This window comes from Haliotis asinina, chromosome 11, assembly GCF_037392515.1.
Source record: "Haliotis asinina isolate JCU_RB_2024 chromosome 11, JCU_Hal_asi_v2, whole genome shotgun sequence".
Taxonomy (NCBI): Eukaryota; Metazoa; Mollusca; class Gastropoda; order Lepetellida; family Haliotidae; genus Haliotis; species Haliotis asinina.
In genome coordinates this window covers 25,477,054-25,538,001 of record NC_090290.1, presented here as the reverse complement: position 1 = coordinate 25,538,001, position 60,948 = coordinate 25,477,054, and the positions used below count along the sequence as shown (strand labels likewise).

At 40.4% G+C, this 60,948-nt stretch overlaps 1 protein-coding gene across 1 annotated transcript; it reads left to right on the top strand.

The window, feature by feature from the left end:
* Positions 1-2,334: 2,334 nt before the first annotated feature.
* LOC137256255 (uncharacterized) lies at positions 2,335-39,060 on the top strand. Its single transcript, XM_067793987.1, has 5 exons — positions 2,335-2,677; positions 24,489-24,594; positions 27,013-27,108; positions 37,987-38,122; positions 38,683-39,060. Exons 2-5 carry the CDS (start codon positions 24,493-24,495, stop codon positions 38,691-38,693), a joined length of 345 nt encoding a protein of 114 aa, XP_067650088.1. The 5' UTR covers positions 2,335-2,677; positions 24,489-24,492; the 3' UTR covers positions 38,694-39,060.
* Positions 39,061-60,948: the final 21,888 nt, after the last annotated feature.

Sequence of the window (60,948 nt, the reverse complement as noted above, 5' to 3'; positions counted from 1 at the left end):
GGCTCAGTGCAACAATGCGATTGGTCATTTGGAGGCTGGGGAGTCTAAGTGTGCGATTGCAAGGCAATTGAATGTGTGACTGAGTGCCGTAGCAAGACTTAGACATCGCTACCAGCAGCAAGGGTCAACACGTGATCGCCCCAGGTCAGGTTGGCCCCGTATGACCATGCCCGCTCAGGGCAGGTTTATTCGGTTTCGACATTTGCGGAACAGGTTCACCACAGCATCCTCCACAACATCGGTAGTGCCAGGATTCAGGACAATTTCTGATCAGACTGTGAGGAACCGCTTACGTGAGGCTGGCATTCGTTCCAGAAGACCTTTGCGAGGACCTGTCCTTACTTGCCAACATCTCCCATGGTCATTGCAAAGGTGGAGAACTGTTATCTACAGTGATGAGTCACGTTACAAGCTGCGACGTCCCGACGGAAGAACACGTGTATATCGACGTCGCAACGAACGCTACGCTGCACATTATGTACAGGAAGTGGACAGATTTGGTGGTCGCACTGTCATGGTTTGAACTGGCATCTCATACAGTGGCAGGACAGATCTCATTCAGGCCAAGGACAATTTGACAGCTCGACGTTAACGTGATGAAATCATCAGGCTTCATGCCCTTCCTTTCATGAACCGCCAGTACGCCATTTTTCAGCATGATAACGCTCGGCCGCATACAGCAAGAATACCCAGGGATTTCCTTGCCCAGAACAACGTTCTGCTTCTTGATTGGAGCTCACGATCACTGGATCTTAACCCTATTGAACATTTGTGCTACGAATTGGATCTTAGTGTGCGACAGCGTGACCCTCAGCCACAGAGGTTACCTGCTCTGTGTGTGGCCTTGAGGGTAGAGAACCAAATCATTCCCATTCACTTCATCCGTATTCTGGTCCAGTCTACCAGGACGCCGGTGCCAAGCAACCATTGATGCTAATGGTGGCCAAACAAGATACTGACTGCTCTGCGACCTTGACCTTGGAACACTTGTCATTTGTGACGTACAGTTTCTTGCGGCATTGGACCGATAATGTTCATTCAGGTTTTCTTTATGACTGCCCTGTATTACTGGCCCTTAACTGTATAAATTCATAACAATTTTCAGCTATGCGTTTCTTTCTTTTTTTTTTTTTTTTTTTTTTTTTGAGTAGTATACTTCTTTTTAAATAAATTGCATAGATTCATGTAGAACTGTTTGGGGAAGGCACTTGACGTACTGCTTTAGATTGTCCGTAATACATGTTGGCGTGGTCAACCTCTAAGACGTACATTACATTATGTTAAGATGGCACGGGGTGTTACATCTGGAACAGTGTCCACTCGGGTGAACACAAACTCCATCTCAAGCAAAATATCAGCAGAACTTATAAGTGAATTAGAACTGATTTCCATCATGCACGTGTCAGTCTCTTTGAAGCTGAAACGTAGAAATCCTCAGTTACCAGACACCAATGCATCATAAGGAATAAAAACACTACTTTAAATGAATTTTAATGATGAACTTCGATGTTCTCTGAAGAGGAGTGTGTTTATCGACGTCTCTTTCTGAGGACACAAATTAGATACGTGACAAGCTGAAGGTACATTTTCCTCCAAGGACAGAACGTGTTAATCTGACACTTGAACACATGCCCTATGATTGGTTGGTTATGCTTACACTCGTTTCTTGGTCTCCCAGGGAGCCCATTAGATGGTCTTTTGGCGTTAAGAAACTAAGAAGAGGAAATATAGAGTAATGACTGTCTCCTGTTCCCTGCAGAATGGCTTCGATTCCGGTGTCCGTTTTCCCACTTCCAATCGCCCTGTGTGTGGAGCCATTTTTTTAAATAAAAAAACATCTTTAATATTGGGCTTAGCTTCTATTTCCTTTTCGCTGCCAATTTTCAGTTTGTTTGTTTTGGGTATCTGCTACTGATTGTAAAATCCAATGTTTTGTTGAAGTGTCTCTGATTCGGACGTGAAAAGGTTAAAAGGTCAGAAGTGCTTGTGTATCACAAGACTAAGTCTGCCAGATGGGACACTAATACCTACAGTGTGAGCTGCAGGAATAAACACCAGACCTCGTTAAGCGGACAATATTTCAAACAGTGTTGATACAGTCGTCAAGCTGCTTTCCTCGGCAAACCTTAACCCATGTTTTACTTCTTTTATGGTGCTAATTTGGGAAAGGTTTTTGTCAAATAGTCAGGCCCACACAACTTGGGCTCATGAACTACTCAATATGTCAGAAGCTTTCCTTGTAATCTTACAGGCTAAACTAAACCAACCATCACATATATTAATGTATCCAAATATGCTAAATTCGCATTCCGCCCCCGCAACGTCCCTTCCCTTGAATGTGTTTCGTCGTTGACTTCCGTTGCGCTCTCACCACACTCCCGGTGTACGGTTCCTCGTCAAATCAATACACCTAGAGTGAAGAGAATTCTCCGGTGTTGGTCGGAGAGCTGCGTGCGCACGCATGCTCCGCCCCTTGCCTTGTATACAGGGCCTGCACGTGCAGTAGTAAGTAGATAGACTGATTACATATTTATGCGTCTCCACTCCGATCTACAAAAGCAACGCCTGATTGTGCTGCGTTCATTTGTGTTGAGCAAAGAGCGAGCGCTTGAAGCGACTAGAGGCCCCCAGCATAGCTTCCGCGTCCAGCAAGGAGTACCTGGTCTAACAGTGATAGGTAAGTTAACTTTCCTCGTTTCCACAGATTGTACCCTGTAACTTGTTAACGTAAAGGGATATTCGAAACAATTGTTTCAAGAACTGTGGCGATCAGCCAAGTGTATTGATAATGGGAGCAGGAAGACTTTTGAAACAAGGCACTTTTAAAGAGTCACTTGTGGTATTGAAGTAAACTATTTATTTTTTTCAACTCTAAATGTTTTGGACAATCAAGTAACAAGCAAGACTTAATAGCATTTTGTGTGTAAACCTCTGCAATTGTTTGCACTCTCATATGTTGATATTTAAGATATTTTAATATTATTTGATTGTGGGATGGGGCGAATAACGGTAAGTTCCTTTAATTTGTTATGGTGGTTAAACTTTATTATATTTTCTACTTACTCTGTCGAAAAGGGTATTACTTTCGTAAGATGTGTAACAAAAATGGAATCAAAATATTGAGTCGAAGAGTTGTAAATCTGCATTTCATGTATGCCATTTCTCATATATACTAGGCAAAATAAGTATAGTATTTTTTAATATTGATATTTTTATGATTGATATTTCATCAGTGTGTCAATGAATAAATATATCATTATTAGTAATTCCAAAATTTGCATATATCCCTAACTGTTTTAGTCCAGTATATGTAGATACAGAATTCTTAAAGTAAAAACATATATAAACCCACTGATTATGTTCGAAAGGAGATTTGCAAATTTGTTGGTTGAATTGTCCTTACAAACACAGGTATACAACTAGTGATTAAGACGGCGAATCAATACTGACAACAGTGCCACAGACAACTGAAGCCGTTCCACGTTCTTATACTGCGACTCTCTAAATTATATATGTTTGAATTATGCGTAGGTTCGACTTTCAGTGTCTTGGCATTTCCAGCCTGAGAGGAAGATAGTCTAGTTTAACATTTGCTGATGCCATGGCAACACATCTGTCATCGATATATCAATATTGTAGTGACATTCAAACCCATATTGAAGTAAATATTGTTGCATAAATTGTGTATTAACCAGCGTCAAAATTACGTGAGCACATTAGCGTTAAAACAAAATCTGAAACCAGTTTTCATGTGATCTGAACGCATATCGACGTATGACGAATGTAATTTCTGAGGAGTCGAGCTAATTGCTAATTGATGTCTAGTTTGTCATTACCCGCGGGAAATGAAAAATGTTAACATCTTATATTCCTGTCAAGAGTGTGAGACATGGATGAGTGAGGGAGTTTATTTTTCCACGATGAAACAGATTACATGTAAATATCTTTTTTGTGGATTTACTTCTTTACAGAGTTAAACGGGCAGAACTCCGATGTCCGTTTTATGGTTCGTGATTTATCTTTTGTTCACCTAACAATTTTAGACTGCATGTTTTCTGAAGCTACGCTCATACTAACCAAAGGGTGATTCAGGTTCCTCTGACCAGCAATCAGCTGGATGTATGTACAGCCTGTGGTCAGACGCACTATGCTGTGTTCCTCTTCCATGTTGATGCATATTATCGAGGAACCCTAAACTCGTAATAAATTTTACACAATAAATTCATTAATCTTTCAAAATTCGCTCCTATACTAGACAAGTCCTCGTCTGCCATAAACTGTCTGGAGATCATGAATGCTTCTTACCCCTGTGGCCCTAGGACCAGCACTGACTGCCAACTCCAACCATCGCTGTTCTTACTCTCACTTTTGTCAACATCAGGAACTTACCCTTCAACCCCGACCACTGTTGATCAGATCTGATGAGGATTCTTGGTACTGTCAACTCAATCACTCAATTGAATTTGAAACTACACTTTTTGGCTGAATTTCTTTGAAGCGGGAATGCCTGGAAATTTAGACGGGGCCTGGAACTTGTGGAATCCCTGTGGGAAGAACGATGTGGCAGTCCAAATTAATCATTTGATATTTTTTGACGTTTGAGTAGAATTGTGACATCTTTAGGAATCAGTTGCTCTGGCCGCACTAGAAAATTCCACATACACTTTGTCTGCCATTTTCTACAGCTTTGGGCCGATAGTGTTAAGTCGTAGATTTAAAACGATTGAATAATACGTACGTCTGTTAGGGTGAAAGGCGGGCAAACGTCTTCGCTACATGGGACCTAGGTCTTATGTTCACACGGGTGTCATGTTAATGATGTTTATTCTGAGGACAAAACAACTGCATGTACCTTTGTAACACTGATCACGTGAACGCTTCCTTTTGCACAACACATATAATTACCAGTTGGTATCGGCAAAGGTTGAAGTTAGTCAAATGTAGCACCTAACTAGCACAGTCACTAAGTGTTGACGAAAGTTTTCAAACACTGCCTTAAGCAAGACCGTCACATAAAGTAGCTTCATCTCAAACAAAAATTAAGATGTCTAGCCACAATCCTGATAGGGATTATTTGCTACTGATGAAGAGTGGAATTTGGGCACAAGGTGAAGTGAGAGACAAGAGAGATGAGTCAGACAAGAGTCTGGTGTTTGGGATGTCTGACACCAGGTGTTTGGAATGTCTGCCACTAGGTGTTTGGGGATTTTCAGGCAGTTGTGAAGATAAGGCTTTGTCATGTAAAGCTGAGGTTTTGCCATTGGATTCCGTAAACGCCAGCATTACAAACGGCTGAAAATGGCTAATAAATCGCCCTCCATGACTATGGTCAACGTTGCAAAAAGGTGTGAGAACGATCGGTCCAGCTCACACCGTCCGATTTGTTGAACAGCAACCTTATTAACGAATGATTAATAAGCTTCATTAAATGCCGGAATACATCCGGAATACATGTAAGTTTTAGATGAAAGTGCGAGTGAGTGGGTGCATCTTTAGCCCCGGTAACATAAGAAGGTCTCGGATACTTTGTAAATACGATTCTTCTCCAAGGGTGGCCATTGGCTGTCGGTGTCTCGAGACTTAATTAAAGCCATCTCCAGGCAAGCTTCCGTCCTGTATTGTAACAACTTATACGAATACTTCCGCTACTCGGATGTCAAGTTACTTTTCCTACTCACAGCATTAATTATTGACTGCCTTCTACAGCAAGAACGCATAAAGATTTCACAGAGAACACCTAAATGACTGTGGCAAATGTGATGATACTGTGTGGAGGTCTGCCATCACGCCACCGATCTGTATATAGGTATGTATACACATGACTTCCACCGCACTTGACATGTTTTAGGACAGACGCATTCTTCGTCCGTATTTTTCCAGTACTTGTTTTGATGCAGTTGGACTATTTCAGCTGATCCAGTGTTTATAGTGCTTAATGGTTTGGGCGTAGGCGGTCCTACTGGTATTGGGTTGTTAATGGTATTTATCTGTATAATACTCTATGCTACAAATGGTATATCTGATTTCGCATGTTGCAATTGCTGGTATTGTAATCATAATTCATTTATGTTGTAATCGCTGTAGGGTTATTTCAGGAAAAAATATCTAAATAGTGTTTCATTTACATGTATGAAACCTTCGTACAAGCAGGCACTCGGTTATATCCCACACGTCACAAGGACAGGCAGGGTTAGTGCAGTTAAATGGTATTTCTAAGGGTTATTGACAAAAAGCGGAAAGCGGGATGAAGATTGGTTTCTCTGTTCGTGTATGCATACATGAGAGCATACAATCGCTTTTGAAAGCAATTTATAAAATTGGATTCAAATACTGGAAAATAGTAGCAGATTGAATGAGGGGCTTTTTTATTCGGCATTTGTCACGTGAATTACAGTGCAGCTTATTTAATTTGTGAGAAACACAAAATCTGTTGTAGTAATAATCACGTTATCCTTATGTCAGTGAACGGTAACTGTCATTAATGGCCCTAAGACTATACTAACTGACGTATTTAAATGTATTCTTGTAATATCTTGGGTTAGCGGAACGTAATATATAATGGTAAATAGAACAGGGGACAACACTACACATCTTTGTAGTAAATGCTTCAACTAGTTACAAGACGGGGGCGGACATGATGTAGCACGAAGTGGTAGGAAACCCAAACCCAGGTGCATGTTTCCTCGCTCCTCGAAATTAGTTAGTTACAGAGTTCTACTTCTCCAAACAAATCCAACAATTTGGTATTTTTTCTGCGCTCCGTCATTTCCTTCAGCTAGATTACAGCCCACTGTAGGTGACATATACAGTGAATGAATGGAGACAAACAATGAGAAATTATTCCATTCACAAAGGTACCGTTCTCAACTTTGTGTGTCTTGAGTGAGCGAGCATAGTTATAGTGGGGCGTGATGGGCGAGCTGTCTAAGTCCCTAGACTAGAGATCCAGCGAGTTTAAGTCGCCGAGATCGAGTCCAGCTGTGAACGGGTGTAACAATACCCTTAACGTCCGTTTTGTGTGCACACTTCCAGTGCTGTCACAACCCCTAGTGGATAGTTCACAACCCTGTACACGTAAACGAAGCACGAATTTGTTGGTGGCCACATGGATACGTGCGAACACCTAGTTGTGGGTACAACAACATATAGTAAGCTAGGACAAAGTACAGTGACTGAGTGTCCCATTCCGCCCAGATGTGAAGTGGGTATTATAATAATGGGAAAGCCACATTAACGTGGTGCGCCCAGTAGCTGCAGCAGAATGATCCTCATGGACGTAACATTGAAAACACTATGTGCTGTTCAGGTCGACATCCAGTGATCGAGGGAAACAAAGCGCCTTTGAGCAGCCTAGCTGGATATTGGCGCTATACAAATATTAGTATGATGTACTCCTGTAACATTCCAACACGAATGGCCTTACACAGGTGTTACGAGTCATTTACGAGGGAGATTCTTGGGTACCCCGTTCATGTACAGGTGCGCAATTGTTTGCCTTGATTACGTAGTACGAGAACGTCCTGTTTGGACATGTTCACGGGGTGCCACTTACCTCGAGAAATACCTCTAGGCTATATAAACATAACGCATAAAAGTCATTTTATTTTGAATATTTCACTTCTACTACAAATCTCATAAATCTATGATTATGAAACAAGGAACCATCACTTATCAGTCTGTGTTGCCATGACATCAAGTGCTGTAGGTCTCTGGAGTCAGTGACAGCTTGTTAGTAATCTCATGGGTGCAACTATGAACTAGCACATCCCGGCACCATACCGCTGTACAACATTGTTACATCTACATCTTTAAGACGAACACACGACCAAAAGCCATAAAAGTACTGAATAATGCATGATGCTGTTCCGTTTCTAAACCCTACAACACACCTGTCGACTCGGATTACATTGTGGGGTGACACACTCTGACGTCATCACCACCAGCATCAGCATTAAGAACCATTGGGATGGTATCTTCGTCATCATGCAGAGTCATAATTACACACGTTGGCACCAAAGAATACAAAACCACAGGCCATTTGGAAGATTACGGTATTGTTAGAATGTTTGTGTTGTTGAACAGTTGGCCTAGTTTCTGACATAACAACTTCAGAAGGTAAGGGTTTTGACTTCATCTGTGTTCATCAGTCAACCGAATCCGGAGTACACGTTTGCGGTTTTGAAACTAAATTATTCATCGATTTTTTTCCTTTAGTCGTTTTAGTTGGTAGTGTTCGTGAAACGGTTTAACTGTTTTGTAGTCAGGCTGAAAAGAACAGTTTATCGACGACTTGAATAATTTGGAGTCTCAGTCTTACTGCCCAGGAGTATACAAGACAGCATGAACAAGTCGGAACGATTGCAATCTTCTTGTGTTTTTTCATGACTGTTGTAGACGTTGGTATGTTGAAGTCTATTCCCTGTTCTCAATCCAAAGAATGTATCTTGATGTGTCGGGGTGTCGACGTGTTGAATAATAATAATGGAGTCTCGGCTTACTACCCAGGAGTACACAAGACAGCATGGATATAGTAGGAATCATTGCAAACCTCTTGATACGTAGGGTTTTTCCCCACAATTCAAACATGTCCATACTACTCAAACGCTGGTTGTTGAGATGAAATACTCAAATATAATGCATATACTGAAAGCAGGATTTGTACTGGTCATGCGCAGACAGTACAGACACATTAGTCTTGGACACTGGTCTGCATAGACTTGGATAGTGTGGAAACTGATATATGTGAGCAAAATTTGCTCTATCTATCTTGCTCATTCACTGCAAAAACTGGTACACGGAACGCCCCCCCCCCCCCCCCCCCCACCCCCCACCCCACCCCACCTCCGATATAGGTGGAATATTGCTTACTGGACCAATATAGAAATTTCACTTATTCTTGGTGGAAGTGACCTTGCCAGATATTAGAGTGAGTGAGTGCGCGGCTTTTCTTCAGGTAATATTGATATTAGAAACTGACTTAAGTATCACGCCATGAAAACGTCATTCCATCATCACACGGTAACCTCTGTCAGGTCATTTTAAACCAGAGACATAATCAGTTCAGCACGATGTTATGAATATTAGTCGATGTGTCAGTATAATATGGAGGCATTCAAACAAGATCCGTCCTGCGATCCAATCAAAAGGAAGTCTGGATTCTATGACTCTATTATAGAAATAGGAACTTCCATATGGAACTGAATCCATCGAGAAAATGAATGGAAATTAAATCATGGAGTTGTACAGGTTATTGTACATACACTGAGAACTAATTACTTTAGGTACATAGATAGACGTATAAAAGTTCTTTCTTCTCTGGTTTTGCCCAATTACCAGAAGCAGTAGTCACAAAAAGATATTGCTGGGACCTATTAGGCATATTAGCCATTCGATTGACGACAGAGCCAGTAAACACAGACACTGATTGTAGTGGACAACGATCTATGTCACGTCAATGCTCCCGGGAGTCTCGAAAAGGAAAGAAACAACAGCCGCATTGCTGACTTCTAAAGAAGGTCTAATCTTATCAAAAATCTCTCAGTGTCTTCCAGGCAGAGCTAGATTGAAAGCAGAAGCTTTACTTCTTATAAACATGTTGTTATTCTGTGCTCTTAGCTAGTTATACTTTAGTAATACCAAACCTGGTTATGGTTCACAGATAATGACGATGACGACGTGTGTTAGTGCGAAGCTCTATATCGTTGCTGCATTCTTTTTAGGCACCAGGGATATGGTGACAATGAGGGATGTTTTAATCAGATGTCTTCATGACTGACTGAACTCATTGTCTTCCTATCCTTCTGCAAAACTAATAGTTATATTAATATTATCACATGAAGAAGAAGAATATGTAGAAGATACTACTGAATGCGACAATTTTCACATTATTTGAAATGGGCTCTCAGTCACGTACAGGTGAATAAACCTGAATTTTCTGCCCTTATTCACAACTGATGTGATTCTCAAGATTCAGTAAAATCAAGACAAACATGCGAAGTCCACTTATGGAATGCCACTCGTGCGTCCCAAGTACAGAGTTGTACTTGTTGCCAGCGGAGGGTTTATACCTACCAATCTTTTGACTAACATCAGGAGAGAACCCAGGATGGTTGCAAGGAATAATGTCGCCTAAAACCCTTGGTAGTGCACACGGAAGCAGTGCTGAGGAGGGAGTCTTCGAATTCTCCGTAACGTTAGCTGAACGTCGTGGGTTCACGTTAGCTGAACGTAGTGGGTTCACCTTAGCTGTTTTGGCTGCGGTTAGAGAGAGCAGGGGTCCAGGTCAAACAGATTATTTCTCATTAAACCAAGAAAAAAAATAAAATAATAAAACCCAACCAACCAAACAAGCAATGTTGGCATATTTTACTGTCATCTGTTCAAGAAAGATGCACGGCTGATATACCAATGACCTTGATCGATTAAAGTTACATGGTGACACGTGATGCTAACATGTTGACTTCCTAAGCCCTGGAGCCCTGGAATTCTCTAGTGTAGAAGTGTAACTGAAATATGCGATTGTTTTACATACACGTCTCAGTAATACAATGAAACATTTCCTTGAAGTTTAGTTTTGCAATGACAGTACCGCTCGGCCATGAACATGTAACACCCACAAGAGCCATAGAAATTCTCACTGAATTAATAGATTCAGAAACACGCAGAGAATGTTTAGAACCATTGGTTATAATATAATTAGGCTCTCACACCCTGATTTGGAATAATGAAATATCATTATTTTTATCTTGTTATTTTGTCAATGATTCCGACCCCGTCCTATTGCTCACGGGTGTGTTGTGCCAAAGGTCCTCTAATTGACGCCATTTTTCTTCAGGCGGACGACCCTCTATCCAGGGGGAGAAAACCAAGAACCCTTTCACTTTCATTTCCGAGATCTCATGAGTCTTGAGCAAGGCCCCACGGTCAGACTGATGGCACCCCGGTTCTGAGTATTGATAATGAAAACCAACAGTTATTGAGTTCATTCTCAGACATGCCATGACATCGATATTTGAGTTTTTAAAAAATTACAGTGTCAAACTTCAATATCTTGCCTAGGTTGGCTCTAGTCTGCATCTCCAGATGAGGGGTGCAATGGACTAGTCCCCCGGCATTCAAGCCAGATACGAAGTAGGTATTAATTGGTCCTACATCAAAGCCTTGCCTTTGTCCTACGGGTCTAGATAGTCCCGTATCAATCGTCTTTGTGTCTGAGTACACTCAAGCCCGCTCTGCAGTGCTTCCAAAATCATGTGTTTGATTTGATTCATTGGAAGTGCCAAACTTAATCATGTGAACGACAACAGTTTCACTGACAAAAACACGTTTGAATTGATTGTCATTGTACATGTATTACTTTCATGGTTTATTCAACAAGGTTGTCTCCCTGCACGGCATGGACGGATTCGCCCACGCAGTTTCAGGTGATCTCATGGCCATGACGTCATAGCACGTGTGTCACACCGTGAAATATCATCGCTGTCAAATTGCTGGCCCCACACGACGCAGTTCTAGTTGATCTCATAGTCATGACGTCATAGCACGTGTGTCACACCGTGAAATATCCTCGCACTGAACTTGCACACCCGACACGACGCAGTAAATGCCAGAGACGATGTTGAATTTTCAAAATACTAAGTTGAATTTGAAAAAAGGATGATGAATTTTCAACACAGCAAGTTGAATTTTCATGGTGAAAGAAGTCTAATAATAGCGTAGCGTGGCTTCAGCAGGCTTCCGTAGTTATCATATCCCATCCTTGGAAAGAGAAACCCCGAGTACGTAGTAACAGAAACATTGTTTATTTGGTAAGAGCAATATTAAATACTTGGAAAGAGAAACACGGAATACTTGGTGAAAGAAATATGAAATACTTATAAAAGATACACGGAATACTTGGTGAAAGCAATATGAAATACTTATAAAAGAAACACGGAATACTTGGTGAAAGAAATACGAAATACTTATAAAAGATACACGGAATACTTGGTGAAAGAAATATGAAATACTTATAAAAGATACATGGAATACTTGGTAAAAATGCATTGAATACTTGGAGTGACGTTGAATCCTTGGTAATAGTAACATTGAATAATTTGCAAAGAAAACATTGAATACCTGGTAATAGAAACTTTGAATACTTGGCAAGAGTAACATTGAACACTGGGTCAGAGTAACGTTGAATAATTGGTAAGAGAAACATTGAATACTTAGTCAGAGTATCATGGATAATTAGTAAGAGTAACATTGAATACTTGGCAAGGGTAACATTGAATACTTGGATAGGAGTGACACTGATCCCTTGGGAAGAGTCACAAAAACACTGAATACCTGGTAAGGAATACTTGGTAAGAGTAACATTGAAAACTTGGTAAAAGTGACATTGAATCCTTGTTAAAAGTAACAATAACATTACAAACTTGGTAAAAGTGACATTGAATGCACTCTAAAAGTAGATTGAATACGTGGTGAGAGAAACACGACAAACTCCGCCATTTAGTATCTTATATGTACAACACATATCTGCTTGTACAAGGTATTTATTATGAGCTACATAATGCATGCCATAGAACCAAATGATAATATAATGGTTATACAACAAATAAGTGACATCGTTTCCTGTTTCCTGTTATCCCACGTTATGCAACATATAATGTATAACTTCACATTACTTGACCGTCACAAATACAATAAAGGAATGAACTTACTGAATAATGAAAACATTAACAATCCTGTGTACATAACTTTATAAAAACTCTGCCACTTAGAATGAGACACATTGTGCATGAAGTGACAATAAGACGGCATGCTTGGAGTCGCCTTGTCATCAATATGGAACAGGGTATACTAATTGGAATTAAAAATTAATCACAATGCTGTATTGAACCAGTCACCATTAATGAGCTGGAGACTATTAATTCCAGTGAAAGAAAGAATTTGCACTAGTAACGCTGAATGCACAGAGAGGTAAGGTAGTCAAGTTGTTAACACGTTCACTCGTCACCTGGAGGGACGGGTTTGATTTCCCGGGTGAGTACGGTGTAAGGTGTCTAATGTCATGATATGCCAGGAGTACTGCTGAAGGTCGAACGACACCATTCATCATATATAGTCATACATCCATATAGCTGTAGTAAAATAATCTGGGAATCTCTGGCGTTAAGTAATATCAGTTCAGCTGTCTGTAGACAGAAACACGGGACTGACACAACGTAGACTAACACTTAGACCTTGAAGATAAATGATTTTGAGAGTAACAAATACACCCATTTAAACTAAAAAGAAGAGCAGTTAAGTTGGGAAATCCTGAACTTGGGGAAATCTAGACTTATTTCATTTAGTGGCTTTGGCATTGCAGGGAGACATTTGGGGAAATAATGTGGTCCAGGGACTGTGGGACAGACTAGACACAAGGCTAAATTAGCTGCGCATGGGGCGAAAAATAACACAGAATAAACTTGAACTTTCTTATACCTATCTAAACATACACTGGACTGGCTGACACTACTGATGGGATATTATTGTTTCAGCAAAAGATCTCCCAACTGAAATGATCTACAAAAAGTAGCTACTATGTCACGGCGCCTGAAGTTTTGCTATATATCAGTACTGCCCTCTAGCGTCCTTGTCGGGGTGAAGTAGGTTTGATCGTATTATAACAGACAGATAAGAATAACAACTCGAGCTGTGTGATATCGTAATGCAACATTACCTTTCCGAACCGCTGAGGCTAAATCTCTTAAGAACTAGTTTCCATAGAAGCCAAACAAAGATATTTGGAAGGAAAGAAGAAGGTATACTTTATTTACTTTTCCACAACCTAAACGGATTGTGGTTTCATCAAGTCTGAGACGCTGCTTCCTTCCAGCCACAAATAATCCATTTGTAGCAAACTTATTCTTCCGGACGCATTGCCTTGTAGCGGGGAATATAGGATTTAATAACCGCGGCACGCTCAGTCGGAACCCACACAGTTTTTATTAGGTTTAAATTTCGGTCTGCAAGTTGCCTACTTGACACCTCTGCGAGAAGTTTACGATGACTCATTAGTCTGGGGAAGATGGTCGTACTGTTCAGGCGCATTCACAATAGGATTGTCTCCCTATTGGAAATTGAGGCATATAGCCAGGGTTTCATGTAGATGTGCACTGAGGTCAAAATGACATCAACTGTGAGTACTGCAGTTGAAGATTTGCATTGAGGTTAAAATGACATCAACTGTGTGTATTACTGTTGAAGATGTGCACTGAGGTTTAAATTACATCAACTGTCTCTGTTACAATTGAATATGTGCATTGGGGTTAAAGTGGCATCAACTGTCCATATCAGCATTGAAGATGTTCCATATCAGCATTGAAGATGTTCCATATCAGAGTTGAAGATGTGTATTGAGGTTATCTATATTTGAGTTGCAGATTTGCATTGAGGTTAAATCACATCGCCTCAGCATATTGCAGTTAGAGAGTTGTATTGAGGTTTCAATCATCAACATCAACTGAGTATATTAAGCAGCAGAAGAGCTTTGCCATGTTCCATCTAGAGTCAAGATATAGGGCTTACAAACACCCTGCAGTTAGTACAAAAGGTGTGATTTGCGTGTTACCGTTACAGTGTCCTCGTTGTGCTAACTGTTTTACAGGATTCTGTCATTGTAATCTATTATTACTCGTCTCTCAGAGCATGACGTGACATTTAACACTGTTCTAGAACGTCTCGTCACAGTACACGCACATCGCATACAAACATATGGACCCGATATGTTCTGGTGGTATTCGATTATTCACCGTTACCTAATGTCTACGTTGCTGTAAGTCATCAGTGTAACCACTTACATAAACATTCATTTGCACTGAGCATCTCATCTCGGTTGTTGCCCGCCTTTAGAGGCACACAGTACTACTCTTTCACAGAAAACCTTGGGGAATTGCGCCTAGCGTTGCCAGCGTCCCCAATGCCCCTTGTCCATGAGTAATAACACCGATAGCTACGCTCTGTATTATTTAGATACAAGTATTTGAAAAATGAAAACACGGTTATTGATTAAATCTGGCAATATTAAAAAGACTACTGTTCAAGGACAATTCTAACGACAATCAATAATTTTAGGGTACGGAAACCCATGCTGTACGACATTCGCGATTGTCCGGAATTTTAGAGAATCGTTTTCTCTTCTTTCTGAGCAATGCCTCCGTGTTTGTTAATATGAAGCCGGGTAACCATGTTATTTGAAAATATAGCTGCTTCGAAGGGTTTTTTTTATCGGAGTCGGTGGTGTGTGAAGGAAAACGGATCGAGGCCTGGAGATGAAAACAGAAGTACTAAACTGACTGCAGGTCTGGACAGGTTGTGAAGAAATCTATCTGAATATTTTAACAAGTCATTTAATTTCAGATGAGAGGAGCAACTATCAAAACTAACCAAGCACTGTGACTATCATGTCTCCCAAACCTTAACACAAGCTGACAATAGATACTAAGAGATTGTCATTGGTTACCGAATCACTTTAGCCTATGGTCTACAAGCAATTGCATGAACGCCAGCAGACCAACTGGAATTGTCAAAATTCTGCATAAAAATTAACCCCCATACAATTCGTACGTTTAATTCATTCGCTCATACCGAAACTGCCGATTCAGTTTGTTGCTGAAAGTCCCCATACTTGACTCTCGCTTGTATAAAGTTGTCATGGAATATGAATAAACATGTATATTTTATATACTTAACTTGATCACATATTTCATTTACACGAAAGGTAACATTCATAAATGTATACCCATATGATTGCAAGGCCATTTTAAAGAAAGGTACATGTCATTAAACTGTTTGACAAAGGACGGCATAGGTATATCTCTAGAAATATCTATAATGTTACTAAATGTCAACCGCATACATTATTGAAACAGTTACCTTGACAACCAGACGCGAAAACCTTTGTGTGTGCAGATACACGGTATAGAATAACGCACATATTCATTTCTGTCGAAAAAAGCAACGCAAACACGAAACACCACCATGATAGCCGTTATTGATTAGCCCAGGCAACAATTTTTGCTTATTGTTGTTTATCGCTGCACTTAAGAACGTTCCACGTGGCGGAGGGGGGTCAGTGACTGAGCCTAAACAGATCCACTGATAAATATAGTGAGCAGGCGATGTGCATTTAACGAAGCCAGACAGTCGGGCTGTAGATTCACTTGTTCGCATTTCACAACCAGTACGATTTACTTAGAGTTCCAACGGGTATCAACATAATAACAGCTATGTAGAAGTGTTACTATGGGGTCTGTTGACACTATTCCCGCTTGACTCGAAGGAAACTAGCCAATTTCTGGTAGTGTGTGCTACATGCAACTGTCAGTGGAAACAAAACCAATATCACACTTGTTTTTAAAGATTAGCTTGCGTTCAAACATTCGTTCATTATGATGCATGGGCTATTCAGTTTCATAATAATATTTAACAGTTATAGCAAGCCTAAATTTCCTCTCAATATGCTGCTGCTTGCTTCACGACAAATTGTTCAAGAGTTTAAATCCACTAAGAAGAATGGCATCTTTTACATTACTTACGTAACTAGCATCAAGAAATGTTAATGATACATCTTCATCTTTCGAAATTCTGCCATTATAATGGATCATTCTGCCAGATAGAACGTTTGAAATTTTCTGCTACTATTTTTTCCGGAAGTGACGTCACTGTGATATTTTCATCGCCTTTCAAATCATAAAAACAGCAGATTTAACAGGCTCAAAAGTAAACATTCTCATGTGCAGAATGTTGTATCTACCATTACACAGGCTATAAAACTTTTAACAAAATAATGAAGGTACAAAATAGCCCAAAATTCTACAGGAGGTCGGGTCGTCTGGGCACCACAATTCGCCATTCTCATTTGGATTCCGCCTTGGTGTCAGAAACCTGTTATCATATGACGTACTCCCTGATTTGTCATTCTCATTTAGCCGACACCATACCCCAGACCTACCAGACCAACGGTGAATAAATCCTCAAAACTGAATTGGAATAAACCAAAACAGAACAAAACTCACAAAAATCGGAAAATAATCTTTCAAAACTGAAACAATTTCCTTGGCCGCCCTTGCAGTTGATATGCGACTTTCTATTCCATTCTAAACTGTTAGTTTTCTGTTAGAGATGCGTTGTTTCGTTTTTTTCTGTCTTGGTGTATTTAAGTTCAGTTTTGGGCATTTGCTCGTTGTTTGTAAGGTAGGCCCGAACCCGTTCTCATTGGGAGCAGTCGATCGGCAACCCTCCCTTTGGCCAGGTAACCGTCAGCCCATACGCCGAGAAATAACTGAAACTGTTTTCAAATATTATACAGCTCTGTATTTTTGCAACTGCAATAGTTTAACGCTGTAATACTATTACAGCGGAGCATCCTCCTGGTATGCTAATCATGACTAATCACCCACCACAGAGAAGATAACGATAAGTGATTAGGTCACATCATAGGCTAATGCACACAATAAACTCGACATTTTGGATAGAACGGCAAACATGTAGAGTCAGCTTATTCTCGCTAACCAGAGAGGCGGTAATGGGATTTGAGATAACACTGTCCGCGAGACTGACGACTGGCTGTGACGTGTGTGGTGTACGTGATTCTCAGACACTGGCGGGGATATACAAGTCGTACAGTGAATAGCAGCAGGAAATAGAAATGTCGGATCAACTTAAATGTGTATTGGGCGAATTGTTGTGAAAAAGGAGCTTGAGATCAAGTAAATAAATGCTCATCAATCAGCTGCATTGGGCATCACGTCTAAAGTAGGGAGAAATGTCACGTCCACTTTGCCTGCCAACGATGTGGAAATGCTGGGTCCTGTACATAGATCAATGTGTGAGGTGCGATACACCGTGCATACATGATGTGACAGCAGGCATCTTAGTATGGCTTCAGCTACATGACATCATGATGACATTAAATCAAATATTTGCACTTTACAGAGCTGGGCAGCTACCTCTTAATCGTTGAAAAATGTATTTTAGTTGTACATGTCATTGGTAGTTATTAAACATTAAAGAATACAATAGCTTTATTAAAGGCACAATGTCAGACATTTTCGACAATATGTTAACCTATATTATATATTATATATATTGGGTGATATGCACTCACTTTAGTTTAATATTAATATAAAAATGGTAAGAATAATAACTTCAGCTTCCTATTGATGCAATAAAAGAGTTAATTCTTCTTCAAGAGTTGCCTGAAAATGATAATTGAAATTTCGGGGCTAACAGCTTCCCAACAGAGGACGCGTGCCTTAAACAAAATGTGAACAATAGATCCATACATCGAAAACTGTTGCCGGCGGGATTGTCGGTGTTTGGCGAACTGGTTTCAATCACAAGTTGTGCTTAGGATATTCGTAAAGAGCGCTCCAAGGGACATAACTCTATGGTGTTCGCTTAAAATAATGTTTCTCGGGTAAAGGGCGCTAGAGTCGATTTAATGCAATGTTTTCCGAAATGTGAATATATATTTTAAAAAAAATAAATTATATGCTAGCTTCCCTGAAGGCTGACAGTATTGAGATCAATATTTGTTATAGAGAAGTGTGGTATAATATAGTGACCTTTAATCACCAGCATTCCATGTTTGGCGTAAAGGTATGGCTGTTGGGGGGATCGGGTGGTCAGGCTCGGTATTGCTAGTTGTGCATATCAATTCTCATGATTTCAACCACTGCATTGTTTAGAACCGGTTGAGGGGGGTTATTTTATTGACCGTTGTCATACAGCTGGAATATTGCGGTGTTACACACAAGAGACCTGCACCAATATTAGATCTTTTTATTCTTGTTTACATGGGGGAAAAGTACCGCAATTTTTGGGCTGAGTATACATCCATTTTGAACGATATATATTTTCAAAGTCGGCGAGATTTCCTCGGTGTTCTGGCTTTGTGAAAAGGTCACATATAATGATGTTGTGTACACAATGATCAGAATGCGATCACGTCTGGGTTTTGAATGTAGCTCCCTTCAGTTCGGGTATTATACGTCTCTGTTGCTTGATATTATCCTTAAGATTAAAGATACATCTTACATATAACCAATAAATATCAAACAATATTTACTCCTCTTAGGAATATCACACATTAAAGTCTGAAGCACTCAGTTACTCTCATATAAAGACTGCTGTACACGGTTTCTGTTCTATATAACCTCAGCTACATACTGTTCTTGTACAAAGTATAAAGTCTGTTTGTATAAAGTCAGCATTACAGAATTCTTACAACCCTGTAACGGATTCAATACACAATATTTACAGCTGTGTTACGGATACAACGCACAATTCTTAATAATAAAGTTTCATTATGGATTCAAAACACAATTCTTAGAACTCTGATGCGGAGCCAATACACAATTCTTCAGCATTGTTATGTATCTAACACACAATTCTTAGAGCTCTGTTACGTAGCCAGGATACAATGTTTCAGCTTTGTGACGGATACAATACGTAATTTTCCAGTTCCGATATGTATCCAACGCAGAATTCTTAGAGCTCTGTTACGCAGCCAGCACACAAGTTTCCAGCCCTGTTTTAGATGTAATACGCAATTCTTTCTTCTTAAATTGCGGATTCGTTAAACAACTCATAACGTTATGTTACATCTTTAATACCAGGTTCCCAAGAACAATCCATTTAACGGAAGATTTAGTTCCATTAGCTGTTGTATTCACGTTAATGAGACAACACGTTATCACATATCGACCTTGTGAATTAAGCCCAGCACTGCATACTGAGCACGCACATGATGTATCCTCCACCAACTTCAACAGCTGAAACGAGCACATTAACCCATAAAAACATTTTACCATCAGGAAGTTGATCATAAAATATATCTGAATTCATCCAAACGTCAAAGTTTTATCGTTAATGTGGTATTCAAATCTCGTCTGGTCATTCACAGCTGATCATGGAGAAATCACGTGTAACAGGATACATCGCTGTGTTGGTCGAGTCGCTCTGAAGCAACTCAGCCAAACAGACGAGTAGTCCCGTGGGTATCAACAAATAATTACACCTCTTTCTGACGCACATTCATTAAATACATTCTTAAACATGGGTCTAAAACAACGAACGTAATATTTCACATGTCCTGCGTTCTCTTTCTGCCTGGGAAGCTGCATGTTCCATGGCTGCTGAATGTAGAAGCTGCCTATAGGTCACTGAGGTTAGTTTTACGCCGCACTCAGCAATTACCTGGCTATTTGGCGGCAGTCTCTAATAATCGAGTCAGGATCAGACAGTCCAGTGATCAACAACAGGAGCACCGATCTACGCAACTGGGATGCGATGACGTGTCAACCAACACAACGAGCCTAACCACCTGATCCCTCAAGTCGTTTGTTACGATAAGCCAATGCTACTAAAGACCAATTCTAAGTTCTAACCCGGATCTTTACGGATGCCTACACAGAACTGTTATTGCTGTATCGTCTACCGTTGCTGTATCGTCTACCGTTGCTGTATCGTCTACCGTTGCTGTATCGTCTACCGTTGCTGTATTGTCAACCGTTGCTGTATCGTCTACCGTTGCTGTATTGTCAACCGTTGCTGTATCGTCTACCGTTGCTGTATTGTCTACCGTTGCTGTATTGTCAACCGTTGCTGTATCGTCTACCGTTGCTGTATTATCAACCGTTGCTGTATCGTCTACCGTTGCTGTATTGTCAACCGTTGCTGTATTGTCTACCGTTGCTGTATCGTCTACCGTTGCTGTATTGTCAACCGTTGCTGTATCGTCTACCGTTGCTGTATTGTTAACCGTTGCTGTATCGTCTACCATAATAAAATATTGGCGTGTCTGAATGTGTATAAGATGTTGTATAACTTATCAATCATTCCATACCAATACATAGCATATTTATCTGCTCAAAGGTTGTTATTTCTCTAACGGTCAGTATAATCTGATAAAAGCTATATGGCTGACATACACATGAGGAACCCTGGTGCTGTAGGCGTGACTTGTCATCATGCATACAAGCTCGACTGAGATAATAAGCAAACTACTGTCATATGCGACATATTGTCATATTTGAAAATTGGTGCAAAGGTAATTTCGAGTCATCTCTCGCACGTGGAAAACGAGATACCAGGAGAGCGAGAATCGTTTACATATGGACAAACTTATACCGTAAATCAAGTGTTACTTTAAACTAGAATAGCTTTAAATGCACGGGTAGAAAATTTACACCCAACCCAACCCGAATTGGTATACAAGCTCTGGCTAGTTTGATACATACTTACAAGCGAGTTAGAACATACATATACACCCGTAATGTATATGCAAACATACTGATAGATACAGGTATGGTTGTGTCGTCAGATGATTGTGATACTGCCGATCACTTCTGAATGTCACTGCAGTGTAACGACGACAGAGATATATGTATCTAGGTACTATACCCCTTGTCAGGTGTAACATACACGATAAGATACTGATTTGTATGAAGGGCCAGAGACTCACATCCACTCCAATCAGTGGAGCAAAGTAATTGTTTTACTGTAAGTCCGCCGACGTTCTGTGCCAGCACTTGTTTTGTTTCGACGCCGGCTATAGCAACGTGGTAGGGATCACGTCATTAGATCAAATGGGTGAGTAGTCCGCAGCAGAGACACAAACCATGCTCGTCTGGCTAGCAGGATCCCAACATAACATTAACACCTTATACAACGAAGACATTCAGCACTGCATGTTGATTAATTAAGACATCTGCGATTCGGAAATGTTATAAACTAATTTATGATGAGCTTGATGCAATCATATCTTGCCAAACCATGTATCTGGAATAGATGGTATCCTGCAGATGACAAGAGTGTGTGCATGTGTGACTAAAATAGAAGGGCTGTGTAGCGTTATCATGGAGAACTTCTTAACGGAATTGGCTGCTAAGAAGCAAAGCCAGCCACCGACAATACAGTCCAGCATCTTAGCTCAGCCTTCGGGTTACATGAGTCAAGTTACTGTGATTTATAACTTTCCAAGAGTTTGGGAAACTTAAAACGTTTTGGGGGCCTGGAGGGGTGGATCTTTCCCTAAGATTTATGACCATTCCCCCATCCCACCATCCACCACTCCTACCCCCAGCGTCCTGGATCCGCCCCCTGATCTCCAATTGGAGAGATGGGTCTCGTACGCATTGGAAGCAAGCTGAAAGAGATTCGCCGGGAAATGACGCAAGAAGGACATCTTGGTATAACTGGGAAAGGCATATATACAAACCCAATCCCAGTTCACGTGTCCTAAAACAAACCCTTTTCTTCTAAACATAACAATGAATTGCAAGGACTATAAGGTATCTTTCTCAAGACAATCCATGGATACACAAGGGAAATGATTTCCCAAGGATTTAAGACACGCCTGGCTTGAGAACATATGACTTTGAATTAATTATGAAGACATCTTATCTGCTTTCAGCCTGTATACACGTAACTAGTGATCGATGTTTACATACATATCATTTAAATGCGTTACTTTAACTGGAATGAGCATTTCTAACTTTGTTCACTAAGAGCATAGTTTTACTTTCAATGTTGCATGGTACACAGATAGTTACCTTGGGTTTACAATCATATACATTGTAAATCATCAAATCATTTAAACACGTCAACTCCTCACAACCTTATGTGGGCATAATACACATCTGTCATCTTTAACCAGTCAGACATCCGAGGGAAATAAAGTAGTGTCTGATTACCCATCACTATCAACAACAACAATCATAAAGTACTGTGCCAGATTAAACACAGGCTGAAGTGTCCCAGGAGTTCCGCCGTGTAGACACCAGCAGCTCACTCAATCTACCTAATGAGCAATATAGCTAATTCCTGTGATGACACATACGTTAGCCATTCACGCTAACGTCAAGTCCAAATCGACAGCAGTCCAAATATACATTCTTTGAAACCAACTGGGGATCGCCCACCTTGGCGGAGTGACCTCCCGTAGTCCCAGGGGGGTCTTTAAAGGGCAGATAAATAAGCACCGGTGCATGTCGCCGACCGCTCTGAAAACATCCTCGTTTACCTATAGATGGTAAGAGAAAGGTCGTACGGTGATAGCAGGAAATGAAGAGCGGCCAGAGGCTGTTATTAGAACATGGAGTCTAAGATAATAATCTGAAATTTTGTAAATAAATGTTAGGAGCAGGAAATGAAGTCTGGATTTATTACGGGCTTTTGGTCTAATGAGCCAAGTGAATGTCTTTCATCTTGAAGGGCGAAGTTGGTGGGATGCACTGATTAATGCTTCTGGTTGTTATAAATGTGTAGCGACTTTATTGTTTAAGCCTGCTGGATTCTATGCTGTAGAATGTTGCGTGCAAGCACCTGTATTTCACTGATAACTAAATCTCAACAATTATGCGGGAAAATATGCCCAGAAATAACCATTCTCTCTTTATGACCTTAGCCGACACATTTAAAGAAGGTTTCTAGAACGAGAAACAAGATATTGGAAAGTTTGAAAGACTTGGTACCTGCTTTTTCTTGTTAAGGGATGATTGAGAGTATTTCTCAAAAGCTGACTACTTAGATAACACATGTTATAATACCAGCAATATTCTTTCTATATGGTATTCAGGAAAAAATTGTTTATGTGACAATGTATTGTGATTTAGTATCATCCCTACTTTCGGGAAAAGTAATGAATAGACCTTTAATCTGTGTCTTTCTGCTATGTGTCTCATATCAGAGAGAGTTACGAGACATTGCCACACGAAGCTTGACCGCTTAGTTTTCGCAACCATAGTCTTTCCAACAACATTAGCTTGAATTTGAGACATATAGAATGAATATTATGTGAAATCTGAAAACCTACAAGAGGTATTTGCTTGGATGTTATAGTTTGAGAAATGAAGCAAGTTTCAAGTATGGTATTTCTACTGTACCCACCTAACCCATATGAAACTACGCCTCAACCCTTGCGTCAATTGCTATTAAAACGCATTACAGGCATATGAATACTATCTGTCTGCAGAGGTTCAAGACAGTTTGTTGAAAAGGAAAGGAAATGTCATTTCAGTTTAATGGGAAAACAGTAGGGTTAAGGTGCTAGGCTGCAATGTGGAGATAACAGATTCAGCCCAGTGGAAGGCATTAACACGGGCGCCCGTTGCTGTCTTCATTTGTCAAACCATTTCTTTGTGCATACGAGCCGTAATTTCATTTTGGTAATTCGGTTAAAACGAAGGTTTTATCCATATCGAAGATCTGATCCACTGATAGAAGAGATTTCTCTTTTGTTTGTATCTCATTACCACGACCATGCCGATATATGCCATGTTTGTTGATTGAATTTAAGATTGCAAATTTGTCAAAGATGATTGCAAGTTGCTCTCAAGGAGATGCAACATTCCCAAGGTCTGAATTCGGATCTGCCCATCTAGGCTTTTTGATACACTGGTGCATAGTATGTGATAAAACCGTTAATAATGTCATATTTTCTACACTTACAGAAACATGGATGTGACTACAACCACCGTCCTCGGCTCACTTCTCCTCGCTTTGTTAGCAGTGGCGACATCTAGCGGGCTCCCAGCAGACGAAGGCAGACTGGATGAGGTACGTAAGTTAATGTTTAACATAAACTGAATCTTTTGACCACGTCGACAACATTAGGTCACAGTTGGCAGCAACTTGGCAAGATTAGTTGTAGCGGGTTCGAATCCGATTAAACAACGACTCTCTCTCTCTCTCTCTCTGTCTCTCTGTCTCTGTCTCTCTCTCTCGCTCGCTCTCTCCAATACCCTCCACCCCCTCCCTCTCCACGTCCCTCTCTGCGTGATGTTATACCTGCAGTGTTGGTCTTCCTGCCCAAACCTTTTCGCTATTTTCTCTTGATGGATCATTCAGTAGAACACATGCAGGTTAACAGTCGATAGACGTCATTGTGTAGTTGTAAAAATCAATGCATGTGAATTTCAAAGTAGTAATGTATACCTGCCCATGATGCACGGACATAAAGCAATAATCTCATCGATCTGGCTTATATTCCAATATGTGACGAAGTGACAATTGATGTCAAGGATAAGAAGAGATGAACGGTATATGATCATGACATACGTGGATATTCTAGGTACTGTATTCACAAGTCACAAAGGCACAAAGCAAGCACTGAATAATTCATACCAAAAAACACTTGAAATTGAATATTTACGACCGGATGTGCAGTTACTAGCTTAGAGTCAACCGATACGCTTGTGCATTATTTGCTGAGAAGTGGTTTATTGTGAACACATAATGTTTTGCTGCCTATCCCAATTTCCTTGCACACAGACACAATCCTCTAGGGCGAGGTGAGTGGCTGACAGGGACTCACGCCAATCATTCAAAATAGATGAGGCTGTCACAAACACCATATGTTGTCAGTGTCACAGTGTGCACGGTTCTTATGTGGAATAGAATTCTTGCATCGCAAAATATAAATGTCACTAACACCTTTTAAAAACTTACCGGATATAAGTTTGCCAATTGGAACTTGTGTGTTCCTGGCTTTGTGTATTTGAGTCCCTTCCGATGTTATATAATTTTACTTATATTATCAGGTCATAGAAAGAATTTTAAAAAGAAGAAATAAGGAATAGTTCAATTAAATGCTTTAGTAAATTATTACGTTGCAGAAATGATAATCATGGCCAAACTCCACGTTATTTGGTAATGCTCTAAAGACGTACATTATAACATTATAACACAGGTGCCTGTGTAATAGCGATATGCCATATTCTACTGGGTACCCATTTTCTACAGGGTAAACAGGGACAATTTTGAACAAACACAATTGTCTAGAGTGAGACCACATCGGTGTTGTTGTGGAACAAACACGGTCACCATCCAAGAACATTCCGTGATCAGTGCTGCTTGACTGCACCTGATTTGTGACTTGCACAGGACCACATACCACCAGGCATGTCAACACGGAGACAGATCCGCATCCCTGGCCTAAAGACGGCATTGCTTCCTGTAGTACAGAACTGGACAGTTTTATTGTTACCTTGCACTCTGTATTAATCACACCATGGCCGTATGTGATGGTGCCTCTGTCGCTAGGATTTCATGTGACAAACGCCGTATTTTTACAAGCAATTAAAGATTTATGTAAATCGACAGATGAGCACACGAACGGTTTTACTTCCTGTTAAGAAGGTATTCAACACTCTTTACATCGCACCTCGGCAACGTTAAAAAAGTTTTTTCCAAATCCATGTTGTTCCACTGTTGTTACGTGCTCATTCATCAAAGGTCTATAGAAGTGTCGTGTCATCGTATTTACAAAAATAGATAGATCGTTTCTTGTTATCGAATGATGTTGGGATTTCAGCGGAATCATTCGTCACTGCCTACTAAAGATCCGTAAATCCTTCTCGCAGAACTTCTGCACCAAGCATGTGTCGCATCCACTGCTGAGAATGACGTACTTTTACTCGACGTCCATGTTTGAAACACGTGTAGTTACAAAGTAGATTGCTTCAAATACCCGTACCTGTAAATAGGTAAAGTGTTTTGTAGTAATTGAATTGAAATGTGCCGATATCAAGTAATTTTGTCAACATCTGTTGCTTTGGGTAGACTTCCCAAAGACTGAATTGGTTGACACATCACCGTATCACAGTTCCGTAGCTCGATGCTCATATTGTTGATTACTGGCTTGTATGGTTTAGACACAATTATGTACAGCTGGAATATTGCTGAGTGCGACAATAAACAACAAACCAACTCGAGCAAATATGCGGAACAGCAAAACATAGTGAAAATGAAATCTCATAAAAGTAAGCGTTCTTGTTTGTGTCGCTGTTTAAAAACTTGACAAATAGACATGTTGCGGTTCTTTTGCTGTTCAGTGTATTAGAGGCAGTAGTGACCCAGGCGATAGTAACAGAGGGTCGACTATAGAGCAAGGGCAGTGTTATACATAGGGTTTGCTGCCTTTCTGTTGTGTCATATATCGTTTCGTATATGCAGTTTGCTTTGTTTTCTCCACAGGCTAGCCTTGCAGCAGAAAAGCGACCAAAGTACATGGACACACGCCAAGAGGACTTTGAGATGGTCAAGCAGACAGTTTTGATAGCCATGGAAGAGGTGAGTTGACACGGGACTTAGAGATGGTCAAGAAGACAGTTTTGAGAGCTGACACAGATGTAAGCTGACAAAGTCAATTACTATCTACAGATACATTCCTCTGCGATAGTAATATTTACGTGTTGTGTGTTAATGTTATGTTGATGTTAATGTATGACACTTACGACTATCTTACCGCTAAGAGAGCTTTAAAAATCTAGGCCCAGGATATTCGTAAGTTTATCTTGAAGGCGTAATCTTTACCGGAAGACCTCTTCAAGACAGACAGGTGTACGTGCAGTGTTGGCACAGTGTTAGAAGTGATCACACAAGGTGATGAATGGCTTCCGAACAGGACGTGTAAGTCTCGGTAGGAGATACTTCCAGTACTCAGCTTATTCCCGTCTCCCTTTGCGCGCCCCTACTTGCGATATGCTCGACGGGGCCCACCTTCTTGTACCATATTTCCGGTGACAAGCGTGTATTCAAGAACAAGTTCTGGTTCTGGACCGCCAAATATGACGCAACTAGACCGGACCAAGTGCACAGCCATGCTTGGCTGTCACAGCTGTTAACAGTTGTAATAGTTGGCTAATTTGGAAATGGTTGGATCAGTAACAGGTATTCCTGCAAGGATTATTGGTTCCATACAATTAACCGGTCACCATGGGACCATTAGACCAAGTATACGACATTGTTTGTCACCGGAAGTGCTAAACAGCATAAGGTCACACGAAGTGCCGTGACCTGCATACGGGTCTTATTCTTACACGGGAACGTGATATCTGAGCGAATACAGCTGATAAATCGATGCCTTGTCACACCAAATGCAATTTATTTCGATTTCCAACACATAAATCTATAATTCTGAAGACCTTGTGAAGTAACTTCGCCTAGTGTTGGACTCCTAGACTGTAAAGTCCATCAGAGAGTTATGGTAAAACCCCGCTATGAAATATATTTTGGGTATGCAACTCTTCACAGAGCGTTCTTAGTGCTAAAGTGCCTGTAACTCTCATACCTGAACACAGACTTACAACAACCGTAGAGCTAAGATCACTCTGTGCAGTGGGCCTTGGCAGACTGCGCGTCATCAAGCAATCTTTTGTGGCCACCGTGACATGGTTTAAATATAGACTTCGGCGTAAAACAACAATCATCAACTCCACTGTGTCTTCATTATGTTATCCTGCTGCTCTAGACTGCCACAATAACGAATCGTATGGTAACTGATGTCCGTATATTAATAGATCATAATGACTCATACAACTGTTCCGAATGCCCCATTGTGGCATTCAGTGTCTGTGTGTCACGATCGCTCACGGATTCTCTTGGTCATGGGAAGTCTAGCCATGCGTTCTTCGCGTCTCATCAGACAGCCACTCTGTACACACAATGCCACATCCATCAATGATGCGTATTATATGTCACGTCGTCAATAATTCACGTACAGCGGTAGTGTTCGGGATGCGCGAGTCCCGTGTCACCTATGTTTAGACTTGCTTTGTGCATTAGATGAATTAGACATTTGAAATCGGGTCAGCAAATACTCTCAAGGGAAGAGGGAGTCAACCGAGAAGCTGGAATGTGTTTCAGATATAATCAGATGATCCGTTACACCGACTGTAAGGTAGACTTTCTCACATAGATTCGTGTTTAGCCAATAATGTTACGTTACATCGATTGTGTCGTAGACTTAACATTCTCACATAAGTACGTGTTTAGCCAATAATGTGTTCCGTAACATCGACTGTAAAGTAATGTGTTCCGTAACATCGACTGTAAATTAGACTTGTGTGTTTAGAAAATAATGTGTTCGGTAACATCGACTGTAAATTAGACTTGTGTGTTTAGCCAGTAATGTTCCGTAACATCGACTGTAAATTAGACTTGTGTGTTTAGCCCATAATGTTCCATAACATCGACTGTAAATTAGACTTGTGTGTTTAGCCCATAATGTTCCATAACATCGACTGTAAATTAGACTTGTGTGTTTAGCCCATAATGTTCCATAACATCGACTGTAAATTAGACTTGTGTGTTTAGCCCATAATGTTCCATAACATCGACTGTAAATTAGACTTGTGTGTTTAGCCAGTAATGTTCCATAACATCGACTGTAAATTAGACTTGTGTGTTTAGCCCATAATGTTCCGTAACATCGACTGTAAATTAGACTTGTGTGTTTAGCCCATAATGTTCCGTAACATCGACTGTAAATTAGACTTGTGTGTTTAGCCACCAATGTTCCATAACATCGACTGTAAATTAGACTTGTGTGTTTAGCCCATAATGTTACGTTACATCGACTGTAAATTAGACTGGTGTGTTTAGCCAGTAATGTTCCATAACATCGACTGTAAATTAGACTTGTATGTTTAGCCAGTAATGTTCCATAACATCGACTGTAAATTAGACTTGTATGTTTAGCCCATAATGTTCCATAACATCGACTGTAAATTAGACTTGTATGTTTAGCCAGTAATGTTCCATAACATCGACTGTAAATTAGACTTGTATGTTTAGCCAGTAATGTTCCATAACATCGACTGTAAATTAGACTTGTGTGTTTAGCCCATAATGTTCCATAACATCGACTGTAAATTAGACTTGTATGTTTAGCCCATAATGTTCCATAACATCGACTGTAAATTAGACTTGTATGTTTAGCCCATAATGTTCCATAACATCGACTGTAAATTAGACTTGTGTGTTTAGCCCATAATGTTCCATAACATCGACTGTAAATTAGACTTGTATGTTTAGCCCATAATGTTCCATAACATCGACTGTAAATTAGACTTGTGTGTTTAGCCAGTAATGTTCCATAACATCGACTGTAAATTAGACTTGTGTGTTTAGCCCATAATGTTCCGTAACATCGACTGTAAATTAGACTTGTGTGTTTAGCCCATAATGTTCCATAACATCGACTGTAAATTAGACTTGTGTGTTTAGCCCATAATGTTCCATAACATCGACTGTAAATTAGACTTGTGTGTTTAGCCCATAATGTTCCATAACATCGACTGTAAATTAGACTTGTGTGTTTAGCCCATAATGTTCCATAACATCGACTGTAAATTAGACTTGTGTGTTTAGCCCATAATGTTCCATTACATCGACTGTAACTTAGACTTGTGTGTTTAGCCACCAATGTTCCATAACATCGACTGTAAATTAGACTTGTATGTTTAGCCACCAATGTTCCATAACATCGACTGTAAATTAGACTTGTATGTTTAGCCACCAATGTTCCATAACATCGACTGTAAATTAGACTTGTATGTTTAGCCACCAATGTTCCATAACATCGACCAATTTCACACCCTCAACAACCCCTCGGAGCCCGCGCGCGGCATCACGACTTCCCAACGTTCTCTGAAACCTGAGATTTCACACCCTCAACAACTCCTCGGAGCCCGCGTTCAAAACTTCACATCAGTCTCTGAAACCGAAGATTTCTCATCCACCACTTACTGGCCTAAACTTTGCCTCCCAATCTTTTAATGGTACGCAAATCGCCTTATCCCTACTAAACGTGTTTCCTTAAGTCCCCCTGAGACACAACCGATATCGGATACAACTACCAACAATCCCTTGTCACTGTTTTAGACATGTTCACGTCTTTGACTGTCAACTTATCGATGGGTCGGTTCTCCATGGCTTAAGCACCTTAAGTTGTGTTTGCGTTACTATACGTCTCGGGGTATCAATTGGAAGATAAATGCCTCCTTAACGCGCTTAATTGCAGGTTGTGTTTTCTTTTAATGCATCACACAGTGTTTGTTATACTTGGTTGAATGGCAAGTGGCTTTTTCTTCATCTAATGTTTTTAGTAGTTCTTGGTGATTTCTCTTCGACCTAATCGCATGATCAGCTTCTGAAAATGAATAAACCGAAGAAGGTGTAAGACAACCCATGTTTCCATTCTGACTATTTCTTTACTGTGCCCATAAACCATTGGGTATGTGCATAATGTGATTTATCATAGTGAAATTCAGTGAAGTGTGAAAAGAAATATGCTATGCATATACTTATTTTTAAACTTCACGGAATTTTCAATAATTCATTTGTTACGGTTAAGAATTTACCGTGACAAACAATGTAAGAAAAAACCCTCTGAAACAGCAAAACAGAGCAAAGACAAGTTTAATATATTCAAGTCACAAGTCATTATAACAATATCTATTTCAAATACCATACAAGTGAGAAAAAATCTAAGGGAAAGGGTCACAAAATATATAGTATAGCAAACTCACCAAAGTCTTGGTGTGAGAGAGAAACAGTCGTGCAGAATGTAACACGGCGAGCGGTCTGACAGCAGTAGATGAAGCGTTGGCAGAGGCAGAATGATAAACTCCAGCGAATGCATATGAATGTGTGTATCTGTGTCGCTCACAACACGGCAACCAGCCTTTTTATATACATTTTCAGTCGTTTCTCGAAAGTACGAGCACTTACTGACATGCCAACACTGTAGAATGCCCTCGAAACAATGTCTCCCGGAGATAAACAAACAGGAAGTCAAGCGCAGATAATTCCCGGACAAGCTTGCTGCGAGAATCCTAAAAATGCGGATCATCTATTACACGAAATGTGACCCATCATATTTTATTATTCTAAACACTAAACATTGTGACCCAATAATAATTATTACTGAATCAATAACAAAATATACAGAAAATACACATTCGTAACACATTTAAGTAACTGGCAACTTACATAACAATGTTTCAATATAGTGGTTATCGTTCCTTCATATTTAGCCGAAATATAAACAAAAACATAAAGAGTTTCTTGAACAAAATCATTTGTCTGTGATAAATATATTAATGAGTACATTATGACTAAACATAAATAATGAACACAGCTTAATATCCTTTATTACGGATCCTTCACCAATACATTCGATTCACGTCTCGAGAATGCCATCTCAAATGTTTCTTAAATTAAGGACCAATTTGTATGCTTAAAGCGAATAAATCTCCACCAAACCTGTGACACACACTCGCAGTCTTGATGCCATGGTTGTCTCAAGTGACTGATGTCTTGTCCTTTACTCGAAGTTAAGGTCGTTAATTTTTATAGATTGATTTGCTGTTAAGATCGTGAAAGTTTAGAAGGATGTCACTTGAATCTAAGAGGGAAAAAGTGGACCTGACTTGATTTGTTTGCATTCAGTTGAGAAATAGTTGATGTGGAAGGAGAAATATTCGATGCTGATGTGAAAGTACAAATAGCCGATACCTGTGTGAACATGGGAATAATCAATATTGATGTGAAAGTAGAAATAGTTGACACTGACGTAAAAGTAGAAATAATTGCTACTGGGGTGAACATAGAAATAGTTGATACTGGCGTGAAAGTAGAAACAGTTTATACTGGCGTGAAAGTAGAAATCCTCAATGCTGATGTGAAAGTAGAAATACTGATAGTTGATACTGACGAGAAAGTAGTGGTTGATACTGGTGTGAATGTAGAAATAGTTGATACTGATGTGAAAGTAGGCATAGTGGATACTGGCGTGAAAGTAGAAACAGTTTATACTGACGTGAAAGTAGAAATCCTCAATGCTGATGTGAAAGTAGAAATACTAGTAGTACTGACGAGAAAATAATGTTTGATACTGATGTGAATGTAGAAATAGTTGATACTGATGTGAAAGTAGAAATGGCTGATCCTGACTTTAAAGTAGAAGTAGCTGATCCTGATGTGAAAGCTGACATAGTTGATGCTGATCCAGCCCAGTCACTACGTCCGTCACCTCTTGACTCTCCAACACGGAACATCGCCTTTGAAAGAATGCACGCCTGAGATTACCAATCATCTGTTGCCATGCGTCTAAATGTTGGTTTGAGCAAGATATCACGACTTGCAGCTCGTTTCAACCAAACAGGTATAACAAATGAGCGTCCACGTACAGGCAGACCTCGAGTTAACACTGCAGCCCAAGATCAGTGCATCCGGGTACTATATTAGCGTGACCATACTGCCACAGGTGAGAGCAGTGCAGCCGGAGTGCCTTGACTTCGGAGGATATCGGGTTAAACTGTACGGAACAGGTTGAAAGACACTGTTCTGAGAGCCGGGAAACCCGACGTCAACGTCACGATCAACGTCTCCGTTATCTCCATGTATCCGATATATTGTATAGACATTAGCTTCTTCTAAACTGGTGTAAAATTTCATGTCCTAAAGTCTTTGTGGACGAGTTATACGTGTTTGAAACTACAACATGCGTTTCTTTCTTTCTTTTCTGTATAGTTGATAGTGTAGTTTGTGTATATCTTTGTTTGTTTCTGTCGCGAAAGAAAATACTGGTGCAGGTTTGGTAGCTGAAGCAAAGACTCAACGTTCACATAGTGACGTATCTGGGGTAGGTTATGATATACATTCACCCACACACAGTGTACGTTTTCATATACACAAACGCTTGCGTGTGTCAAGCAATGAGAAATGCTATACAAATCCAATTAGAGCAATGGTTTATTGCTGTTGTGGGTATAAACATGGAATCAGCCAAATACTCTTGTAGCCGTGTTGACTGACAACGGTCAGATTAGCATGTGAATGATGTTGTATTCTGTCGGTCGTATTCACCTCAGTTATTAGGAGAAAGCCCGTGGCACTGGTGGCAATGATTATCGACAACGAGCTGCACTAGTCTGTTGAAAAGGGAAACATTGAAAGAAACATAATGAATCACGGAATGGAATTATCGCATTCTGCCAATGGAACCAATGCCAATGGAACCAATGCCAATGGAACCAATGCCAATGGAACCAATGCCAATGGGTGTTGATGAGAATGCATGGATCTATTAGAAATAGATATTTTACAGAACTCATTTATGACCTTATAAACTATTTATTCAATACGGAATCGTGTCATTGTGACCCCGTTGCTCTGGAGACAAGTTAGGAAGTAACAAGGTTTAAATGTGATATAATACGATAATACTGCTCCCTCCCACAGAAGCTAGGATAGAGCTGAAGCAGTGTCATCAAACGGTATCCCTTATACCAGCTCACAGAAGTAATCTGACAACAAAGAAATCATATGTTCTCTGTTGATCCTTTGGTTTCCCTTGCCCGACTTATCCATATCGTTGCAAGGATTCTCCAGTGGAAACTGTGAGTGTGGTGCCGATAAAACAATCAACAATATCTTAACTGGCAAAGTGTTATCGGATGGCGATGAATAAGTTCGATGAGCTGACCAAACCTCCTGCTTTTGATGTCGTCTGCTCGGCTCGATAGAGCTATCGCTGATAATGGAAGTCCCGTGAGAATCATGTCAACACGATACGGGGGACGTTTTCACCATTGTAATCAAACAAGTGTGCACAGGAACATAAATCAATGACGAAATACCCATGGGGAGAACGACTATTGCTCACGTGATCTGTTTTATGTGCAAACGTCACATACGTCAAAGATAAACCCGTGACGTAAACAACAAAAGCCCGAAACAGCAGGTCCCAAATCACTTTTATACAATAGAGCTGTAGAACCTTGGGTGATAAGTTACCACACTGAACACGGAGCCTCATGAAACGATTGACGCCGAACTGTTTGAGTTGTCAGAACGAACACGCCACCTGATGATACTATTGACTCCGAAGTATTCTCGCAGAAATTACGAGACGAATATGAAGGCTAACTGTATTCGACGAGCAAGTAATTCCACTCCGATGTGAGAAAACATCCGCATTTTTATGCGACTTCATCACGTTAATGTCTAGTATCCCGACCGGTGCCCTTTTAACGTGTATCGGCCTGCAATGTCAATTAATATTGTAGCGGGGGGATATAGAATCAACATCCCATGTTATAATATGCCATAAAGCAACGTGGTGTTAGCACTGCACTCCATTTCATCGTAGCTATTGCACATACGCCGAGTTTGTCTTGTCGCTCCACTAGATTTAATTTGAAAAGCTTTTGATTACTTTCAGGGGAATAGAACTAGTTGTAAAATGGGAAAACGCAGAACTGGTGCATAATAATACATGACTGTTTCATTTTCGTGACATGCTGTCAGTGTTGCAGACAGACGAAGACCCTGTAACACTTCATAGTACAGCTATCGCTTGCACCTACATAGTCAGACCTAACAGTCAGTGATTGTAACATATCACTCAAACGAAGATAAAGAACATCTTTGTTTTCAGCCTATAATTAATGGTGGTAGACGGATATTGCAAAACTAACATCACGATCGTAGGTGTTTTGAAGCTAGTGTAACCCTGTTCTTTGGGACTTCGTGCTCAGGTGGTTGTAAACCAGGAACAAGCACAGCCAAGTCTTCGTGGATCGTATAGTGGTTTATTTAAGTTTGCATCAACAGTTATAATAAAGTGAAACTATTCAGATGCTTTACAAACGTACTGTAAGCAATCCTGAATAATCGGGAGGGCAGCGACCTCTGACCGACTCTCTTGGCCCCGCAAACCGTCTCCCCGAACCCCGTATACCCAGTCCTCCTTACATCGTACCTCGTTGCAAATGTCAATTGGTCCTATTAATCCCTCACTACATCACCCTCCGTTTATTATAACGATCCTCCGCTTGTATTCCCCTCTGACCATGATGACGTTCTTTACCTTTTCTGATACAGACATCACCCCAAGGCTAGTGATACTGTCCGATGTCAGCCAAGTTCGGACAATCAATTAATTACCTAAATCCCTTGCTATCTGCGCTTCCAGTTCTCACGTACAATTTCTTTTTTATTTAAAATACACAGTTCATGTACGCTTCCTAACTCATATAAATTATAATCTGCAAAAATTATTTTAATTAACATTTATATTAGCAAAAAAAACTTCCTTATAAACCGAGAGTGTTACACTAGTTTATATACTGAGGGAAACAAATAAAGGAACGCAGGTAAGTAAGACTGTTCCTTCATTGTTTTCCAGGTTTCTTCACAAGCTTCGTATTTCTCTGTAGTTGAACGTCTACAGAGAATAGAGACAGGAATACTGCGATGAAGTGGTGTTCTCTTATTTGTTTCTCTCAGTATATATACTACCGACAGAAAATAAGGGAACCAAGAAATTGAATGTAAATGACTTTGACTGTGACAGGGTCCGTTATCGTGGAGTATCTCCCAAACGCAACATCCAATGACAATGGAATTGCGCATAATGCATGCCCAGCACGTGCTACACGTGCATACAGAAGTTAACTCCTGTAAATGTACTGGAGAAGTCGCAATCACTAATGCAATAGAGATTGACACTTACTGACAGAAATGCCTCCGAGGCAGTATCTCGGTGAAGCAACAAAATGGAGAATTGTGGGGATGATAGAGGGGGGACATCATTATGTGAAGTTGCCCGGCAGATGGGTAAATCAAAAAGTGTAATGTCACGCCTGTGGAATAAGTACCGTCAAACGGGTGGGGTTGCAACGAGACCTGGGCGTGGTAGACCAAAATCAACGACACCACGACAGGATCGTCTCATTACGTTAATTACTCTACGCGATAGGTTTAAATCAGCCCCTGCCATCAATAGAGAATTCCGCACACTCACTGGAAGACGCATTTCAACCTCAACCGTTAAAAACCGACTCTATCAAGCTCGTCTGAAAGCAAGACGGCCTTTTACGGGTATCACCCTTTCAGCTCACCATAAGCGCCAAAGATTGGCATGGGCTAGGCAGCATCAGGGACGGGCTATGCGCCACTGGCGTTTCACCATGTTCTCTGATGAGTCAAGGTTTTGCCTACGATTCACAGATGGCAGAAAACGTTGTTGGCGTCGGAGCGGGGAGCGATATGCCAGAGCAGCAATTCTTGACCATGATCGATATGGAGGTATAGTGTCATGGTATGAGGTGGGATTACACATGACAGACGATCAGATTTGGTCATCATTAACGGAGCCATGACTGGTCAGCGATACGTTGACCAAATATTGCGTCCTGTTGTGGCTCCATTGGCTAGAGTTATCGGCCGCAATTTTGTATTCCAAGATGATAATGCCAGACCACATCGGGCCCGAATTGTCTCCGCTTATCTCCGACAAGAAGGTATCCAGACATTGGACTGGCCCTCTAAGTCCCCAGACCTGTCCCCAATTGAACATCTCTGGGACGTTCTTGGTCGAAGGGTGTACGCCAGGGACCCAGGACCCGCCAACCTGGCCCAGCTTGGTGCAGCTCTCCAAGAGGAATGGCGGGCAATACCACGGGCAACCCTCCGGAAACTGATTAACAGCATGTCATCAAGGTGCCGTGAATGTGTTGCCCAACATGGTGGACACACCAGATATTGAAATTGACGCCTAAAATTGATTTAGTGGATATTTAAAGCAGTTTCAAATTCGCTATTATTTCATTAGTTCCCTTATTTATTGTCGGTAGTATATTTAGAAAATTATTATATTATTCTTATTCTTATTCTAAATCCTACAATAAACAAATCATGTCGATAGCCACATCATTGGACAATATGTTACCGCCAGCGTTACTTTGTAGTCTCAATAAAACATTTTGGTTTTGATGCATGTAAATTACAAATAACTTTATTTGAGATATACATGAGTTTTACATATACGAAGAGAAACAAATATGTTTCCAGTTTTCATCACCGCAGCGTTATTCAAAGTTTTCTTGTGATCCTATATCTGTTTCTCTCAGTATATTTGATAACTCCTATGTTTACCAGGAAACATCTTTGTTTGGCAGAAAGATGGTAGCTGGAACAATTCCTATGGCACCCCGGTAATCCAACGATAAACTACCGGGTGCTTTGGCTTGTTTGTGGTGTAGGGTTGAATGATATGGTCTGTGTGGTTGTCAGTAATATGATCTATGAGGTGGTCGTCAGTAATATTGCCTGGGATGTGGTTATCAGTTGTGTATGTGAAGGTTTCTTGTGTTCCAGCTGGTTCAGGAAGGCAAGTTGAACCCCAGTGTGCTTGCCGTAGGACAGGGCAAGCCCGTTGAGAAGAGAATGTACATGGGAATCTGCATGCGGCAGTCACACAACCACTTCATCCCATACCCCTGCATGAGGAGCGGTCAGTAGAGTGCTTTGTTTGTTGTTAAATACTGCACTCGGCAATATTTCAGCTATGTGGTGGCGGACTCTAAATAATCGAGTCTGAACCTGATAATCCAGTGATCAACAGCATGCGTTTTGATTTACGCAGTTGGGATACGATGACATTTGTCCACCAAGTCAGCAAGCCTAACCCAGTTTTTCACGTGTCGGCAGGGTGGACATTGACGAAATAGGAGTCTTTGGGGATGAATGTTAATAGACGCGTTCTGTAGATAAAGACAGCTGTGGGCATCGAATTGGAACAACTTTAAGAACTAAATAATTTAGAAAACATCGTGAATACTTACCATAATACATCATAGGAGTACAATGTATAATATTATCCTCACGCTGAAACTTGGTTTAACGATGAACTTACACAGCTTGATTTGTCTCTGCTGCTAATGAGTTTTCAATTCACACGTTACATTAAAGACTCGCTCCCATTTACGTAGAGTTTGTATTTTTACCATGAGTGTGTTAGCATATCATGACAAAATACAGATAATCATAACATGTGTATTTTATCTATTTCAGGCCGCAAATGAGGTAGTGGCTGCACCAAATTAATGACATATCAGTTCTCTATTACGTCACTTCCTGTCTCGTGTGTATATTTCGCCATCTTTCTCCAACTGTCATGAAAGTACATCTGACTGAAGTAAAGGACTACCGCAATAACCCCATTGATTCATTAAATATTTCACATACATATTTATCTACAACAGTAGGATTAACAAAAAGCTGCATCTAAAGAGGAAAGACCAGAACGGAGTGTGTTACAGCAGGCGTCATAACAACATCGGATGACCATGAACTTGACCCACTTTGACCTGTCGCTCTCCTTAAGCCTCTGTATTAAAACGCCTCATTGAGAGTTTGTCATTGTTAATAAAGCATTGTTTTGCGTCACTATTTATGCGTTATGTTCTGGACCATTGTCAAATAACAGAAGGTTTAAGAGGACTGAAGTGTGTAGAAGTGTGCAACTCGTGGTTTGACACTCTGTTGAACTGTATTCTAGCTATCTAGTGGTACATACGTGAGGATAGTTGGAGGTGATGCTGGCCTCTGACGGTTACTACTTTGGTTAAACAACGGCCACAGGTATGGTGCTCACACAACTGGACACCAAGGTACCTAAATCTGCAGAAAGAATTGCATCGCCTGTGGTGAATGTGTCATAAATCCATTAAGTGAATGGCTGAACGAGTGACTTTGGTCGGGGTTTATGCCGCTTTTTAGCAATATTTAAAGCAACATCACAGAGAGGGACACCAGATATGGGCTTTACGCATATTGTATCCATGTGATGAATCAAACCCGGGTCTTTGGCGTGACGGGTCAGTCGAATCCATTCAGAGTACCCATTCTCTATTCAGCGAGCTAAGCCAGACAATATCTACCAGACTGTCCAAACCGCCATGCTTCAAGGTTGTGTTTCATCCATTCCCACAGGCGCATAATACTCACATTACGTCAAGTCTACAGCACTGTGGTGTTGAAAGTCTGGACTGGGACGATCCTATGGTGCCTGATGATCTTCTGGCCCCGATTTCTCGAAACAAACTTAAATCTGAGTTTTGACTCAAAAGGTTTTGCTCAAATCTGAGAAAACGCAGGAACATGCATTTTCCAGAATGAACGGAAATCGGTATCAAACTCAAACTTAGTAGACAATCTGAGTTTGGTGGACAGATTTCTTTAGGTGTTTGGACTTTTTCATTCGAAAAAATAAATCCATTGTTTCAAATTGTCAAACCCAGTTTGAGATTTGAGTGAAAACTTAAGTTTGTTTTGAGAAATCGGGGCCTGATCTACTACTCTGAGCCATGCCATAAGCAATGATCACATAATAACCGCGCGCCTTGTTTCCCACTGCATGTTACACGTCCCAACACAGTGTTATGAAGACAGGTTTTAACTCCCTCAATTCACTACCTCCGTCGGTTATTATAAACAAATTATCTGACAAGTCGATGTAGGATTCGAACCCACAACAAGCGGATCCTTGCGCCTAAGGGGCACATTAGCAATCAGCATTGCTCTTAATGAACGTCACTCGTGATCTGTCTTGCCTAACGTCATTTCCATCGTCCACATTAGCATGAGAAATACATAGTTATTAAACAAGATAAACTGACTTGAGTTTCCAAATCTGAAGATAACCAAGTCTGAGACTGAAGCCAGAAATATCTGAAACGTTTGATTAGGGTAATACTATGCCGAAATGATTCGCGAGTTGCTGTTCCAGTAATTATCCTGCTTTTTATCACACACATTATTTCGTCATTGTAATTAATGCATTTGTATATCTTGGTATCAGTAAATCGAATACGTAACATTAAAACATGATTTGTTGATATGAATCATTACATTTCGCAATTCACATCTAAAAATTCAATTTATTAAATCAATGATTATTCACGTCCTGGGTCTGAAATTAAACATCAATGCATGTAAATTAGCTAAACCATATTGGCTCTCATGCATTTCACTCCTTTAAATTCATGTCATGTCATATTGCTTTGTGGTTGTGTGTGAATTATTATTGACCGCTTTCAAGGCTTTATGTCTTTTAATATGATCAACATGACATTTAACTTAACCGCCCCACACTCCCGCGGGAACACATTCAAAGGAACAATTATTGTAAAAGAGGAAATCAGTGATACAAGAAAATTCAAAATTAATCAAAGAAACATAAAAAATAAGATATTTAGCTATATTAACATGTTGCTTTGAAGTGAAATAATATATTGATTTTATATCAAACAATTTAAAACGTCATATATTCATTTATTGACATCAAAATGTCAACAGTTGTGGTACCAATTACAGTTTTATGACATCATAACATTTTGATCTAATTGTATAAATAATTCATTTTGTAATATCATTAAATGAACTATTGATTTCGAAACAAATGGAAGAATTACCTTGTAAAGCTAAGCGACATATCATGAACGGCATTACGGTGTAGACGACACCACTACAACGACTGTGAATCATTGATCAACCGAGCACACATCACGGTGTAGACGCTACGACTGTGAATCATTAAGTCATTCATCCGTACACGCTTGTCGGGATATGTATACACACTGTGCAGTTTGCAGTATTTGGATAGCATGCAGTTCCGTAATTGAAATAGATATTTGACGCAATTTGGAAGTTACCACTTTTAAACTTATTAAAACGAATGGGAATACTTTTCACTTTCGGAACACTTTAGTTAATTAGACCAAACAAACCGTCTGGGGTCCAGTGAAAAGCGTGCTGGAATCTGGGTAGTGGTTAAAATGAAGAACTCCATAAAAATAAACTTGATCAACAACATGACTATCGATCTACGCAAATGAGATCAACCACGTCAGCGAGCCTGGCCACCCGATCCCGTTAGTCGTCGCTTACGACAAGAATGGGTTGCTGAAGATCAATTCTTTGACGGACCTTCACGGGTCTTAAGCAAGAGGGACGGTGATAAGGGGTGAAGTCCTGGTCTAGACTCGAACATTATTTACTGACGACATAGCTGGAATATTGCTGAGTTTGGCGTTAAATTTAACTCATTCACTCACTCTTCTAATTAAACGCCTTCTGTCAATGTCTTTAATGCAGACATTCAGCTATGGTGTGGACCTGAAGCATGTCACCACTATGCTAGTGACATATCTAACTAACACACGTATCCAGCAAGGCTTGTAAGAAACCTCCTGAAAACTATGAATATGCATGTAGCACATTTCTTACGAGTGTTATCAATGTAGCCCTTACAAATGCACATTAAAATGAAAGACAAGATAAACAAAAGTAACCTTCTTTCATGATCTTGATAAAAATGCGAATAATAAATATTCCTGTGTAACTGTAGGAGTACAGCTGACATCACCAAGCAACAGATCCAGAATAATGGCACAATGTGGTAGACAAAGCTGACTTCATTATTTGTCGCCAGAGTCACCAAACGTAGAGATTAAGAGCACTTTTTGAAGACAGCAGGAATATGGTGTTTTTTATCTGCAAAGTTTACTATCTCCTGAAATGACACAGTGCTGATAATATGGTGTTTAAGAGGTCAATGATTGGCATCCTCCACCGAGATATTGTTACCCTGGATTTAGCTAAGTTGCTGCAGCAGAAAGTCCACTATGATTTAGTAGGTTACTAACTGAAAGCGGTCATATGCCCAAGGAATCAATACCATGTCTTTCAAGTCGTTTCGAACAAAGAATATTTTTAAGAAGCAGTCATGGCACGAGAACAACGCGCTAGTTACCATAGGCTCTGACACAAAGCTACATGCTATATTGAGTAAGTAATTTATTGAAAATTATACCATAGTCACGATATTTCTATAAGTATGTACAGGTACAGTTGAGAGTGGCCATTACCACACCCATATGAAAGTATGACCACTCCGCATGCTGAACGTATAGTACTCTAGTACCACAACTGTCATACTTAATGTACAGTGGACTGCAGTAAATACAAATATGAAGTACAAAATATTAGCGTATCTGCATACAGTACGTACAGAAAATAACTGTATTTGCATACAGTACGCACAGTGAAGTACAGCATTTACATACAGTACGACAGTACCTACAGTGAATAACTGTATTTACATACTGTACGTACCACAAAGAATTATATTTACATACAGTAACTACAATAAAGTACAGTATTTACATACAGTTACGTACATTGAAGTACTGAATTTACATACAGTACGTACAATAAAACACGTATCTGTATGCAGTACTTACGCATACAGTGAAGAGTCGCATTTCGGTCAACCGTTAGACCTCCCCTCAGAGTCTATCGCCAAAAACGCAAAACTTTGATGATTTATATTCAGTGCTTGCGTGTCAGCGTACCCCGAATGTTCGGGAGACTTCACGATATCGATCACTGGATTATTTTCAGGCTTCTATCATACACCAGGTATGACGTCAACAAAGTTCAGCTAGAGGGGACCAAAGGTTGTGTGCAATGAGAGTTAATATGCTGTTTTTAACAAGCAAGACAAACCACTCTGTTTCCGCTTTGCACGTTGCCAGTGTAACTTAAGATTTTGTGTCTTTTTCACTCCCTAAGAACCTTTCAAGTGTCTTTTGTAAATGATGGTTTATTTAAATTCCATTAAATAATGATAAACCTGCACCCGCGTGTCACTGTTTAAGGCTTTTATCAAGATTTAGACTTCGTGACTTTTACACTTGCTGTAGTAAATACCTCGGTTCAATTTACAAGTCCATACATCGATATTTCCCGGATATTTACTGTCTTGAGATCACGACCCGATAAACGTATTGGTAACAGTTTCCCAAGTAGAAGATATAGCCCTTCATCCATACACGTCGGAAGGCATTTTGGTTATCGCTACGTTGAGACCATTATGTGATGAAAGGTATGGCTGTGTCTCTTGGCAACATCGGCAAATAACCCCCTGCCGAACGTCTGCTATCCCCCTTGAAAGCGCTAAAGCTATATCTGTTAAGCGACTGATCGCCCTATGAAAGCGTCCCGTAGATTCACATACAAACTTAATTTGTACAAACGTCGACGAACGGGCATTCTCCGTAGCTTTGATCTCTTTTTTCTTCCGGAAAACTTTGAAGAGGTTAAATTGGAAAGATACAGCAGTTTTTACATTGGCCTGGAAGTTGCCGTTTTCGTAATTGAGTGGAGAAGATATCGATTACTATGACAATACGCAGCGCACACATACATGCTTATATAAACACCAAGGCGAACTGGATACCGACATAAATGTCAGGTTGTACAGTTTTTAAAAAATATCTTCTTGAAATTAATGTAAATATATTGTTAAATATCACCGAGGACTGTTCCTGAGATTAATGTCTTGTGACATTTACTGCTCGGTTCTACTAGATTGCTGTAGCTCAAGATCGCGGATGTTGAAACAAGCCTCAAACCTAAAGGTATTTTTCAGCCAAAGATTTTAAGTCGAAGGGTAGGGTTGACTCACGGAATTTCGCAAATATTTAGTTCCTTGTTAATTCCTACCAGCCATATCAAGTATTGACTTCAAACAAACAGTATCGATTGTATATATCAATCAATCATAAACCCGGTAGTGTCTGCTCCAGCTGTCGGGAGTTGATGGGGAGTTTCTGTTCACGTTGAGCGTTACATGGTTGGATGGGGGAACTAAACAATGGCTGACTTTACAGTACAAGTAATGAGAGAAATGATGCGTTCTTGTATAACGAGAATCACAAGTAATTGTAAACATATATAAAGAACAAACGCGCCGATCTTGTTTTGTGGTTTTCAGCCGATTATGAATTCGACGTTCTGATGCCGTCAATGGATGCGAGAATTTGTGCCCAGGTTTCCAGGGGCCTGGAATTGAATTTACAGTTTTGATATTCATGTTGTGTTGATGTTGTTTTGATGTTGTGTTAGTGTTGGTGTTGTTGTTGATGCTGGTGTTGATATTGGTGTTATGTTTTGTCATCAAACTACCATTCTCATACATGTTATTTGTAATTCAATAAAATGAAGTAGCACACCTGCACGCATGCACGCATGCACGCATGCACGCATGCACGCATGCACGCATGCACGCATGCACGCTTCGCTATGTTTCTACATTGCCATGTTGCCGAACGTTGAGAAGTGATTATAGCTGTGGATGCTTGTGAGAATGTCACACAAACCAGTTCACTGCCCTACAGATCACTGATGAGTAACACAGTAATTCTGTAGCATCTGGTCAGTACAATTTGTTGTTGTTTACCCGTGCACGTCAGACCTCCAGTGCAATACAATAACAAGAACAATACAATCGTGAGAACACCACTATTAATAAAAATATTGCTGCTTGTATCGCGCTAAACAGGACAAACTTTGGATGTGGTTCCACTTTATTAGTGATCTCAGAGCCCCTGCACCAACTGATGGAGTTCATTTTGATACATACTAACATATTAACACTGTCATACACCCCAACACGTGTTTATTAAAGAGGTGCATGGAGGTCAGCTTCAAATCTGCCAGCAAAGGATTTCATCGACTATCTGCCACCTATGTGATGAATCGATTTCCATATTTGTTTTGGAAATTTCCAAGTCCATCTTTGTGACTGAACGGAGCGGTTCTAAGCATATTTGTGAATAATATTATCCGGATATATCTTGGATTGTATTGTTTACATTTTGTGGTAGGTTAATGATAGGATGTTGACATCAGTGTTTTTTCTTTGCCGGGAAGCCGGTGGCGATATGTCTGAATACATGATATATGGCAGTCTCTGCGTAATGGTATAACAACGTGAGGTGTTGATGATATTTGCAGGCCATTGATATATTTGCTTCAGGAGAAAGACCGGTCATGGCGTCACGGCCACCGGATCCTGCGTCTCCATACGGCGCCTTCGATTATGGACTAGGTTCAGATTTCAGAGTACATATATGTTTTCATCGCCCATGAAAGCATTCTCTCTTTTTCTAATCCGTAATTAACGGCGCACCGCATGGTATAGACTTGCACTCTTTGATTTGACTGTAGGCCGTAATGTGAAAAGTCCCTAGGTAAAATCATACACCATGACCTTAATCAGCAGTGGAACCAGTTTACCTGGGTTTCTGGACCAGCAGTTAATGAAAGAATGATGCCCTGTCCAAGATGATGGCAGTTCCTCACCCACGATATTAGATCACACCTATCAGCGATATACCTATGATCTTAGATCACAACTATCAGCGATATATACATGATCTTAGATAGCACCTATCAGCGATATACCCATGATCTTACTTCACACCTATCAGTGATATACCCATGATCTAACTTCACACCTATCAGCGATATATATATATAGATGATCTTAGATCACACCTATCAGCGATATACGCATGATCTTAGATCGCACCTATCAGCGATACACCCATGATCTTAGATCGCACCTATCAGCGATATACCCATGATCTTAGATCACACCTATCAGCGATATACCCATGATCTTAGATCACATCTATCAGCGATATACCCATGATCTTAGATCGCACCTATCAGCGATATACCCATGATCTTACTTCACACCTATCAGCGATATATATAGATGATCTTAGATCACACCTATCAGCGATATACCCATGATCTTAGATCGCACCTATCAGCGATATATATACATGATCTTAGATCACACCTATCAGCGATATACCCATGATCTTAGATCACACCTATCAGCGATATACCCATGATCTTAGATCGCACCTATCAGCGATATACCCATGATCTTACTTCACACCTATCAGCGATATACTCATGATCTTAGATCACACCTATCAGCGATATATATAGATGATCTTAGATCACACCTATCAGCGATATATATAGATGATCTTAGATCACACCTATCAGCGATATACCCATGATCTTACTTCACACCTATCAGCGATATACTCATGATCTTAGATCACACCTCTCAGCGATATATATACATGATCTTAGATCACACCTATCAGCGATATACCCATGATCTTAGATCACACCTATCAGCGATATACCCATGATCTTAGATCACACCTATCAGCGATATACCTATGATCTTACTTCACACCTATCAGCGATATATATAGATGATCTTAGATCACACCTATCAGCGATATATATACATGATCTTACTTCACACCTATCAGCGATATACTCATGATCTTAGATCACACCTATCAGCGATATATATAGATGATCTTAGATCACACCTATCAGCGATATACCCATGATCTTACTTCACACCTATCAGCGATATACTCATGATCTTAGATCACACCTATCAGCGATATATATAGATGATCTTAGATCACACCTATCAGCGATATACCCATGATCTTACTTCACACCTATCAGCGATATACTCATGATCTTAGATCACACCTCTCAGCGATATATATACATGATCTTAGATCACAACTATCACGATATACCCATGATCTTAGTTCACACCTATCAGCAATATACCCATGATCTTAGATCACACCTATCAGCGATATACCCATGTTCCTAGGTCACACCTATCAGCGATATACTCATGATCTTAGATCACACCAAGGCTACATGTCATTCTCAATGGGAAGTTCTTGTACGATTCTTTGCAGTAAGTAAAGGTTTTGGTAAAGAGTTTTAAAAATATTATGTTAAACACAACTGACTTCAAATGTCTGAAGGTAAGGCTGTTGTGAGAAATGCAACAAGATCAGGTATAGTGACGTGAGCTACTGAAGATGCTCACGCTGATGAAACACTATTTATTCCTTCAAATGTGACAGAGGGATTAGGGCGAGGGGGAATTAGAAGCAAAACACTACATAACCTACAATAGGCTGAGTTGTGAAGTGCTGATGGCACAATCAATGTCGTAAAAGAAATGATGATACCTTTGATAGGACTGGCAGAATTTTGTTTTATGTCTTCACTTTCTTTTTGTTCTGGTTAAAATCTCTTTAGCTTTGATATCAAGTAGCTAAGTAACCCAAGTGCCTGTACACTGACATCCCGTTTGAGCACTGACAGCTGATAGATTTTAAAAGGTTTACGCAAAAATATCCGAGCTTTGAACTGTGTTATGTAAAACCCGTTGGTGAAAGTCATGACCTGACAGAATGGGAGTTTCAAATCAAAGCATATGACAATCCGGGGTGTCCAGAAGACATGCTGCTATTACCGATCACGAGAGTCAGATAGGTTGCCAGGGAGCAGTTCTTACCAATATTAAACACTCTTTAAGGAAAGTCAGCTCGACAAAGGCAGGGAAATAATGCCACAAAATACATCAAACGGCAACTTGCTCTGGATCACGTATAGATCTTGCATTTTTTATCCCTGGGTCAAGTTGACCTGCACTGCGATTGTGTAATTCCCCAGGTCAACCTGAACAGGCAGATTTTACCCTGACCAATCTACATTGAACGCTGATCAGTCTGAACCTATTTTAACAACACACTCATCGAGAGCTTAGTCTGAACCGTACTCCCGAATTCACCCACTGGTCAGTCTGAATCGTATCTTCTAAACGCTCTAGAGGTTAGTCTGAACCGTACCACCTGCATACTCATCCACAGGTTAGTCTGAACCATTCCTTGTCAAGACTCACCCAGACGTCCGTCTGAATCTTACCGCATACTCATCCAGAGGTTAGTCTCAACTGTTGATTTTGAGCTCTCATCGAGAGGTTCGTCTGAAGCATACCTTCTGAACACTCATCCAGAGGCCAGTCTGAACGTCTCAAGCGCTACAGATGATTTTCTGCTTTAAACATGAAGACAAATTATATGGAAATATATCACAGAAAAAAATAGTATATCATATTAAGTAGCGTTTTCAGTGGATATCAGTACTGTTTTTCCAATACTGAATCATCGAGTTACTGAAGATTCAAGACACTTCAAATAATATACCTCTATGTTCATTTTGACTAATCTTTATAGAACACATGCAACACCTATGTCCGTCACCTCTTCTGTTAAAAAGTAGATTAATTGCGTCCAGGGATTAAGCGACTTTCCTGAGACTGACACGGTACAATAGCCCCTTACGCCAGTATGCAACATCCCCGTGTAAATGTATGTTTACAATCAGATTAGAAAACAACCACAGAGTGTGGACACAATCATCCCCGGAGCAGTCTGTAGTGGGTGTCGCCATCATGCCATCGCGGCTTCTTGCCCTGCATCCAGCAGACATTTAAGAATTCTAAAGCAAAACTTTACATTCTCTTCCAGAAATCTACTTACACTGAGAGTTTGGGAATGGCAATTCGAAAACTACAATCAGTTTTTACAATTAGATAACACGTTTCTTTTGTGCAACATGTTAGCTCTGAAAATACAAGCTTTTAAACTTATTATAGTTGAATCAGAATGTGTAGTGCATGCAGAGAAAACTGATCGATTGTAATTTGTTTTTTTATGTAAGGGCTGTGAGAGAGTTGTGTAAGAACGTACGCCATGGTTACGTCCATTTCTTCGCAATTTACATATCATTTGTTGTGTCGAGTTGGGTCACCTTTGTGTGCATGTACTGCGCCCGTTAATGCATACACCCTCCCAGATATGTAACTATCGGTAGGGGTGTAACGATGCATCGACCTATCCACGGATTGCAGTTGTTGAGTCTCCGATATCAGTTAATCCATGATGGAAAGGAAAAACCTATCCATGCATCGAAAGATGTATGTGTGACCATCAACAGTTTAGTAACAGACTTCCTGTGATAAATTCGCATGGCAAAATACAGGGAATGCCAGTGCAAATCCTAAATGCATTCAGTTTTCAAGATGAATCCAATCAATGAGCATTTGGATGGTTATTTATTTTTATCAAATATTTATGATGTTTTGCATTGTTTTAGGATTAGGTGCAGACTTACAAGTTCACCGACTTTATGTTTTAAGTGTTTACTTGATCTGAGGTTCAAGTTTCTTGTTTGTAATGAAAAGAGACGGAAACTACTCCAACGAACTTTTATTTCACATATAGCACCATACATTCATTCAGTTGTTTCTCCTTCAATAGTCAGTCCTACCTATCGTGGTTCCCTAGCCTAAATCCTCCATGCATCCCTGGAAACATTTACGCCAGTAGTTTCTTGGTCATCTATAAAGTGCAATTGGTCATGATCATTACAATGTAAAAAACGTTCAAATAAAACATTTAAATGCTATATATTTAAAAGTGTAAGTGCGATACGAAATTTCGTGTTGAGAACTTTGCTTAGTTTGTTAATACGTGAGGTACGTATTAAGGCACATAAGAGGTCACTAAAAGGATCAGGTGGTCATGCTCGCTTACTTGGTTGGCACATTTGATCGTTTCCCACCTCCGTAGAACGATTCATATGCTGTTGATCACTGGATTGTCTGGTCTAGCCTACATTACTTACAGACCGTCGCCATACCGCTGGAATATTACTGGGTGTAGGTAAAACTCCGAAAATCTATGGTTATCACTGGATTCGGAATTTTGCATTTTACAACCAATGGAATATTTTCTTTGGGTATGCGAGATTGGGTGTTCACTGTCTGAGGTAATATTGAGAAGATAGCAGTGACGTTTCCTCGTAGTGAAGAGACTGCAGTGGTTGAGATGCAACTCCCGTTGAACACACATACATATACACACGGTCATACTCCTAGCAGAGCATAGAATAATGATATGTGATCGTTATACTTGCTTACCTGGCCTCTGGCATTATACGAGCACGAAATAGTCATAGGGCTTGTTAATGTAGGATTAAGATGAACATAGGAAATATTGATTCCTGGGTGCTTCCTGTCTGGGTGGGTGGGTGGGTGAGTGGGAGGGTAACGCATGGAATGGCTCAATACTTGAAGATCAAAAGCGGCAAAGGTTTTCAAACACCCCTAATAAAGAACACAAGTCGCTCTACATGTAGAGGAAGATAAACAGCGACATTTTAGAGTCGAAACTCATAAACATGGAGTTATGTCTGACCAGAATATTCTTAATCAGCTGACCAACATAATCAGGCAATCGATCCATCCCTCAAGGAGATTAGATTAATACTGTAGCGTTAATCTGCTGATTGCATGCTCGGGCCTCGAGGCGCTAACGCTATGTAATTACCTCCGTAGTAAACACTCAAGTGTTAATGTGCCGGAGAACACAAATAGGTGAGAAAGCTGGCGAAGATTATTGTCGTGTTGAAAATCAAATCTACATCTCCTTAAGATAGATTAAGCTAAAACTTTTTATTTCCATTCATTGTGCACAGCGTTGATGATAAAATTTGATGACATCATCAGTTTCCAGAAACCGTTTTTCCTTCCCCGAATGCATATTGACCACGTTGCATTTAATGGTTGAATGTAGATGTCACATGTTTGGTTGCTATGATACGTATCATGTGTTCTCTGAGGGATATTGTTTGCGGTCGAGCCCTGTTTGAATACAATATGATTTTACTGTCGCTGCTTGATATCAATAGACGCATTCAGTCAGTTCTCTGACACCAGTGAGCGAGTCTGCCGGATGTAGTACACATGCTTTCATGCATTCACACAAATAAGAAAGCACGGTGTGTACAGAACATATATGTTTACCATACTATGATGGCAAGAGTACCAAACGTGTACTTTTTCGGCCTACGCATAAAAGTGGAGATATATTTATACCGAGACAACTGAAAAAATGGCTCTCGTCATTTTTGTGATATTGTTGCACTGATCTAATGTCCTTTCTGTCCAGGTTCGCCGGAGTTTACTAATGGGTTTTATTTCTTTGTTTATGGAATGCTAGCGACCTCAGCGTTATATTCTCAAAGCGTTTTGAAGCCAAAGTGATTAAAATGACATACTTTTCAAATTGAGTTTATGATGAAAAACTTTCAAAATTGTTTTCGTGTCCTTATGCTCGCTGAATTCTCAATTTCATAATTGAAACTGTCTGGCGAGATATCAATATTTGATGACTCTCAAGGTAAATACTGTTTCCATCGCCCGTCCAGGGCGTTCCATAGAAATTGCGATTTCCGTACTACTGTCCCAACGACTGACCCAGACACAACTGTCAAAAGCCGTCAGCTGAACAGACCTGAAATCTCCAGGGATAGTAGATAATAAATGTAATCAACAACACTCACTCTTTCCTCGGGCTGTTTAATTTTCATTTATACATTACCCGAGTTGAAGCCCTTGGGGGAAACTGCTGACGACTACCAAAGCTCCTTCTCGAGGTTGGAACGGACTGAAAATAGATGCATTGCTACAAACGGCAACTTCTACTCTGGGTCATCTTTCTAGCTTAATGTCTCACAGTCAAGAGATTATTGTATAACTGGTGGTTCTACAAATATCATTTCAACTATACTGTTAGCAAAATGTAGAGGATATTTAAAACAGAGGTAGAACTTCCCAAATGTTAATAATGTGTTAATAGCTGCATGAAACTCAGGGATGAAATGGAAACATACAACCAGTAGTGAAGTATGTCAGTTGCTGCTGTGATCTCCAACAACCTTGAAGTGGTTTGTGGCCTTAACGTTGACGCAAACGTCTCTCTATCATGTCTCAGACGTGTTCCCCGTAGGAAAGGTTTCTCCGATTAGGTGACGTCCAAGCGATGTACGAGTGCTTCTGTAAAGTATATTACTATGAAATTGAACAGCAATAGAGTTACCGTTCTTATTTGAAGTAATTCCTGTGTTCGGAAGCCAATATTCTTGTTGATTTGCTATTCGGCTTGTTCGCCAGTATCAGGAGTTGGTCACAAATGGGCTTGAAACAGAACTTTAAGATTGAGTTATCTGCCTTGTCTGAGAAATATGGTCTCGGGCTCGGCTTCACAAAGCCATCGTAGAGCTACGACTGTCCTCTGTCTATGTTAAAATTATTGTGAACATATTGATGTAGTTACGTTTGCCTTGGGCTGTATATTATAGTTATAATAGTACTACTGTACTATTGGAGAATGAGCAGCATTAATTGCCAATATGCAGCCGTGTGGAATGATGAGGACTGCAGCAGATGTAACAGTTTCTTTTGTGACACGGTAGGTACGGAAGCTCACCTTACAGTGCCTTAACTCTAATTATTTAGAACATGGAATTCCATTTCTTTTATGGATTAAGCACGGCACGTGTCTCGCTTAGCTAATAAATTGCCGCGAAATCTTGTAAATGCATTTCTTATAAAAGGCTTCTGTTTAATATAACATTAAATCTCCCCAAATGATGGTGTGAATATGAATCGGATTCGTTTCTGAAGGTGGAAACGATGAGGTAGGGAGATGGTTACACGATGGAGAAAAGTTTAATTTGGTCATTTCCGGAATAGAAAAGGAGGAAAACTCAGCGGCAGTTCCAGTCGCAGATGCAGAAATGGCCCTAGTAGTACATCTTTCGTACACTTAGAGTGAGACAACGAACTCACACGCGGGACTCCACCTAAAAGAGTTAGGAGTTTGTTTCATATCTATCACAGCGGGCATCATGTATTTCCCAGGTGATTAAAGCCTCGGGCCGTGTTATCTGGCAATTTGACTTGTCTGTGTAGGAGTCCTACAGTGACCGTTGTTAGAGCTTAACACCAACTGCTCTTTGTCCATAAACTGACTTAATTTCCAATATCCCTCGCATCAGTTTTGCCTTTCATCCTGTGTATAGACCAGGAAGACTTCACGCGTTCGTAATGTCCAATTTGCGCAATTTCATACAGAAAGAGTTCTTTACAGTCAAATAATGCACCTATCTCGCCTTCACGATTGAGGAAGTGATTTATTTTGTATGTCTATCTCTATGTACAGTGTTGAGGGAGTGGTTAATAGTATTTATTCTTATTTATCCTTTTTTGTTTTTTATATTGTTGGAATATTGCTGAAAGCGATGTGAAACCATACTCACACACACACACTCCAAATGTGAAGCCGAAGACTGTGAGAGCATGGCTGATGAAAGTGCTGAAGTGCTGAGGGGACGACGTGGTAGCTGGGTGGTTAAAGCGTTCGCTCATCACGCCGGAGCAATGTCTGAAGCCCAGTGTCTGGTGTCCCCTCCGTGCTGTTACTGAAATATATCTAAAACTAAACCTACTCACTTGCTAAAAGTCATTTCACTCACTTAGTCAGGCGATGCGGTATAAATTTTAAAATAAAAAAGAAATTAAATGAGAAATCCTTCTCAACATTCTGTCCTGGAACTATTGTCGCGATCATGCGTCATGTCAGACGGTCTGACTGTCCAGGTTAGACCAGCGACTGGCTCTTCAGTTCGAAGTAGCAAGCAAATAATCCAGTAATCAACCTTTCAGACAAGACAGAGGATTATACGGGTAACTTAATCAGACTACCATTGTCAGTTTGAAGCAAACAACGCTTGCAACAAATTCGGTGTACTTGAGAACAGGTTCTGCTCCGTGCAGGTGGACAAAGAAGCCGCCAGTGAGATGCCAAGAGAAGGTGTTTCAACCAAATCCCGTTGTACACCTTGCTTTTGGTTGGTTTGTTGGTTGGTTGTTTGCTTCACATAGAAAACAGAGAAAATCTAGTTATGTGGCGAAAGTATGTAAAAATCGAGTCTGGACCAGACAATCTAGTGGTCAACATCATGAGCAATCGGGAAATGTTGACACGTGTCAATCAAGACAGCAAGTCTGTCCCATTAGTTGATTTTTTTTATTCTTTGTTTTGTTTTTGTTTTGTTTTTTTGTTGTTTTTTTAAATCGTCAGTGGTGTGCTGTCAGCACTATCAAGTTATCTTCAACAACACCCGTAATACACTTGATTTTGCATCTAAACGTCAGAGAGAGAGAGGTGGATTTTGTTTAACAACGTATCAACTAGCAATGTTGAAGGTATTCGCAGCGAACTAAACGACACATTAATTTTGTATAAATATACAGCATGTGGCATGTACACGCACAGCCGTAGGCTGATCTCTCGGCTAATGCTGCACGGAAGGTCCCCTTGATGGTCCGTGCCACATTTATGAAGTGAGGTAGTCATTAATGGGGAGATGGAGGTGAGAAGCGATGTCACGGAAGGTCACGGGATCCATGTTTTACCGTTACTGTTGCGTGACATCAGCTGCCGTCCTTGCCTCCAGCCATCAATCGTGTGTATTAACTAATATTGCCCAGTCACGTCTTGTGATGGTGCAGTGCTGTAGGTTGATATAGTGGCCGAAGGCGCTGATGATGTAACTGTCCTCAATACTTGGGACGCATCCCAGGGGAAAGATGTTATCTCAAAATTTCATTACAATATTTGCTGAGATGTCGGAATTGAAATGACTCACCTTTTTCATCCCTTGATAGTATAAAAATATGGAGTATAGAGTGCAGAGGACCGATCCTGGTGGATATCAATTAAGGAGATGTCAAAGGCTACAAGGTCGAGTTATAATTATCGAACGAAACTAACCAATCTTTCATTACATTTGTCCATTTCGGGAAAAAACACAGACAAAAAACATAGGACAGATTGCTGATCGAGCTGCTTTGAACCGTACTTTGGAGAGAAAATGGCGTGCTGTGTTTGCGTGGGAGGACACGATGACGAGCTGGGTCGAAGGTGTTCATAGCTGTGCAGAAATCCAAGAGCACCATGATTGTGCAAAGAAACAAAGGATCCCAGTCAGGTCGAATCTGTGTCGAGTGGCCATTTCTGGTGTCCCCTCGCCATGATATTGCGGAAATATTGCTAAAAGCGGCGTAAAACCATACTCACGCACTGTACAATGTAAAGGACAGTGCCCCGTTCATTTTGCCCTCCCTGCTCCAAGAATGATTGTACAAATGTATTGTTTTTTGTTTTAAAACATTACGTATTTTCTTTCAGTACAGGTGAAGATCCGGATTAGAACTGATGTTCTGTAAGGGATACAAGTCGTGAGAGGCGACTAACGAGATCGGGTGGTCAGGCTCGCTGACTTGGTGGACACAAGTCATCGTATCCGAGCTGCTCAGATCAATGCTCATGGTGTCGATCACTGCATTGTCTAGTTAGGACTCGACTATTTACAAATCGCCACCATACAGCTTGAATATTGCTGAGTGCCGAGTAAAACTAAAATCATCTGGCCCATTCACTCTCTTTATGTCGATCGTTCATATCGATGGTCTGTTAACAGTGATTTGGATAAATCGAAACTATTGAAAATCTTCTTATATCTACTGAAAAGGTACGACTATCAACCGATTTTATTTAAAAGGCACACACCTTGAAACAATGGTATATATATTTTTGACGATTTCAGCATAATTAATATTTTGAGCATTTTAGGTAACAACACCGTGAGGTAAGCGGTACTTGCATAACTTGCATAGAGCAGTGGATGGTGGTGAAGAAGGCATGGCGATAAAGTATTAGTTGATAACTTCACGGGGAATGTGCATTACACGGTAACTGAATGAGGTATGGGGCGGAAAGATACGTATGTGTGGTATTTCACACGGAATGTGCAACACGAGGTGACTGAATTGGTATGGGGTAAAAGTACTAGTTGATGACCTCAGGGGCATTGGACAGAAATATCAGCTTTTCACTTTACAGAGAACGTAATTTGAACCAACATACGTGTTTTAGTTATTTGTCATTCGAATTTTTAATGGTGATGATAGCCTTAAACGTCAGATCAGTGATCGAGTTCGGTTTTTTTGCTGTTGTAATTAAGATCTTCGTGTTTTTGGCTCGAAAAGCCATCTGTGGTCGTCCCTTCGATTTTAGTACAGGCACAAAGAAGGATTATATCGCCAGTTTGATTGAGCCTTGAATGGATTAAAGTGCACCTTAAATCAGTCATTTTCAAGATCTTGGGAAAGAAACAATCACAAACGTAAAAACTTGGACCATTTCACTCGTGAACGAACTGCCAATGTGAAAGCATACCTCGTTGTCCACGTGCTTTTACATTTACACAAGCTTCATTGGCTCTCTATCATCTGCTGAAAGCAGACCCAAACAATTTTCTTCACAACTTTGCACGCAATGATCTCGGTGTTTTGACAAAATAAATTGAATTCGAAAGAATTAAACGCTACGCTCGCCTGGCCTACCAGTATCGAAATTTGCTTTGAAAGTAATTGCAATAATATGACTGTGGGTGGTCTTCATGGCCGATAATTGCCGAACAAGGGCGCTGCCGGAACCTTCACAGAGACATATTAGGGCCGGAGAATCTACAATAAAGGAAACCATGCCCACATTGGTAAACTCCACTCGGTAGTTATCTTTGATCCCAGACATTACTGTCACAAAGCACCTCTTGGTGCAGAAGCAAGACATTTAGGAGTGATCTCAGAACAGATACCAACCTTCTTCAACATGACCCTTCAAAACTAGCAGTTTGCCCCAAGGAACAGGGCAAGCAGTAAAACTGGTTCTGTGACAGTCATCGTCTATAATGGTATTTTCATACCTAGTTATAGGGATTACTGCAGTTCTCATCTGAATCTAAGCTCGGTGTATCCTCCCATAGTGATGAAGGGTTGCGTCCGCCCATGGTGATGCGATCAGTAGGATGAGACTGCGCCGTCAGTAGCTTGGGTTCATCCCGGAGCACGAACACTTCTCTTCTAATTGTCTAACGGGGCTTTGACTGTTGAAAGTCTAACACGACTTGTAACACGGATCACCATTAAGAAAACGAATATGACGACGGGTCTCACGTGGGCAGTAAAGGTTACTCCGTTTGGACACATTCCGATTTCAATTATAAAATTTAAACCTTTCGTTTGCACTTTACGTGTTCTTGCTGGCTCAAGTCGGCTCGCATCGGTTTAAACTCCTCAGTTTAGTAAATGATGGTAAATGCATAAAGCAGGGAGAAGAGATTTCCATGTATAGGCATCCCTCAGATTTGATTGGACGGTTTACTCCCATTAGTTAGACATCCCAAAAGCAAGACATCCCAATTGTCCGACACTGGACCAGGGATTAATTACTCAACAGTCATCCATTAACGATAACACCCCAATTGGATATTTCAACCAGTTAACTGAACCTCAGGAAAACTGATATTGGGCATAGATATATTTCATAGAAATTCCTTCAAATTGTCTAAATCAAATCTACGTCTACAAGCCACTGAAGCCATATATACATTCCGAAACTGGGTATACTACTAACTGCTTGTCAGTGGAAAGTCCTGAGATGGTGTGGAAATGGTCATAGTGAGCTAAAGGTGGGGTTCTTGTTCCGAAATATCACAACAGGGGACACCCAAAATGGGCTTTGTGTCATATCTCATATCAGTCGCATTCCTTGTATAAGTGTGATTGTTTTTGTTGATTGTTTCTTGTTCAACCCCACACTCAGCAAAATTCCAGCTATATGAGGTCCTTTACATAATCGGACCAGACTATCTAGTGATCACAGTATGAGCATCAATCTACGCAATTTCGATACGATGTCACGTGTCAGTTAAGTCAGCGAGCCTGATCACCCGATCCCGTTAGTCGCCTCTGCGTGGGCTGCAGAAGATTAATTCTAACGCGGATCTTGTGCAAGTAAACCAGTCAAATTGTTTGAAGAGCATATGCGTATGATACTCGTTACATTCCTGCTACTGGTTACGTGTGTAAGTAAATAGCTTATTCATTGGCGTACTCTATGTGTATGATATCAGTCCCATTAAATGTGATGTCGATGATATCCCTTGGCCAATGATTGTGATATCCGCCATATTCCTGATATGATTACGCGTGTGACATCAGCCATATACCCATACAACCTCCATATATGTTGTGATACCAATTTCTTTAATTGTTGGTATAGCATAAAATTGACATCCATCCTATTTCTTGTATATTTAGAATTCATTATAACAATTCTCTGTCGACTCCGGCAGTATGACGTCAGCCCATGGATCGGGGATGGAACAACATAACAACATGGATTCGAGGGATCGTGATTAATGAAGTTGAAACGTTTCTTTCGTATTCCAGCAGTGTGCATAAGACATCATCTTAATAACTGACGTCTCCTACCTGACAATATAAAACACCTCCTCTAGATAGTACAGATGGAGAATACCCTCGCAAGAGAATGAGAAGGATCGTAAATAAATGACATCGCATGTCTGACAATATAATAATAGTACCTCGTGGAATTATAACTGATACAAACTGATCCGAATGTTAAAATGTAAATAAGGCATCATGAGTTATACATAAAGTTTGAGATACTAAGTGGACAAATCATTGGGGAAGATGTGATTTGTTTAGGTTACAAGAAGGAAGGAAGGAAGCACACTCTGACGTAAGGGGAGCGTTCACCGGTGTATTCACACGTGCCATTGATTACCCCACGGTTCAGCCACCATGTTCACCATCATTCAACCTGACAGTCCGTATAAAGAGATTCTAACGCTCTCCGTATAGAAACAGTTCACACTCGGATAAAGCACAATCCTATATTCCCCATGCGTTTCAACCCAATTTCCTCAAAATCAAAATCATACTGATTTGAAGATGCCGTGATCGAACTTACAGATGATTCAATTATATCAACTCTCTTGCATCACACATGCCGCCTTGAAACGCTTCCCTACACTTTAATTAAAAATCTCAATTATCAAACAAAAATGTCAAGCCCCTGTCTGTGGAGTTTGATGGGTCATCCCTGGTTTATTTCAGCCGTCAACAACTTCTGCTTGATGTGATAACGCCAGTGAAAAATTATACTGTCAGTTGGCCACCTCACGACTGTAAAACCGCTCTGGCTAATATCAGTTGTGGGGATAATAGGATTAGTTGTGCTTCTTATATTAGCAATTTCCCATTCAATTTCATTGTATTCTCCACTACCCTTTCATTAATGGTTTTTCATTGAGAAAATGATCTTGGCATCCTGTAAACAGCATCATTAATAGTATTTGTGTGTTTAATCATTATCATACTTCCAGTATCCTTCATAATACAGTAGAACACACATGTTAGCCTATCACACACACACACACACACACACACACACACACACACACACACACACACACACACATACACACACACACGTACGTACATACATACATACATGCGTGCATCCATCCACCAATCCCATACACACAAACATGCATGCATGCATCCATATGCACGCACGCACACATCCATCCATCCATACATACATGCATACAAGAATGTGGAATAATATTCCTGATACCGAAAGAAATCGACCTTCATTGCAAAGTCTCAAGTCGCTAAATTATGAACTGTATCGTTGACAGATTCTCCTTCTTGTAACTGTGGCAATGCTTGTGAAAATGAACATCACTTCCTATTTGAATGTAAATTGTAAACATTCAAAGAGAGATATTAATGTGAAATCTAAAAGGTATTGTAAAACTCTCCAATTACATGACTCTCCAATCACAATCACCCCATGTCTACAGAAGTGATGAGTACCACAAAAATAGCAACATCACAAGAGAATGAGAAGGATAAAACCTGCCTCTAAATGGTACAGATAATACTTTCATAAGAAAATGAGAAGGATAAAACCCGGAGCTAAATGGTACAGATAGTACCCGTATGAGAGGATGAGGAGGATAAAACCCGCCTCTAAATAGTACAGATGATATCCTCATAAGAGCAAGACATAACTCTGCTGTAGATTGTACAGAAAATACCTTGACAAGAGAATGAGTGAGTTGGACAAAACCCGTCTCTAGGGAATGGGTGATGAGAATAATGTAATTGTGTGCCTCTGCTAAACCATCCAACTTACAATGACAGGTACATGCTTCGGAGGAGAATAGTTATCGTATGTTACCTAAAAAGACTCACTCACTCAGTGGCAGGAACGTGCTTGAAGGTGAGTAGCTACCATGATGCTTCATCGGGGTAACCAACACTCTCTCACTCACCGAGGATAGGGGTGGACGTGGGTGTTTTGGGTAATAGCTACCATGTGCACCTTGAGGCAACCAACCAACACTTACCGAGGATGGGGCTGGAGGTGGGTGTGGGGGGAATAGCTGCCATGTGCTCGAGGTAACCAACCAACACTCACTTATTCATTCACCGAGGGTGGGGGTGGGGTGTGGGTATAGTTACCATGTGCTCTCTTGAGGTAACCAACAAACACTCACTCACTCACTGAGATTGGGTGTAGAGGTGGGTGTGTGGGAACAGCCACCAAGTGCTCCCTTGAGGTAACCATCCAACACACACTGACCCACTCGCTCACTCACTGAAATTGGGTTTAGAGGTGGGTGTGGAGGGAATAGTTACCATGTGTTCCCTTGAGGTAACCAAACAACACTCACTCACTCACTCACTGAGAGTGGGTGTGGAGGTGGGTGTGTGGGAATAGCTACAATGTG

Excerpts from the sequence above, each read along its gene's own strand:
- LOC137256255 (XM_067793987.1), top strand. The coding sequence starts at position 24,493 with ATGGATGTGACTACAACCACCGTCCTCGGCTCACTTCTCCTCGCTTTG. Across the intron at positions 24,595-27,012 it reads ACGAAGGCAGACTGGATGAG|GCTAGCCTTGCAGCAGAAAA; the intron begins GTACGTAAGTTA and ends TTTTCTCCACAG. Across the intron at positions 27,109-37,986 it reads TTTTGATAGCCATGGAAGAG|CTGGTTCAGGAAGGCAAGTT; the intron begins GTGAGTTGACAC and ends CTTGTGTTCCAG.